The sequence below is a fragment of the Pelophylax lessonae genome (assembly GCF_965119305.1).
Source record: "Pelophylax lessonae genome assembly, chromosome: 7".
Taxonomy (NCBI): domain Eukaryota; kingdom Metazoa; phylum Chordata; class Amphibia; order Anura; family Ranidae; genus Pelophylax; species Pelophylax lessonae.
The window spans coordinates 97,304,953-97,377,041 of record NC_138774.1 but is presented as its reverse complement, the minus strand read 5'-3'; the positions used below and the strand labels follow the sequence as shown (position 1 = coordinate 97,377,041).

Genomic DNA, 72,089 nt, shown 5'->3' with positions numbered 1-72,089 from the left:
TGAAGATGCAGCCAGGCTGCGAATTACACCTTGCCACTAGATTATTTATAGATACTGAGTCTCTGAACAAAAGACTTGATTGCACACTATCTTCAAGGTACTCGCCTAGCACCCCTTTCACTTGACCAGCTGAAACACATCCTCTGACTACTCTACTCTGGGGTGGCCCCCTTCCTTGTCAGGCCCTTAGACACGATCCCCTGTACTCACGATACTGTTTTTCCAGGTTCTCCAGTGTCTCAACCCCTCTAGTCAGCTCTTCTGGACCTCTGGGTTCAGCTCCTTTTTTCTGGCTCACCAGGCCAACTGCCTGTAACCATACACCAACTGATGCAGAAGAGTAGGCAGCTGCCACCCTCCTTCCGGGACTCTGCTCACCAGCCAAAGACCCCGAGCACATGTGCTCCTGGCTTTTATACTACACCCCACAATGCCCAGAGACAGCAGTCTGTGCCAAACACTGGGGCTGTATCAAAGCCTGTGTACCCATTGATCAGGTTTCCTCCACTGTCTAATGTGCCTCCACATTGGACCAGTGTGAAACACTCCCCTAGACCAAATGAATCACACACTGAGCACCACGAGCAGACCTAACTCACAGATCCTGCTCTCTGTTAAGCAGAAAGCAATATAGAATTTGCCTGCTGCTCCTCTGATAGGCAGACAGAGCCAAAACTATACTCACTATCTAGCACCTACATAGGAGGGTGCTTCATGGGGAAAAAAATTTTATTTGAGTACAGTGTTACACGACCGTGCAATTGTCAGTCAAAGTAACACAGTGCCGTAACGCAAAAAATGGCCTTGTCATTAAGTGGGTAAAACCTTCTGGGGTTGAAGTGGTTCAAGATAAAACATGGGATTGGCTTGAGGTGTTGTTACTGCATGGATATCATTTTAGCTCTTTAAAACTCAAACAGACAGCCATATAAAACACAAACAGCTAAATATAGAAGCTTGAAAAATAATGCCTATTTTTCTACTTGACAGGATTTATAATTCTTTACAGCTCAAAACAAAAATGTGTGCCACATAAAGCAGCATCCAAGAATGGCATAGATGCATCCACAGCCATTTTACACACATGCATATGCGAAAACATGTGTAAACACATACATGCATATGCACATAAAGTCAAAGTTACCTGCTGTTCTGCACAGTAGGAATCTAACACAGTTAAAAGCTTACACTTACAGCCAAAAGGCTATAAAATACTGGTGTCACTGGTAGATGCACACTGTTGGCATGCCTGAAGCCCACACATGACAATGCTTGGGCAAGTACTCCATTTGGGCTGGAGCTTGAAAGTTGTCCTAGGAAAAGAATCGCAGCAACCTGTGTGTCCAGCAGGTGGAGCCTTCTGTTTAGACTGTATCATTAACATGAACTGTGTGTAAGATGTGAGATACCAGTATATCTGTCAGTACATTATACCTGTATGTCTTGCAACCCACAGCTACCAAACAGCTATTAAATAGAAGAGGTTCCGCGCAATGGAGAGGGGAAGTGGGCTGCAGCCTCCCTCTAATATAACCCAAAGGTTATATCAGTGAATATGAAAAAAGGGGGGAAGGGGAGGGAAATGGTGCTGCCTCAGGAGGGGGATGAGTATAAGGTCATACTTGCCAACTGTCCCGTTTTTGCATGGACAGTCCCGGCAAATAGGAGCCTGTCCCAGGTAATTTACATTGTCCCTGCAAGCGGTGCCCATAAAAAAATGGTTGCGGGCCGACATCGTAACAGCGCATGCGCCATTCTGACGCCTCCCGGGATCGTGAAAGCTTGTAACAGCATGCGCAGTTACGTAATGGCGCCGCCTGGTGTCATTAAAACCTAATTATACCAGATAGTATAATTAGGTTTTATCATACTTATTTACACCTTGCACTTTATTTATATTTACATATTACATTTTTGTATGGTCACACCTGAGCACATTTGACACTTTAGAATTGCAGGGAATTGTGATGAGAATTTTAAACTTTAGGCAGAATTAGTGCAGCTGAATGGGAGAATTATTCCAACTCTGCTACTTTGGCCTTAGGTTTGAAATTCCCTTTTTCATTTCCTGTAATTCTCTCTTTATTGAGTAGACCCTATAATCTGATGGTAAATAGGCAGAAATTAATTATGCGGAGTGGGTGGAGCTTCGGGGAAGTGGGTGTGGTAAGTAATTGATAGCTGTGCTGCAAAGTGTTCCTAGAAAGTTTTTTCAAATGTTGGCAACTATGTAAGGTAAGCACCTGAGGGTGAATGAAGTGCTACTTGTGTTATGGAGGAATAAATAGCAAGGCAATATTAAAACATCACAATGCAAAATCTTACAAATAGATAATAAATAAACTGAGGTAAAACATCAAAGATATAAAGTGACTGGTGCTGGTAAAGTGTGGCGGTTGGGCAACCAAAAAGTGGGCCCAGTGATAATGCTGAAGTGACAAAGCTATGCACAAAATAAATAAATAGATGGCATAAATAATACAGATGAACTGAATCCAAAAAATCAATGCAATAACATAAAGTGACTTAATGCCTTGAAGGTGCGGTGGTCAGGGCAACAAAGATAAATGTCCTGGGAATAGTGACTATTTTACCTACACATAAAATCTGTCTTGAGCAGGGGGCTGGTGGGCCCACAAATAGACAATAAATGAAATAAATAAACACGTAAGATCTGCGTAGGGTGACTGGTGATGTTGAGTGGGTTAATAATTTAACCCAGTGGGATATAAAAATAAACCTTACGTGTTTATTTTATAATCTATATATTTTTATTTTTATATCCTACTGGGTTCAATAATTAACCCACTCAACATCTCCAGTCACCCTGCACAGACCTTACGTGTTTATTTATTCCATTTATTGTCTATTTGTGGGCCCACCAGCCCCCTGCTCAAGACACATTTTATGTGTGGGTAAAATAGTTACCGGTGTCCCTCGTCACTCCTGGTGCAAGCGCGTCATTCCCTGCTGAATGATTGAGAACAGCTTCTGGGCATGCGCAGAACAAGCTGTGGGGCTGACGCGCCTGCCCCGGAAGTGACAAGTTAGAGCATTCTGGGAATCGCGACTCCAGGAAGAGGGATACTGCGGCTTCAGCTGCCCACACCGCAGATGGCAGTGCTGGACATGAACTTCACAAGGTAAGTAATTCATCCTGCAAATGCACAAACAATGACTATTCTAGAGGTATTTTTAGTTAAAAAAAAAATTGGCCAGAACTCCGCTTTAAGTCACTTTATGTTATTGCATTGATTTTTTGGGATTCAGTTCACCTGTATTATTTATGCCATCTATTTATTTATTTTGTGCATAGCTTTGTCACTTCAGCATTATCACTGGGCCCACTTTTTGTTGCCCAACCGCCACACTTTACCAGCACCAGTCACTTTATATCTTTGATGTTTTACCTCAGTTTATTTATCATCCATTTGTAAGATTTTGCATTGTGATGTTTTAATATCGCCTTGATATTTATTCCTCCATAACACAAGTAGTTCATCATTCACCCTCAGGTGCTTACCATATACTCATCCCCCTCCTGAGGCAGCGCCATTTCCCTCCCCTTCCCCCCCTTTTTTACCAAACAGCTGTTATCAAATAACAATCTGGTGTTTTCCAGCAGGGCAGTATTCCAACATGATAATGACCCCAAACACACCTCCAAGATGACCACTGCCTTGCTAAAGAAGCTGAGGGTAAAGGTGATGGATTGGCCAAGCATGTCTCCAGACCTAAACCCTATTGAGCATCTGTGGGGAATCCTCAAATGGAAGTTGGAGGAGCACAAGGTCTCTAACATCCACCAACTCCGTGATGTCATCATGGAGGAGTGTAAGAGGACTCCAGTGGTAACCTGTGAAGCTCTGGTGAACTCCATGCCCAAGTGGGTTAAGGCAATGCTGGAAAATAATGGTGGCCACACAAAATATTGACACTTTGGTCCCAATTTGGACATTTTCACTTAGGTGTGTACTCACTTTTGTTGCCAGCGGTTTAGACATTAATGGCTGTGTGTTGAGTTATTTTGAGGGGACAGCAAATTTACACTGTTATACAAGCTGTACACTCACTACTTTACATTTTAGAAAAGTGTCATTTCTTCAGTGTTGTCACATGAAAAGATATAATAACATATTTACAAAAATGTGAGGGGTGTACTCACTTTTGTGAGATACTGTATATGTATTTATGCAGACCTTGCATTTGGATAGTCTTCTAGAGCTGTGAGGTTCTCAGACTTTGTCAGAAGAAACCAACGTGTGTGGTCTTGGTGATTGGCAAAACCTGAATTGTGGAAAAAAATCCCACAGACTCTTGAGGTGTTCTAGCCAAGGCGCACCTATTGGTGTTTCTTGGATATACCTTTTTCTGGTTTGTAGCTTTTATAGCCAAGCAAGGTGACTTAAAACAACTTCAACGCATTTTGTAGATGTTCATTCTGCTTCATCTGAGAAGATAACTGGGAGAAGTTCTGAGCAACTACTAAATGCTTTAAATGTGTTTTAATCCATCAGAATAAAGTAATTGTGTCAGAGAAAATTTAAACCCAAACACAGGAGGGCTTCAGATAGAACAACCCAAAGGTACATTAAATTTTATCCATAATGCAAGCTTTTTTTAATGTGCTTTATTTAATAGTAAGTGGAATATTGACCTGAATCAAGCATGCAGTCATTGATATTGATTTTCATACTTGTTTTTTTGTCAGAAATTCACCAAATAGGGCAGCAAGGTTGACAAACTTTATAGGTTGCACCATTAAACAGAAAGACACAGTCAAGTTGTTTCAATTTGATTTACAGCTCTCTTTTTTCCCTATCCATACCTGATCTAGCTGGATATTTTATGTCCGGTATGACTTGCAAGAGGGTCCCATTTCCATTCCCCTCCTCACCATGGGAAGTCTGAACTTGGCAGCAATACTTCTCTGTGTCTTGTTCACTCAGGTTAATGATGGTGATCTCTTTATAAGAAGGACCTAGGATCAATCTGTCTTTGTAAACCAAGTGTTTGTCAAGAGGCGTATTGTCACCACAACACAGTGTCCATTTCAGCGTGAATGTCGGAGACTCAGTCACAAAGGAGCAGTTTAAGGTTGCAGATTTCCCAACAGTGACTTTGATAAATGATGGTTGTTCCACTGTCAACATTTTTGTCCGAGCACCTTTTAAAGAAGAAACCATCAATTATAAGATTCAGGTTAGGCTATAGTTTTCACGTATCCAAGATTCTGCACATTGTCAATGAGCCAAAGGGGAAGATTTACTAAAACTAGGGCACTTAGTATCTGGTGCAGTTGTGCATGGCAACTAATCAGCTTCTAACTTTAGCTTTTTTCAATTAAGCTCTGGCAATAAATCTTGGAAGCTGATTTATTTCTATGCAGAGCTGCACCAGATTCTGCATGCTTTAATTCATTATGGGGTCGATTTACTAAAACTGGAAGTGAAAAACCTGGTGCAGCTCTGCATAGAAACCAATCAGCCTCCAGTTTTTTTTTTCTAAGCCTAATAGAACTACTGAAGTTAGAAGCTGACCGGCTACCATGCACAGCTGAACCAGATTTTGCACTTTGCAGTTTTAGTAAATCAACAATGTGTGTGTTTGAATGTTCACCAATGCATGTGAATGCATTTGTGCTTCTATGCATTTAAGCTGCATTTTTGTTTTTTCCAAAGATACTTCTTTACTAGAGTCAATACGGAAGGGGGAATTAAAGTGATTTGTAAGCATTAGTACTACCACTAGGCAAACTAGGCGGCTGCTTAGGGTGCACTGCCACCTAGGGCGCAGCCATGGCCGGTGTCACATTCCTCTCCTGTCACCTACTCATCCCCAGTGGATGTCACCTCTAGAGAGGGGGGCACTTTGTATATTAAGGGGTGTGCAGGGTTAAATGGGGGCAGTGTGTATATGAAGGGGGTGTAGGGTTAAAGGGGGGCGGTGTGTGCAGAAAGGGGGGGTGTACAGGAAGGGGAGAGTGGGGTTCAAAGGGGGGGCATTATGACAGGAAGGGGGTCAATGTGTAGAGTTTTTTTGGTGGCGGGGGGAGGTGCAAGTAGCTGGTCTTGCCTAGGGTGCAAAATAGTCTAGCACCAGCCCTATTTGTAAGAGTACATTGGACTTTAAGTTGCCTCTGAGGGACACAGAAGCTTCTTTTTAGGATCCTGGACCTGTTCTTGTGTCAACAAATGGACACTCATTGACCTTCTTGTTTTACATATTTTCTCACAAAAACTAAAAAAATAAGAAAATGAAAAAACACAAATACAAGAACATTAAATGAAATAACCTTAACTACCTAAACAACTCAACACATTTTGATGTTTCTGTTTTGGGGAAATTTTGCTAAAGATGAAAATTGCAATTTTGCGGCAAAATCTATTTAGTCAAAATCATTGTACACATTCCTAGAGGTAACATAAAGTACTGTGCAAAAACATTTTAGGCAGGTGTGGAAAAAAACATTGGCTACATGTTTGCATTTCATAGCATTGAAGACACCATTGGTCCTACCCAATTGATCAACCAACTCTATTTGCAGAAATGGAGCCCCAAACTTGCAAGAAACCTTCACCATGCGTCACTGTTGCCTGCAGACACTGCAGTCTAGAGAACCTGCTGCCATTTTTCTGCACCCCAGTTCCAATGTTTTCATGCATAATTGATTAACTTAGCTTTGTTTCCGCAATGGAGGGATGCCTTTTGGGCCACAATTTTTTAATGAAGAATACTTCTGGTCAGACTTCTCCAGAAAGTGGATGGGTGTACCTGGTCTAACTGGTTTCCTCCAGTTCTGTACTGATCGCACTGCTAGACATCTTCTAAAGGTGAAGGGGAGTGAGCATGATGTGTCTTACATCTGCTGCAGGTTTCCTTGACTGACCACTGTCTACGGTCCTCAGCGTTGCCCAATTAATGGTGTCCTCAATGCTGAGAAATACAGGCAGATACATTTCCATCATGCCATACCATCAGTGAGCTGTATGGCCTCAAATGTATTCTGCAGCAGGACAATGACCCCAAATAGCCAATGACATTAAGAACTATTGTCAGCATAAAGAACAGCAAGGAGTCCTGGAAGTGATGGTTTGGCCCCCACAGATCCCTGATCTCAATATCATCGACTCTGTCTGTGATCCACAGAAGATCTGCTGTTAGTTCTCAAAGATGTTTGGAACAACCTATCTGCTGAGTTCCTTAAAAAAAATGTGTGCACAAGCACTGTGTGTACCTAGAAGAATTTATGCTGGTTTGAAGCCAAAGGGTAGTAACACCAAATATTGATTTGATTTAGATTTTTCTTCCGTGTGCTCACTTTGTATTTTGTAAATTGATAAAAAATAAACAAGTAAAATATATATTTTTGATAGCATTCTTACTTTACAGCATTTCTTCGCAGTACTGTATATAGACAGACAGCATTAAGGAAACACAGTATATAACATTATTAATGGTTAATGTATATTAACCCCTTCCCACCCATGCTTTAGCCAAAAGATGGCTACAGTGCCGGCTTAATTTCCCGGGAGGGCATACATGGACATTCTCCCATGATCGCGCTTCCCACGCGCCCCTGCGGCGCGCAGGTGCCATGCTCTCTGGGTCTGAAGGACCTTTACCACGTGATCAGCAGTGTCCAATGACAGCTGATCATGGAAGTAAACACAAGCCGGTTATCGGCTTTTCTTTCCTCACGCTGACAGCGTGGGGAGAGAAACAGAGAACCGATACCCGGCTTGTGTTGAAAGGACATTGCCACTAATAATTAGGGCATTGATTATCAGTGTCCTGATTATCAGTGCAGTCCCAACAGTGCCCACCAGTGCTGCCAATCAGTAGCCACCAGTGCTGCCAATCAGTGCTCACCAGTGCTGTCTATCAGTGCCATCTATCAGTGCTCATCAGTGCTGCCTATTAATGCCGACTCATTAGTGCCCACCAGTGCCGCCTCATACGTGCCTATCAGTGCCCATCAGTGCAGCCTCATCAGCGCATATCATTAAAGGAGAAAAATGACCTGTTTGCAAAATTTTATAACAAACTATGTTTACTTTGTTTTTCAAAATGTTCATTTTTTTTTTTTTTTGTTTGTTTAGCAAAAAATGAAAAACCCAGCAGTGATTAAATACCACCACAAGATAGCTCTATTTGTGTGAAAAGAAATGATAAAAATTTAATTTGGGTACAGTGTAGCATGACCGCATTATTGTCAATCAAAGTGCGACAGTCCTGAAAGCTGAAAAATTAGCCTGGGCAAGAAGGGGGTAAAAGTGCCCAGTAAACAAGTGGTTAAAATTATTATTGATTCTTTCAATACAAAAATCAGCATTTATTTATTTAATGTATTCAAGAGTATGTTAGTTAAAATGAAAGTAATCTCTGATTTATTTTAAGTAGTTATTGGGTTTCGTTTTTAAAATTGTGAAACTAACATTTACTATTTATTTTTTATTTAAATAATGTAGTAATTACTGTTGATATTATCTACCCTCTTAAAGTTATTTATTTAATCTATTTAAATTGTATTTTGTTTTGTTGTAATGGGTTAATTATTTTTCATCATTGATAACATTTTTAAAAGTGGAGCAATGCATCTCAAGATTTTGCTATACCGTGTATTACTATTTAGAATGCAATAACTTGAGTGAATTCACTCTAGTTTTCTTGATCTAACACACTCTTTTTGTATTTTTATGGAAAACCATCTTCTTTTTACTTTTGCAACCTTTAAACAAGTTTTACTTTCTTTATTTTGTTATATTAATTGGGAGTATTATTATATCCTTTAGTTTGTGTATTTATAATCATATATTCTGTAAAACATAAATGAAAAGAAGCAAATAAATAAACAAAAAACAAAAAATTGACATAAAACTTATCCTATAATTTTAGCTATTACTTAGAAATTAAAGAAAATATTAAAATGATATTGCAGTCATTGCAACTTGTTTAAACATACAAACATTTTTTTTCCGAGCATTTTTTTTTTACCCCGTTTAATCCAAAAAATAAGCTTAAAGATGATTTTAAAAGTTTATATAATAATTGTAATTGGAAAAAAAAATGTAATTTTAAAGCCCAACTGTGAAATATCATACTCAACTGTAAAACATATCATGTTTAAAGTACAAGCAAACAAATGTCAGAAATGAAAGATTCATGATAGACTAAGTTTGATGTATGATTAGGTTTATCTTTTTCATTTTGAAATTTATTGTAATTGAAATTAATGAAAAAGGCTTGTATTGTTACTGCTATTTATATATAATATAAGGTGCATTTATTGGTTTCTATTAATGTTCATGATTGTAATATACATTTTTATATCTGTCCTCTTAAGTAAAACTGTCAGGGTTTTCGCATTTCATGTGATGATCTGCATTATGCGATTGTTATTCACTCTTGCGATGTCATGTTGCTTTGTTTTTAACCAGAGCTTATAATTTACAAACTTTCCCTTTCGGGATTTTTACTATTTTTCTCTATTTATCAATAAAGAAGTTTTTATATAAAATTGCAGTCTTATACATTCTATATAATTCTATACATTTTCTTTGCTGCCATAAAACCCCTGGGGGTTTTTGCTCTTGTTCTTCTAGAATATACTGTTACAATGCATAGAAATTTTTAAAGCATTATACTGTATAGTAAGCATGGCTTTGTCAATTTTTACAACTAATTATAAGATTTGCAGTTCCTCAAATTTAGCGGTCTTAGGATGTTCGTACCCACCCTATGATCATATAGATAATGGTTTTTCACATACCTGCACTCCAGTGGAAGATCAGGCATTGGATAAAAATGATCTTCAGCAGATGGGAGGCCTTCATCTTGTTTTGCAGGAGATAACTGATGTAAGTAGAGTATAATATCTTATGCCTATAGCAGCTTGCTTTGTACAGTACCACATGACATGGAAATTGTGGTCAGGTAACTTCACCACCTTCTGTCTTTGCAATTGCAAGATACTCCTTACCGGCATCACCAAGTTTATAAAAAAAACACCTTCATGTCGAAACCTTAAAAAGGAGGTCTAGCCCTCCCACAAAAAATTAAAAGTCAGCAGCTACAAATACTGTAGCTGCTGACTATTAATAATAGGATACTTACCTGTTCTGGAATCCAGCAATGTTGGCACCCCAGCCGATGTTTCCATCGCCTCTCGGGTGCTGCTGCCGCCATTGCCAGTAAGGGAAACTTGCAGTGAAGCCTTGCGGCTTCAAAGCCGGTTCCCTACTGTGCATGTGCGAAATGCGCTGCGCTTTGTGAATGGCACGGCAGCGGGGGAAGCAGGGGGAGGCTGAACTTCCGGGTGACCTCGCCCCGGTGAGATCACCCAAAAGTGGGAGTGGGTAACTGTCAAAACTAGGTAACCGTTCCCCCCCCAAAAGGTACCAAATGTGGCACCGGAAAGGGGGAGAAGGCAGATAAGCTTAGCTTCCCCTTTTGGGAGGAGCTCCACTTTAAAAAGCACTAAAGTCATATTCATTACATTAAGTGTTAATAAGGGGTATGAATCACTGTCTGAGAACACTGAATTAGTAATGTTTTCTTACTTTGAAAATGTGTGCATAGACTCAGTCCTTCTCCGTAGCTGTAGCTCCTTTTCCTATAGTTCTTTGCAGTGCCCCCAGTCACTGTGCTGCTGTTCTGTCTGAGCCAGAGTAAAAGAACACAAGCCCAGGCACCATTTACTGTATATGTGCATGTTCTATAAGGGAAGCTGGCAACTGGATGGTGTAGACTTTACATATGCAGTATGCTCATTAGTTGCTTTATTACATTCTATAGATCTGTTTCTCAAACAGTAATCAAGCAACTATCAGCACAGCATAGCTAAAATATCTATCCTCCAGTGGCCAGCATGGAGGAACAGGCTTGTCTAAAGGAATGTTGTGAATGTGTTCTTTATTTCAGACTCATCACTCCTCATTACATACACTTTTAATCTCTGCTTTCAACATGAAAATACCAGGATGAAACAATTGAGAACTGAGATAGTATATATATATATATATATATATATATATATATATATATATATATATATATATATATTTTTTTTTTTTTTCACTTCAGTTACGCTTTAATTGTACTTGCTTTGTGCGGACTTTTCTTCAGAACTTTACTTGCTTTCGATCTAAAATAAAACCCTGTACAAAAGAATATTTTTGTAAATAATAATTTAAATATACACTTTCCTAGTTTCTGCACCACTGGACACTGCTCTAATGCAGAGAAATGGTTGCTGAAGTCTCTTTAGAAACCAACATTTCTAATAGTGTAAAGCACTTGGTTCAGGCTGCACTCAGTATTTTTCCAGTACAGGATAGAGTAGTGACACGGGGATCAGTGGGAGGAACCCCTAAGTGCAGCGAGGCACCAGGAATCTGACACTCTGGACGGTGTCAATTTCTGAAGAGACTTCAGGTGGCAATTTCTCTGCATTAGAGCAAAATTCCATGGTGCAAACAACAGGAAAGATATTTAGAATTTTTTTTCAGGGACAGCTTTTGTGCAGGATTTTATTATAGACACAAGGTCACTTATATTACAAAAGCAGCAGATGTATAAGACTACATAAAAAAAATCCCTTTTATATATGTACAGTACATAGTTAGATTGAAAAAAGACACACGTATAGAACTCCTTCATATACAGTATATAATCCTATACCCACAGTAATCTAGAAAGAAGGCAAAACTTCTATAAAGGTCTGATTTGCATCAACAAGGAAAAAATAATTACCTTCCTGATCCCCTAGAAGGCAATCATATATTCCCTGGATCAACAATCTCTGGTGTTATTACTTATAAATGTTAATATCCAGGTATATATTATGCATTTAGGAATGCATTCAGCTCTTTTTTAAAACAATCTACTGAGCTGACCTGAACTAATTCTCAAGGAAGTCTATTGCACATTTTCATGGCTTACTGTGAAGAAGCCTTTCTGTATGTGAAAGTTAAATCTCTTTTCCTTTTAGATGTAAGGAGTGCCCTTTCGTCCTTTGTAATTAAAGTGAATAACTCTGCACCAAGTTCACTACATGGACCACCTATGTATTTATATATATATAGTGATCATATCCCCCCTAATCTCCTCTTCTCAAGAAAGAATCAATTCAGTTCAGCTAATCTTACCTCATAGCTGAGCTCCTCAATGCCTCTTATCAGTTTGGTTGCCCTTCTCTGCACTTTCCCAGATATCCTTTTTATGAACTGGTGCCCAAAACTGAATTGCATATTACAGATAAGGTCTTACTAATGAATTTTATTGGGGCAAAATTATATCTCTCTCTTACAAACACTAATAGACCAATCCAATAAAGCAGAACATGAAAAATAATGGTGTGCAAAGTACAGTAACCAATAACAGCCAGTGTTCAAAAGTGATCAATAGTCTTTTTAATGTATTAATGTAAAAAGAGGACAGCTTGATGTAAATAATGCTGTCATAGGGTGTTCATAAAAATTGTGTTGTGTATAATTTTTAATTATATATTTGCAAATGCGGCTATCTCCACGTACATTTATAATTAAAAAATATATAGAGACAATGACTTATAAACGCACACATTAATAATATTATAGTACTGCTGAGCTCCTTTACAAACATACTAAAAAAAATAAATCAAGAAGAAACAGGTCCTGATTTTCGGTTGTAGTTTTTATTTTATTTTTTTAGTTTATGTTTTTATAAAATTTGATTTTTGATTTACAAATTCATTCACTTCAAGTTTGTGGCATTGCATCATTAAAAGCAGATTGAGGGACTGGTAATTTGTCTGGATACTACATCCCAAACTAGTCACTATAACGGAATGAAACCATATTACAATCAGGACTTTAAAGGTATCATTTTCTATTTAAAGACACAATGGGTTTTTTACTTTGCAAGGGAGTTTTCTCTTAGATTAGTGCATGTGATGAAAATTCACTTTGCAAAGAATACTCAATTTTGTGCAATGAAGATTAAAAAAAAAACAAAATTTTTTTTAAATCTTCTAGCAAAAAAGGTGTTTTTCTGACTTTTATCATGCAATTATGTGCAAGCAAAAATACTTTTTTCCCTTTTCCCTTAACTTAGTGAACATATTATTTTTGCTTGCATATGATTGGATGATAGAAGTTAGCAGAGCTTCACTTTATTTGCAAAGCAAAAATGCTGTTTCTTTTTTTAATTTTCCAGGCATGCAATTGGGTATTTTTTGCAAGCTTTGCATTCACTAAACTTGAAAAGTAAAAATTTCCTTGCAAATTTACCTAAATCATCCCAATTGCATCTTTATATGGAAAGTGATACCTTAAAGGTCCTAATATTATTAATATTGTTTTATTTTGTTATATTGAGATTTTAAGAGACTGTAAGTTGTAGAGCAATGTAATACGCTAATCAGTGACTTCAAAATGAAGTAATTTGAATTACAAGAATTTATTATTTAGGTAATATATGAAAAACACAATCAGCATTAAGCAGAAACAATTTTAAGCATTTAATAAAACTTAAAATACAGCATATTTGGTAAGAATTTTACAGAATATAAACTAGAAAAGCTTTAAAGTTTAACTGCATGCATTTTTATGTTTTTGATAGAATAGGTAAAAGCTAGAAACCCTGTTAGATTTGTTCTCTGTGTCCTTCATTAAGATTTCCCTTTACTGACTTTCGATTTGATGGGTGTCAGACAGAATAGAGGGAAAAGTAAATCCCCCCAATAAGGACACAAACAGAAATATTAACACATTTGTCAGATCTTATTGCTGTCTGTGTCCCCATGATGAATATTTTACCTCACTTCCTGTCAAGTTGATAGGTGCAAGAGAAGACAAATCCCTTCTATAAGAACAAAGATACCATTTAATAGCTAATCAAAGTTTTTATCTTTTTACACTACCATGACAATAAGTCTGTTTATTGTAGATCAGTAATGAGTCTTTCCTAATAAGCTGGGGCTGACTAGGCGGGAAGAACGTTTGACCAATAATTTCAATTAGCATTGTTTCGCACATGATGATAGCCTGGATCTTTCACTTCTCATTTTATAATTTGGAAATTTTATTATCTTTCTATTTTCTATCATATTATTATGAGAAGGAGATGTATTTTGAAGCTTTATGTAATGGCACTTGTAATCTCTTTTATAAGCTATGAATAAACATTATTGAAAGTAAAAGCTGATCAAAGTTTTACCCCAAAATGTTAAAAAAAAGTTTTAGCTGGAGTTGAGTCAGGGTTCTATGAACTCAGGAATAACAATAATGGCTGCTTTTTGTCAACTTAAGTTTCCTTTTTTAAAACATGTCAACTTAATTTTTACCAAATTTTATTTAAGTAAATATGAATATGGTATATTATTATGCAGCATTATTTATTAACTAGAAAAAAACAGAAACACTAAAAAAATACATCATGCATAAAAAATGTGAGAAAAGAAACTACACATTTAATTTAATACAGTTTAGTTATGTTTTATATATTTTTTGGTCAAAAGGGTTTATTGTAGCTATATGTTATGGTATCTAGGCATCATTTATCAAAAAGTCTGAAATGAGAGCTATCTGTGTTGTCTTTAGCTTCTCAATAAATTAAAAAATGGCAATTGAATAAGACAGATGGACAATAGAAATTTGAATTTCCTTTGGGTGCTAAGAGTTTATTGAGAGTCCCTTTTTTAGACACTAAAAATACTTTTGTGTGCTGTTCCATACTTTAAAGCCTAAATTTAACTAAAATCAAAAACATAAAATACAGTTCATTTACAATAACTTACAGTTAGTATGATGTGTCCCTTGTGCTGATTCTTTTAGAAGAAATCTTCCTCTGATCTACTGCTCCCACCCTGGTAATCTTCCAGTGTGGTGGTGGTGGTGGGGGGGGGGGGGGGTAATACAACTAAAGAGCTGTTGGGAGCTCTCATCAAGAGCTATGTCATTCATAAAAGCTGTAGTATGGCTGGGTGGGGGGATGGTGGGTAGGATGAAGGAAGCTTTCTCCTAAAAGAAGAGGAATTAGCACAGGGGACACATCCTACTGACTCTAAGTTATGTCCCTAGTCATAAATTTTAGATTTGCACTAAACTATGGGTTTAAACTAGAGGTTAAAAAGAAAAAAAAATCCTTAACGTGAAAATCCATTTTTTTTTAGTTTGGTTAGTTACAGTGATGAGGGGTTAATATACCCCTGTAGGGTTCCTACAACTTTATGTGTGCCAGCTGGGTAAATTTACTCTAATTGTCTTGGTTGATGACTGGACCTAAAAGTGAAGGAAATTGCAGCATTTTGACTTGTCCCCTGAACAGGAACAGAACGGAAATCTTCCCATGGGGGCACTTGTTCTGATGCTTTACCCTTTGTGTTTACAGGACAGAAAGTGAAGTGAAGTCTCTCCAATTAGACACAGACAACGAAAAAAGAAAAGTTTGACTTTCCATACACTTTAAATAGTGTAACATTTATGAGATATACTGTAAATCAATACTACACTAATTTAAGGCACCTTGTTTTTTTCATAAATGTTTTTTGTTAAAAAAAAAGAAGATTTATTTACTGGCGCAGCTTGATGGGAGCATAGGTAACTTTCTCCCCTGAGTGTCTACCCTTCACGCGCGTTGTTCGGTTCGATTGACAGATCTCAGCATAATGAAGTTTTGCTTCACATCCCGACTCCTCTTCAAAGACCTGAAATTTCAGATAACCACAATAAGAAATTATTAATAGCCAGATCTGAGTTCTATAAACATTGAAATCTTTTAAAATACATCTGTTGACTCATAATATAGCCAATTTCTTCCTACATGGTTTAGACTATAATGAAAATGCATGCTGAAAATGATGGCATGCCTCTCATCAGATGATTTAAACTACTTTTTTCTTTTAATCCAAAATAGTTTTTTATTAGTATTGAAAGGGGCATAAAGTAACAATGTCATAGCTGACAAAGACATGCATCTATGTTGTACATAAGACAAGGTCTCTGCAATATAGCATATAGAGGAAGAATATATTATAAAGACAATTGACAAGATATCAAACAGCTGAAGACAAATGAAATGAGAGACCTAATCACAAACTGCTTGCAGGAATAGGTGCAAAATAATATAGCAAAACCCATCTAATTAAGTAAAATTGGTTGAGAAACTATGCACTGAATAACGCTTACAGTATGTAATGATATACTGTATAGGCACCATGCAGTGCAGTAATACTTTGAGTTCAGGCTGCACATTTATGCCCCCTAGAGGTGGGTGGATTTTATTCTGGGTTCAGTGATGTTGGTTGTCATTCAACCCTGAAGGCTATTGACATCTAGTGGTGGAAAGGAATGTTACTGCCTTTTCACCTGTGAACAATATACTGTTGTTCTTCATATCATTTTATGTACCTTAATGTTACTTAATTGTCACTTTTTACTGTTACATGTTTTGATTACTTGAATAAAGCACCTTTTTGTGAAAAAAAAGAAAAAGGAATGTCTGTGGGAGACAGCTTCGGATTGAAGGTGACCTAACTAGTGATCTGCTATTCCTTCACTATCCAGTCATAGACTGGAGGCAAATTATTGACCGAGTTGTATTGCTGTCTCTGCAGTAGAGATGAGAGGTTGGAACCCTAAGTGTTGTATCTGGTTTTGGCTGGAGTTGGACTTTTAAACACGTGTTCTGGCTCACCATCCTGAGCAAAACAATGTCTAACATGAAGATTACTCTACAAAACTAAATTTGGGCAATTAAATAATTCAAGGTACTTGCATTAATAAGTTGGTTTTATTTGCGTTAACTTTGTTTTCTTCAGGAGTCAGTTCTATATTCTATAGATCAACTAAATGTAAAAAAAGTGTTCGCTCAACGGTAATAATTAGATTATTATTCCTATTGGCTAGCTGTCTTTTGCTCATAAACTTTAAAAGTGAATCTACACTGTATCTGAGCACCACAAAGCAAAAACACTATTTAATTTATTTTTAAACACTTACGGACCGCCCACCATGTATTTACGTTGGTATTTTGACGTTAAATACTGGGGTTATGGCAGCAGATTTTTAATGGCGGGTGGTCCGCTTTAACGTAGGTGTGGTTCCAACAGCGGATTCACCGCGGGATCACCCTTATGGGCGGCGGGAGAAGTGCCCCCCTCCTGCCGCTTCCTGGTCGTTTTCCCCGCTTACCGGACCCGCCGACAGTGGGGAAAATGATCCGGGCTGCTCTCCTCTCAGGCAAGATGGCCCTCACTCGACTCTATGGCCTTGGAGGACTGGAGTGACATCATACGTCGCTCCCTAGCAATGGATTTAAAGAGCCCATTTTTTTCATCATGAAAAAAATTACCTTTTTTTTTTTTTAATGTGTAGATGTGAGATCTGAGGTCTTTCTGACCCCAGATCTCTCATTAAAGAGGTCCTGTCATGCTTATTTCTATTACAAGGGATGTTTACATTCCATGTAATATAGTTAAAAGTGATCAAAAAAAAAAAACAGTGTAAAATAAAAACTAAAAGATAAAATAAATAGGAAAAAAAAATGAAAGCGCCATGTTCCTGTTAGCTCGCGCACAGAAGCGAACACATACGCAAGTCGCGCCCACATATATAAACAGTGTTCAAACCACACATGTGAGGTATGACCGCGATAGTTGGACTGAGAGCAATAATATGAGCTCTAGACCTCCTCTGTAACTCTAAACTGGTAACCTGTAGAACTTTTTAAAGTGTCGCCTATGGGGATTTTTAGGTACCAATGTTTGTTGCCATTCCACGAGCGTGAGTAAGGGCAAATGATTCATGTAGCATTTACGTTCTAGAATACACCTGCCCATACCTCAAGTACCTCAAGTATCAAGCACGCAGTAGTGTGCTTAGCTGAGAAAACCCCTCCTTCTCTGCTCCGGTCCTGAAGGCTTCTTGGATTTATAACATCATTTGCCAACAGGAAGTAACTGAAGCAATGTATAAAAAAAATTTCCTGTCTGTCTCCATGGCAGCCTACGTGTGGGTTAACCCCGCCTCCACTCCAAGGGTATAGGACCCCCCTCCCATAAATTTCAGCTCTCAGGTACAGCAGGTGTTCATTTTTTGTCCTCCTCCAAGGACCTACACTTCTGATGTCTTACTACGTCCAGCTTACCTTAGGATACTTTGGATGGTGTCTGCATGTCCAGAGCCCAGCCACGGGCGGGTGAGTGACATTTAAAATCCCCTGCTCTCTGCGGTTGACTGAAGCTTGATTGGCATTCTCTGACATGGGTCTGAAGATTCGCATTGCTTCCCTTCATGGCAGCGGTATTTGTTATTTATGTACACTTTGTTTGTCTCTTTTTCTATCACTGTACAATTTGTTTGTTTGGCCCAATGGCGCTGGAACGCTTCCTGCGTTCCAGCAAACCCTTCCTGCGTTCCAACAAACCCTTCCTCTTCCTCCTCTGCTTCTAGCGTCCAATCGGTAGACGCTTCGTGGTCCCGCGCATGCGCAGTGCGCCGCGAGCGAAGTCGAGGCTTGGTTCGCACATGCGCATTAGCGATCGCGGCCGCATCACCACTGACGTCATTCCGGCGGGAGATTTAAACAGCTGACGATTCCCCTGTACTTTGGGAATGTACTGTGGGCGTTGCGGCAGCTTCCCAGTGTCTCTGGATTCCTTGCTACAGGTATGTGCAATGGAGACTTGACTGCAGAGGGGGGGGGGGCGGAGGGTTGTCACCTCACAATGTATCACTGACATGGTGTCTGATATGTATTACCTTTCTTTATCAGTCTGGTTGTTTGGCCTGAAGTATGGATCCTGCGTCACCGCCCTCCTGTGGCCAGCCCTCTCACAACAGGTGGGTGCTGGCATTTTTCAGAGGGGGGGGCGGGGAGGGCTTGCTGGTCCCTAGGTCATGGCTAAATCCAGTGTCTCCCCGATTTTCTCTTTTTTCCATCAGCTCTCCCAGGCCTGATTTACCACAAGAAAGAGACCCTGTCAGACCTCGTGGGAGTTCATCCTCCAGATCTAAACGCCGTGAATCTCCATCAGGGAGTAGGCAACAAGGGAGACGCTCCAATTCCTCCCCCAGACACCATACACGATACCAGAGTCACCGCACACACCAGAGAGCCTGTTGGGGTTGTGGGGCGCATGTCCCGGAGGACAAGTCCCTATGTGAGCCATGTTTTGCTCATGCAGCCGGTGAGAGGGGGCAAAAGGATCAAAGATTGGAATCTCTAGTGAAGAGAATAGTACAACAGTCCCTGAAAGAATGGGGTACAGTCCCACCACTTGGTCCCACCACATCCAGTTCTCCAGGGGAAGTGCAGGAAGATCAAGGCCCCTCTCAACCGAGTATTACTTCTGCAAAGTCATCTGACAGTGATTCGGAAGAAGAAGGGGCTGTAGGCGGCTTTGAGTTCGCCCTAGTTTCACCCCTGATCAGAGCCATTAAAGAAGCTCTCAGATGGGAGGATCCTGTGTCTCCTCAGAAAAAGCAGCGGAAGTTCTTCAAGCACCTTGGTAAGGAGCGTATCAACTTCCCTTCCCTCTCTGAATTACAAGAGGTGATTACTGAAGAATGGAGTAAAGGGGATAGTAAGTCTTCCTTATCCTCCAAACTTGGGAAATTATATCCCTTTAAACCTGAAGATGTCGCCCGTCTGGAATCTGCTCCTCTTGTGGATGCGGCAGTTACAAGATTAGCAAAGCATGTCACTTTGCCACTAGATGACGCGGTCTCTTTCAAAGACCCTTTGGATAGGAAGATAGATCTGGACCTAAAGAGGATCTTTGTGACGGCCGGCGCGGCCTGCAAACCTGTGATGGCATTAGCAACAATGTCTAAAGCCATGGAAGTCTGGGTTTCCGATATAGAATCCAAACTTGGAAGTCTCTCGGAAGAAGCCGTAGAAAGTTCCCCTATTCACGAACTCAAGCTGGCTTCAGTGTTTTTAGGAGAAGCATCTATTGATGTTCTGCGTCTTCTGTCCAGATCGATGCTATCCTCAGTAACAGCAAAGAGGGCCTTGTGGCTTCGCCCGTGGATTGCAGATCCAGCTTCTAAACAGGCATGGTGTAAGATCCCTTTTGAGGGTACTTCCCTTTTTGGAAACAAACTAGACAGCGCCATTGCCAAGGCTACTGGCGGAAAGTCAGGTTTCCTCCCGCAAGACAGACGACTATTTGGTCAGAAGAAGCCTCAACCTAGGAGGCAATACACGGAGAGATCAAGAGATGCACGCTCTTACAAGCCTAATAGAGATTTCCGAAGAAACTGGAGAGGTGGTCAATCCTCTACTCGGAGGTCATCAAAAAATCCAGCGCCTGCTGGACAAGATTCCACTAAATCTTTTTGAGATTGGGCCCGTCCAGGCATGTCAGGTGGGGGCACGTCTTCTCCATTTTCAGCATGTCTGGGCGGCCTCAATCACGGACTTTTGGACCGTCAGGACGGTCTCTACAGGCCACAGATGGTCATTTCTGGCAGATCCAGTTCCAAGATTCATCTCAACTCATTTACCCTGTCTAGAAGAGAGAAGAGAAGTCTTGCTCGCCTATGTAGACGCCTTGGTGGCTCAAGGAGCGGTAGCTCCGGTTCCGGAACAAGAAAAATTTCAAGGGGTTTACTCACCCCTCTTCTTAGTCCAGAAGAAGAACGGGGCCTGGAGACCTGTTATAGATCTCACATACCTGAACAAGTTCATAAAGAACGAAAAATTCAAGATGGAAACACTCTCAACTATTCAAAGGGCAGTACTGCCGGGAGATTGGCTCGCCTCAATAGATTTAAAGGATGCGTATTTTCATGTACCTGTGGCAACCGACTTCCACAAATATCTTCGCTTCTGTGTTCGGAATCAGCATCTGCAATTCATTTGCCTACCCTTCGGCCTGTCTACCTCACCCAGAGTATTCACCAAAGTTCTTCTAGCAGTGGTAGCCTTCATAAGATTGAAAGGTATACGTCTACATCATTACTACATTACATAGACGATCTTCTGCTTCTGTCTCAAGAAAAGGATCAGTTATTGGCACACAGAGATCAGGTCATATCGACCCTCAAAGAGTTTGGCTGGCTGCTAAACCTACAAAAGAGTCAGCTGGAGCCTACTCAGCGCCTAGTCTATCTTGGGGCGCAATTCGACACCGTCGAGAATTCAATCTCTCTCCCATTAGAGAAGATACCGGTAGTGAGGGAGAGAATCCTTCCGGCTCTTTCCTCTCCTCGGCTGAAAGCCTCTCAGTGCCTCAAAATCATTGGCACCATGGTGTCCACGGCTCCAATGGTCAAATGGGCTCTCTGGCATATGAGGCCCTTCCAAAAAGGGTTCCTACAACAATGGAACACAGAAGAGAAAGATCAGTACATTCATATCTCCTCCAGCATGAGATACAGTCTTCTTTGGTGGCTGCAACGCAGGAATCTGCTCAACTGTCATTCTCTGGTTCCAGTCTCATGGACTATAATCACAACAGACGCCAGCAACTCAGGTTGGGGGGCTCATTGTCTGACAGAGATGACACAGGGGAGATGGTCTTTTCAGAGACACACTCCAGTCTCCAATATACTGGAACTCCGAGCAGCCTACCAGGGTCTTCGATCTTTCCAACACCTGCTAGAGGGGAAATCTGTAATGATTCGGATGGACAACACCACGGCAGTGTCTTATGTGAAGAGACAAGGTGGGACACGGAGTCTCTCTCTGCTACGAGAATTAGACCCGATCATGTCCTGGGCCCAGACTCACCTAGTAAACATCTCGGCAGTTTACATCCCAGGTTCACAGAATGTTCAAGCGGATTTTCTGTCCAGGGTCCAGTTGAACCACAACGAATGGTCGCTCCATGTGGAGTCGTTCAAATGGATTCTGTCGTTGGGAGTATCTCCCGAAGTCGATCTGTTCGCCTCCCCTTGCAACCACAAGTTGGAGAAGTATGTCACGAGGGGCAAGTGTCCTCAAGCTTACGGGACAGATGCACTAACCGACAGGTGGGAGTTCAGCAGGGCTTATGCCTTTCCTCCAGTACCCATCATTCTCAAATTCCTGCAAAGACTTCAAGCGGAAGGTGTGGAGATAGTGATGGTGGCGCCTTTCTGGCCGAACAGGCCATGGTTTCCGCTACTCCTACAACTGAGCTACCGGGACCCGGTCCCTCTTCCCCTCAGACCAGACTTGCTTCTTCAGGGAACATCAGTGCACCCCTGTCCTGCAATTCTCCGGTTGACGGTCTGGTTCTTGAGAGGGAAAGGTTGGAATCGCTCGGCTGCCCATCTACAGCCATTTCCACCTTGATGAATGCTAGACGACCAAGTACTAATAAAGTATACTGTAGAATCTGGGCAAGATTCATGGAGTCTGCATATCCTGAAGGTATGTCTTCCTCAGTCCCTGGGATTCAAGAAATACTAAGTTTTCTTCAGGCTGGTCTGGATATGCCCCTTTCAGTGGCAACTCTTAGAGTTCAAGTTTCGGCCTTATCAGCCTTCTCCGGGGTCATGTGGGCCCAACACCCACTAATCCAACAATTTTTCAAAGGAGCAATCAGGCTCAATCCTCAGAGAAGACCTAGGTTCCCGAAATGGGATCTACCTCTTGTCCTAAATGCCCTCTCCAAGTCGGGCATAGATTCCTCTTCTTCTATCAAGGACCTGACCATCCGAACTGTCTTCCTGGTAGCCATTACTTCGGCTAAAAGGGTCTCTGAATTAAGTTCTCTCGGATGTAAAGAACCATTCTTGACTTTTTTTCCGGATCGGGTAGTACTGATACCCAGGCTGAATTCAAATCCGAAAGTCACCTCAGTGTTTCACCAGAATCAGGAGATTGTCCTGCCTACTTTCCGTTCATCTAATGAGTCCAATCCTCATCCGTTGGATGTAGGAGAATCCTTAAAAGCCTATCTTCAAGCAACTGCACCATTCAGGCAGTCTGACAACCTCTTTGTCCTGTTCTGGGGAAAGAACAGAGGTAAACCTGCTTCATCTAGGACTATCGCTTCATGGATAGTGGCAGCTATCCAACAGGCCTATAGAGCTGAGGGGCTGGCTCCTCCGGAGGCGGTGACGGCGCACTCTACAAGGAGTATCTCTACTTCCTGGGCGGCTTCGCGGCACGTGGCTCCAGATGTGATTTGCAGAGCGGCTTCGTGGTCATCAGTCAATACTTTTATGACCCACTATTGTGTAGAGCCTGCTTCTCTGTCCTCAGTTAATTTTGGTTTGACTGTTTTGTCTGCAAATAGCATGAATTAAAATTTTCTTTGCTAAAGCATTCCCACCCGTGTGGAGTGAGCTAGTTATTTCCCACACGTAGGCTGCCATGGAGACAGACAGGAAAACGGAAAATTCCTATCATACTTACCGTAATTTTCCTTTCCTGATAGTCTCCATGGCAGCCGGAGTACCCACCCTCTCGTCTTGGATTCGGCTAAGATATGGAACACCTGCTGTACCTGATAGCTGAAATTTATGGGAGGGGGGTCCTATACCCTTGGAGTGGAGGCGGGGTTAACCCACACGTAGGCTGCCATGGAGACTATCAGGAAAGGAAAATTACGGTAAGTATGATAGGAATTTTCCGTTTTAAACATGTAAATATGATTTACCTTCCTATTTATTTACTAATGCTAGCAGCATTATGAATAAAAATGATCAATGTTGATTGGGAGAGTGAACTTTCACTTTACACTTTGTATGTAGATGTAGTAATTATACACAAAAAATGCTTCAGAAGTAGAAACCTACCTGGTTCACAACCTGAGTTGAACCTGAAAAAAAATAAAGAAAGTTAAATACTAGCTATGTTCTTCAGTGATACAATATTACATACAAATACAAATTACATACATACATTACAAACAATACATATGAACATTAAAGGGAAACTACAAATTACATACATACATTACAAACAATACACATGAATATTAAAGGGAAACTATAATGGTTTTGAGTAAAGTTTTTTCAAATGGTTTTACTGTACTTTTGTACAATAATCATTTAAATATTCCTTCACCACCACCCTTAATATTTTTCACTCACCTGTCCGCAATACTAGCAGATGAAGGCTGTGTTACCAATGTAGAGTCTCACAGCCACCTCTAGAAACTCTCTTGGCTGGTCCTCAAGACTTTTGTGTATGTGTACGTGGGCCTATTTATTCTTATGGAGAGGCTATTTACTATTTAATTCAATGATAGGTCTGAATAGAGTGGGCAGGGGAACCCTTCACAGATTTTTACTTTTATCTGGGGTTCAGTTAGTGAGATGTCCCCTCATTCGCTGACAATGTGTCACCAATAATGGAAACTCTTACAACAGCAACACAGACAAAAGATTTTATTTTTGATTTTTAGTAGAGTAGGGAAAGACTAGGACCCCTGATAGCTTTTTATTTCTGTCTGTTGTAGATTTTTCCCTTACCTCCTGTCTAGGAAACTGTTGTCACTGGGACAGCTAGTGATGAAAATTTCGATCTCCGAATTGCAGTACAAAATTGTCAGAGATTCAAATCCTTAACCACTATATCCAAAGTTAATCCACTTTATCCAAGTTTTTGGCTTGATACACACTTTTTCGGTACAGAAAATGTGGACTGCAAGTCTGTGGCCTCCGTACAGGAGCTTTGAGAAAACTTCATGATATGTCTTAACACATTTTGTGTGGGTAATCTAGATGGTGGACATATATAAATGGAGCCAATGTTCAAGGAGTAAAAAAGCAGTAAGTTGAATATTTCCTGCTTTAAAAATATTTTTCCTATAGATTGATGCTGCCAGTCAGGCAAATAAAAAAAAAGGGGGGTATTTCTGCGCTAAAAAAATGATAACAAATTTGAAGAGATTGAGTGAAAATAAATAAAAAGCAGCTAGCACAAGATCCACAGACAGTGATCAAAAGTACAATAATAATAACAAAAATGCAGCGCTAAATATAAAAATAATCTTAAGTGCAATGGCAAAAATTTCATCCAACAGAATGAGAAAGCATAACAAAGTGTATAAAAAGTGACTAAAGTCCCAAAAAATAGTGAAAGTCCAAGAAAGGCTAAATCCAAAGAAGTAGTTGTGATATCAATCCTTCCTTCCTGTGACACCCAGGGAATGTGTGAAGTGGGGACACCACAGTGCACTAGTGTAGGAAGCAGCTTACCAAAGCGCCGTGACTACTCAAATAAATGAGAAAGCCTTGCCAAGTGAAACATATCACATAGATCTCATGGACTCCAAGAAACCATAGGTAGCGCCGTGGAATGGTTAATTCCTCAAGGTAGCTCCGTGATGGTCAGATGGATGTATGGAAAAAAATGTACAGAAGACCATAGTGTAATCGCGTAAATAACATATATGAAGTTTATTAAAAGAACTACTCACAATGTTGTTGTATGGACAAGCATATAGAAAATGGTGGCTGGGGATCCAATCCAGTCAGCATAAACAACGATAATAAAATAAAAAAAAATTATTACATGTGCGTCAACACATGTAACCTACCTCCTCTCATGTCCCTGTGGGATACAATATGTAGGGAGGACCACTAGGGAACTGAGAGTGAGGTTGAGGGAACATGTTTTAAATATCAAAAAGGGTTTTAAAAATCATAGTCTCTCTCAACATTTTAAAATAGCACATCAAAGTGATCCGAGCCTTTTAACCTTTTGTGCCATCGATAGAGTAGAACCCCACTGGAGAGAAGGGAACCTCAAAAAAAATGGATTTTTGTAAAATCTTACCGTAAAATCCTTTTCTCTTAGCTCATTGACAGACGTAGTCCTCGGTGATACACCACCTTCGGGTTATGTTGCCTCCACAGGAGCAGGACTAGACAGGAAATTAAAAAGCTCTGGCCACACCCTAGGGGCAGTCCCAGAGGGTATATCCTCTCTCTCTCTGCCTCAGCAAATCAGTTATGTGAAAAAGCAGTCTTTAGAGATTTTAACCCAACCCAACTCAAAAACAGAGGGGCGGGGACTACGTCTGTCAATGAGCTAAGAGAAAAGGATTTTACGGTAAGATTTTACAAAAATCCATTTTTCTCTAGCGCTCATTGACAGACGTAGTCCTCGGTGATACACCACCTTCGGGACGTCCCAGAGCAGTATCACAAATGAGGGGTGGGAAAATGAAATCAAATCCCAATCTAGAAGGCCCAACCGGTGCCAACTAGAAGTTTACAATGCTCATCCTTAAAGATGAGACTCAACAAAAAAGAGAAAAATTATTTATTTATTTTTTTTTTTCAAACAGAAAAAAACCCTCGAGGTAGACCACCGGTCTCCTCAAATTGCGGCCTGCAAAACCTTGCGGCCAAATGAGGCATCCGCCGATGCCGTCACATCAATTTTATAGAATTTTGTAAAGGTATGTACCGACGACCAGGTGGCCGCCTTACATACCTGGACCACTGACGCCTGATGGCGAAAGGCCCAGGAAGTACTGAGTGCTCGAGTGGAGTGCGCCCTAACAGGGAACGGAGGACTCTGACCCTTAATAGAATAAGCCTGTACCACCGTTTGTCTAATCCATTTGGCAATGGTCGCGGCAGATGCAGGCAAACCCTTTCTGGGGCCATCCGTGATCACAAAAGGTGAATCCGTCTTACGGAATGATTCCGTAGCTTTCAGGTATACCCTGATTGCCCGAACCACATCTAAGGAATGCAACGCATGTTCCCGATGATGCTTGGGCTGAGGACACAAGGAAGGTAGTACAATATCTTCATTCAGATGAAAATCTGAAACCACCTTAGGAAGAAAGGATGGCTTAGGATGAAGTACTACCTTATCCCTATGAATCACTAGGTATGGGGACTGGCATGATAATGCAGCCAGTTCTGACACCCTGCGAGCAGAAGTAATAGCCACCAAGAAGGCCACCTTCTGGGATAAAGTAAGCAAGGGAATCTCCCTGATGTTTTCAAAGGGAGGTTTCTGTAGAACCGACAAAACCAAATTAAGATCCCAGGGCGGTAAGGGCGCGCGGACTGGAGGAGCCAGGTGCCGCACCCCCTGGATGAAATTCCGCACCAAGGACTTGGTAGCTAAAGGTTTCTGAAAGAAGATTGCTAATGCTGAAACTTGACCCTTGATGGTGCTCAAGGCTAGCTTCTGCTCAACCCCTTGTTGCAAAAAGGCCAATATTCGAGTCACCGAATAGGTACGTGGAGGAAATCCTAAAGATTCGCACCACGCAATATAAGTCTTCCATGTGTGATAATAGACCTTGCTGGAAGTCGCTTTCCTTGCTTTAATAAGGGTAGGAATGACTGAAGTAGACAAACCTCTGTCCTTCAGTACTTGGGTCTCAATGGCCAGGCCATTAAACCCAGCGACTGTAAAGCATGATGGTAAATTGGTCCTTGAGACCACAGACACTCCCTGAGACGAAGTTCCCACGGAACGTCTGCGACTAGCATGTCCAAGTCGGCCAGCCTAGAATTTCTAGGACCACTGGCGCTGATAGAATCTGAACCAGGCGTCCCTAGAGGTATCTGGCCCCGACCATCCGAGAAAGTCTGGTCGTTTTCTGTTCCCACACATTTATCAGATACCTGATTGTTATCAGGAAGGGTGATCTTTTCTGGTTGAACCTCAGGGACCGAAGTCACCCGACTAGAGGCTGCTTGGCCTATCTGGTCAACCAGATCCGATTCCTGTGAGGTATAGGGACTAATCTTAGGAAAAGGTAAAGGAAAAGATCTATTCAGGGAACGGTAACTACCGCTTCCTGTAGTACTTAAATGTTGGAAGGGAAGAATCGCACCGGTAGTAGTGGTTGAAGCTCGATCTAATGTCCTGAATACCGGTGAAAACGTCCCCCCACCCTGAAACCGGGTGGGGGCGCACCTTCAGGCTGTGTACTCCTTTGCTTCGGGTTTGGCTGGGTTGGTCCTCTGCTTGTCCGACCAGCCCTTCTTGAACCCTCCTGGAGGAGTCTTGCCTTTCCCGCTAGTACCAGCCGGGCGCCCTTTATGGGCGGTAAAGAAAGGTCCTCGCTTGTTGCGAGGTCCCTTAGCTTTAGCAGCCTGTGGCAAAAAAGTGCTCTTGCCCCCAGTGGCATCCTTAATGATTTCATCTAGGTTGGCCCCAAATAGACGATTCCCCTGAAAAGGGAGATTTGTCAAGGTCTTTTTGGAACCTAGGTCAGCTGACCAGCATTTTAACCACAGCACACGTCTGAGGATCACAGCTGACATAGATGCATGCCCTAATAAGGGAGTAGTGTCCAAGGCTGCGTCACAGATAAACTGTAGCCCTTGTATAATCTGTTCCATCAAATCAGATGTCTCCTGGGGAATATCTTTTCCCCTAAGGTCTTGGCGTACCATTTTCGCCCATTCCGTAAGTGTCTGGGAAACTAGACCAATAACAATTACTGGTCTAAATGCTGACCCTATCAGAGAGAAGATGGTGCGGGACTCCGCTTCCATCTTTCGATCCACCGGATCCTTAAAGGACGAAGTGTCCTCCACTGGAATAACCGTGGCTTTATTCAGCCTGGAAATAGGTGGATCCACCACTGGTGGTACCGTCCATTTCTTAATGATGGATTCCTCAAACGGATAGCGTCTAGCAATACGCTTGGAAATAGTAAAGGTACGTTTAGAATGCTCCCATTCTCCTTTAATCTGATTACCGAAACATTTGGGTACAGGAAAAACCTTCACCGTTTTGATGGGCTTATTAGTACCAAAAGGAATCTCTGTTTCAGTTGCCTCTGCCGGTAAAGCCTCAAGTTTTAAGGTTTCCTGCACTGCCACAACTAGTGCGTCCACCAATGCTTCTTCCTGAATTATAGCAGGAGAAGAAGCGTCCTCCTCACTGTCTGAGGGGGCTTTACCTGGGATAACAGCCCTTGCAGAGGAACCTGCAACTGCAGTGACCATCTCTGAATCAGAGTCAGAGGTGTCAGATAGTATAGGGGTAGGCGGGGGTCGCTTCCTTGACCCCCGTCCCTGACAGGCCGCCTTCACCCGAGCCACCATAGACTCCAAAATTGCTGTAAATGACTCTACACTCTGTGCACCGGCGGGTCCCGTGGCCCCCTCGAGGGAAACAGGTGGGGGAATATGTGTGGCAGGGTCCATGAAAATTCCAGTCACTTCCTGGATAATATAATTCAAAAATAAAAAAACTTTTTTTTTTTTTTTTTCAGACCCCCAGCGCCACAAAAAGCCCCTTAGTGTTACCTGCTAGGGATCCCTATCGATCGAGAGAGAGAGAGATAGACCCCCAGGCTCACCACTTGATGCTCAGAGTTTAACTGCAACAGGTTACAGCGCTGTCTTGACAAACAGGAAGTCTTTTGGCTGGCTGCCCAGGAAGAAAGGAGGCGGCTCCGCCCCTCTGCACGCCTTCCGGCGCCTCCCCTAGCTCCACGAGGTGTTTGGATCACCTCAAACATGGCCGCCCCCATGCTGGAGACACGAGGCTACGCCAAAATGGCAGCTCGTGCGATCCAGCAAAAAAAATGGCGGCGGCCTGTACTGAATAGCGGTGTGCTGCAGGGCACACAACACTTTCTCTGCATGGGGATTTGGCGTGGTTGGCGGTACCGGCCCTGGCGGACCGCATGGCCATTCGGGAGGCCTGCTAATAGCTGGAGATCTGATTAGGAAGGCAGTCTACATGTCCGTGGCTTCTGACTGGTAGGTAGCTTATTCTTATCACCGTAAGATTCCCAGAATGCCACAGATTATAATCTTTTTAACATGTATACAATTAGATTGTTAGCTCCCAAACCAAGCCTCCTGGCTTTTTGCACATAAAATCACACTCAAAGTAGGAGGATCTGTGTCATTTATAGGATAGAGAGGGACTCCATCTTACCATACAGAGAGGGGCCCGCGTTCACCACAAGACCCGTCAGGAAAAAAGGGGGAACATACTACTCACCATACCGGAACCAGGCGGGCACCAACTCCTGACAGTACCCCTCTCCACCGGGGCGGGAGGGCTGTCGACCGATCTGGACGCCGTGACTCATGGTCTTTGGCGTTTCAGCGAGACGTTTAACTCGCGGGGTCAGTCCTTTAATGGGACTTTGACGCGGCCGACCCAGCGCGGAGCTATGGCCTGCACGCGCTCGTAGGCTGAACTGGGGTGACCACCGGATCTCAACATCCAGCCCGTCGCCCAGTTCAGCTTTCTTGCTTGAAGATCTCACAGGAACACTGGAGAAAAAAGGCTGTCTAAAAAAATCTTTTAAGAAAAAAATCTTGCCAGGACCTAAGATCCCAGCAAGGTATCTAGGTCCTTACTCCTAACTAGACAGAAAATAACTGATTTGCTGAGGCAGAGAGAGAGAGGATATACCCTCTGGGACTGCCCCTAGGGTGTGGCCAGAGCTTTTTAATTTCCTGTCTAGTCCTGCTCCTGTGGAGGCAACATAACCCGAAGGTGGTGTATCACCGAGGACTACGTCTGTCAATGAGCGCTAGAGAAAGCTATATCACAAAATGAGACCCAGTGGATACATCGTTTAGAGACTTTAAAACCCAAAGGTCTCAATGTTTATCTAGACATAAACTGTTTTTTATCTAATTGGTAATGTGATCCCATATTTATATATGCCCTCTGTTAATAATAATTTTTATATAAAACACAAATTGTTTTTTATCCAATTGGTAATGTGATCCCATATTTATATATTTTTCATATATATATTTTTTATATATTTATTAGAATATTCCCAATTTTATTAGACACAAATATAAGTGCCCTCTGTTAATATTTATGCCATTATCCTTAATATATCTTATCTAGACCTAATAAAAGTTTTATATGCCCGTCCTCTACAAATATTTAGTATAAACTTCCTTGTTTCTAGAATTTTAAATTCTAGGACACAAGATTTTATAATTTTTTATCTGACTTATTTTTATAGTTGTCATACAATAAAATGTATTACATTAATAAAATTAAAATCTAAGTTATCTCTCTATAATAAATGTTAGAGATAAAATATATCAAATCTAATACAAATTCTTTTAATACATAGTAATATAATGCAATCTCTACTCCATGAGTATATGAATTATTAAAAGATTTTATTAAAAGTCCATCATTTTAATCTAAATACATAATACTTAATAAAAATATATATTATGAATGGTTTATATGAATTTTGTTTGTTTAATAAAGTTTTTTGTAAACAGGAAGTGATGTCCGGATGTATATTCGTCAAATAAATGAATTACTTGTTTATTAATTTATATTTTTTACAGTGGATCTATAATATTGGGTCCAACATTGGTTGCCAAAAGTACGAATGGCTTTTGAGCATTAGAAAAATAATAAGAAAATCAAATCCGGATAGGACGCTAGCCGTAAAACAGATATAAATTAAGTCCATAAACCGGATGTGATGTCTTTGAAAACGCCCTGGAGGAGGGCTAAACGCGTTGACGCAACTTCCGGCTACGGACGAGACATAGCGTCACTTCCGGTCAGGCACTTCCTGGTCACACCGTGGAACGCACGCCAAGCGCGGCTTACACGAGGCTGAGATACATGCAATACCTCAATACATGTTTGTGAGTATGTCTTTGACTTTGTAAACATCAATAAACTGTTTAAGCATACTTCACCATGTATGGCCTTTCTATATTTTAATGGTGGATACGGAGGCGGATTATACCATGACTATATCCAAGGATTTATGAGAGATTACCCAAAGATCCTGGTCAAGAAGGCTTTTGTGCAATATATACTCAAGCCTTAAACAATCTGGCATTGTGGTGAGTGGGGAACCAAGAGGGGTCACCTATCACCTTGGAGCACCTTTGAATATTTCTGCACTTGAGCACTTTATTTGGATCACGTTATAAGGACTTTTAATGGCTTTGTAAAATTATGTCACATTTTAACACATTTGTTTTATGCTAGCGCTGCTTAATTTTGGTTTTAATATAAACAACGATAGCCGTCTCAGAGAGGGGGCGTGTGGACGTTGCGTCTGGAGTCGCTGATGCGTTTCGTCATCAAAAGACGTCGTCTGGGCATGACGATGTCTTTTGATGACGAAACGCGTCGGCGACTCCAGATGCAACGTCCACACGCCCCCTCTCTGAGACGGCTATCGTTGTTTATGCTGACTGGATACATGCGGGACGCCGCAATTGGATCCCCAGCCACCATTTTCTATATGCTTGTCTGTACAACACCAGTGTGAGTAGTTCTTTTAATAAACTTCATATATGTTATTTACGGGATTTCAGGTTATATAGGAACACAGGTCTCTATGATCATTTTCCAAGCCATGCCCCCCCACAGTTAGAATCACCCCCCTAGGCTCACTTTTAACCCATTGATCACCCACAATGTTAACCCCTTCCCTGCCAGTGTCATTATTACAGTAACAGTGCATATTTTTAGCACTGATTACTGTAGTAATGTAACTGGTCCCCCCAAAAGTTTCAGAAATGTCAGTTGGGGTCCGATCTGTCCGCGGCAATGTCGCAGTCCCGCTAAAAATCGCAGATCGCTGCCATTACTATTAAAAAATAAAACAATAAAAATGACATAAATCTTTCCCTTAGATGGTAGACGCGATAACTTTTGCGCAAACTAATCAAAATACGCTTATTGCAATTTTTCCATAAATATGTAGCACAAAACAAATTGGCCTAGAATGTTAAAAAAATGTAATTTTTAATTGTTTTTTTTTTGAGAATGTTATATAGCAGAATGTAAAAGAAAATGGATTTTTGTAAAATCTTACCGTAAAATCCTTTTCTCTTAAGCTCATTGACAGACGTAGTCCTCGTTGATTAATAACAACTCGGGTTATACTGCCCTCTACAGGAGTAGGACTAGACAGGAAAGAAAACATTCTGGCCACACCTTAGGGGCAGTCCCAGAGGGTATATCCTCTCTCTCTCTGCTACAGCAAATCAGTTATGTCACAAAGCAGTGTTTAGAGAATTTAACCCAACCCAACTCAAAAACAGAGGGGTGGGTACTACGTCTGTCAATGAGCTTAAGAGAAAAGGGTTTTACGGTAAGATTTTACAAAAATAAATTTTTCTCTGTCGCTCATTGACAGACGTAGTCCTCGTTGATTAATAACAAATCGGGACGTCCCAAAGCAGTACCACAAATGAGGGGTGGGAAAATGGAAATCAAAATCCAATCTAGAAGGCCCAACCGGTACCAACTAGAAGTTCTAAAGGCTCATCAAACAAAAGATGAGACTCAACAGAAATTCCAACGGAAAAAAACCCTCGAGGTAGACCACCGGTCTCCTCAAATTGCGGCCTGCAAAACCTTGCGGCCAAATGAGGCATCCCCCGATGCCATCACATCAACTTTATAAAATTTTGTAAAGGTATGTACCGACGACCAGGTGGCCGCCTTGCACACCTGGACCACTGACGCCTGATGGCGGTAGGCCCAGGAAGTGCTGAGCGCTCGAGTGGAGTGCGCCTTAACAGGGAACGGAGGATTCTGACCCTTAATTGAATAAGCCTGTACCACCGTCTGTCTAATCCATTTGGAGATAGTCGCGGCAGATGCAGGCAACCCCTTTCTGGGGCCATCCGTAATCACAAAAAGTGAATCAGTTTCACGGAACGATTCCGTAGCCTTCAGGTATACCCTGATTGCCCGAACCACATCGAAGGAATACAACGCATGTTCCCGATGATGATTGGGCTGAGGACACAAGGAAGGTAGCACAATATCTTCATTCAGATGAAAGTCTGAAACCACCTTTGGAAGAAAGGATGGCTTCGGATGAAGAACTACCTTATCCCTATGAACCACTAAATATGGGGACTGGCATGATAATGCAGCCAGTTCTGACACCCTGCGTGCAGAAGTGATAGCCACCAAGAAGGCCACCTTCTGGGATAATGTAAGCAAGGGAATCTCCCTGATATTTTCAAAGGGAGGTTTCTGCAGAACCGACAAAACCAAATTAAGATTCCAGGGCGGTAAGGGCGCGTGGACTGGTGGAGCCAGGTGCCGCACCCCCTGAATGAAATTCCGCACCAAGGAATGACTAGCCAAGGGCTTCTGAAAGAAGATTGCGAATGCTGAAACCTGACCCTTGCTGGTGCTCAAGGATAGTTTCTGCTCAACCCCCTTTTGCAGAAAAGCCAAGATTCGGGTCACCGAATAGGTACGTGGAGGAAATCCCAAAGATTCGCACCACGCGATATAAGTCTTCCATGTGCGATAATAGACCTTGCTGGAAGTCGCTTTCCTTGCCTTAATTAGAGTAGGAATAACTGAAGCTGACAACCCTCTGTCCTTCAGTACCTGGGTCTCAATGGCCAGGCCATTAAAACCAGCGACTGTAAAGCACAATGGAAGATCGGTCCTTGAGACCGCAGATCCTCCCTGAGAGGAAGTCTCCAAGGAGCGTTCGCGACTAGCATGTCCAAGTCGGCCTGACCGGCTTGACGAGGCTAGCCTAGAATTTCCAGGATAACTGGAGTTCCCTCCATCTCTATCCTGCGGAGAAATCTCAGCAGCAATCTGAGAGGAGGGAATACATCTAATAGCTGACACTGCCTTTACAGGCCATTCAGCGCGTCTGCTGCGTCCACTAGAGGATCGTGGGCGCGCGTTGCCAACCTCCGCGCCTCCGGGATGCTCTGAAGAAGACACAGATGGTGAAATCCTTGGTGATCGACCTAAGTCATCACCCTGATATTGTCTGACTGGATCCAAACCAGGCTGCCCTAGAACTACCTGGCCCAGGTAATCCGACAAAGTCTGATTGCTCTCTGTTCCCACACATTTATCAGACACCTGATTCCTATCAGGAGTGATGATTTCTCCTGGTTGAGCATTGGAGACCGAAGTCACCCGACTAGAGGCTCCTTGGTCTGTCTGCTAATGACTAATCTTTGGAAAAGGTAAAGAAAATTATCTGTTCAGGGAACGGTAACTACCGCTCCCTGTAGTACTTAAATGTTGGAAGGGAAGAATCGCACCGGTAGCAGTGATCGATGCTCGATCTAGTGCTCTGAATACCGGTGAAGACGTCCCCCCACCCTCAAGCCGGGTGGGGGTGCACCTTCAGGCTGTATAAGCCTTAACTTCAGGTTTGGCTGAGTCGGTCTTTTGTTTGTCCGACCAGCGCTTCTTGAACCCTCCTAGAGGGGTTTTGCTTTTTCCGCTCGCTTCAGCAGAGCGAACGAACCCTTTATGAGCGGCAAAGAAAGGTCCACGCTTGTTACGAGGTCCTTTAGCTTTAGCAGCCTGCGGCAAAAAAGTGCTTTTGCCCCCAGTGACATCCTTAATGATCTCATCTAGGGTGGCCCCAAATAGGCGATTCCCCTGAAAGGGGAGATTCGCCAAGGTCTTTTTTGGAACCTAGGTCCGCTGACCAGCATTTTAACCACAGCACACGTCTGAGAATTACCGCTGACATAGATGCATGCCCTAATAAGGGGGTGGCATCCAAGGCTGCGTCACAGGCGAACTGTAGTCCTTGTATAATCTGTTCCATCAAATCAGATGTTGCCTGGGGGATACCTTTCCCCTTCAGGTCCTGGCGCACCAATCTCGCCCATTCTGTTAATGTCTGTGAAACTAAATCAATGACAATTACTGGTCTAAAGGCTGACCCTATCAGGGAAAAGATAGTGCGGGACTCCGCTTCCATCTTCCGATCCACCGGATCCTTAAAGGACGGAGCGTCCTCCAACGGGATAACAGTGGCTTTATTCAGTCTGGAAATAGGTGGATCCACCACTGGTGGTACCGTCCATTTCTTAATGAGGGATTCCTCAAACGGATAGCGTCTAGCAATGCGCTTGGAAATAGTAAAGGTACGCTTTGAATGATCCCATTCCTCTTTGATCTTATTACCAAAACATTTGGGTAAAGGAAAAACCTTCACCGTCTTGGTAGGTTTGCTAGTACCAAAGGGAATTTCCATTTCAGTTGCCTCTGCCGGTAAAACCTCAAGTCTTAAGGTCTCCCGAACCGCCACAACTAGTGCGTCCACCAATGCTTCTTCTTGTGCTATGGTGGAAGCAAGAACGTCCTCCTCACTGTCTGAGGGAACTTTACCCGAGACAACAGCCCCTGCAGAGGGACCTGCAGCTGCAATGACCATCTCAGAATCTGAATCTGAAGTATCAGATGATATAGGGGTAGGCGGGGGTCGCTTTCTTGACCCCCGTTCCTGACAGGCCGTCTCCACCCGAGACACCAAAGACTCCAAAACTGCTGTAAAGCATCCATACTCTGTGAACTGGCGGGTCCTGCGGCCACCTCGAGGGAAACAGGTGGGGTTACCTGTGTGGCAGGGTCCATGATAATTCCAGATACTAACCGGAAAAAATCAATTGCCAAAAAAAAATAAAACCTTTTTTTTTTTCTCAGACCCCCAGTGCCACAATGCCCCTCAGTGTTACCTGCTTAGGGACCCCTACAGAGCGAGAGAGAGAGATAGACCCCAAGGCTCACCACTTGATGCTCAGAGTTTCAAATGCAACTTGTTTCAGCACTGTCTATTACAGACAGGAAGTCTTTGGCTGGCTTCCCGGGTAAAAAGGAGGCGGCTCCGCCCCTTTGCACGCCTTCCGGCGCCTCCCCTAGCTCCTCGAGGTGTTTTGGTCACTTCAAACATGGCTGCCCCCATGCTGGAGACACGTGGCTACGCCAATATGGCGGCCTCGTGCGATCTACCAGACAATGTCGGCGGCCTGTACAGGATAACGGCGTGGAATATCTCGGCCCCACAAACCTTCACCCTGATGGTGATAAACCTGGCCGGCGGTACCGGACCCTGGTGGGCCGCATGCGGTCCGTGGGCCGTCGGAAGGCAGCCCTCTGCCTTTGCTGGAGGAATGCGATCTGGACTGCAGCGATTCATGCCTGACAGGTAGGATACCTTATGCTACAATAGTAACATTCTAGTACTGCCACTGACTTCAGTCACTTTTACAATTTTGAAATGACATAGATTGTCAGCTCCCAAACCAAGCCTCCTGGTTTCTTGTTCACAAAAATCACACTCAAATAGGGGGATCTGTGACCTATTATAGGATAGAGGGGAGACCCATCCTTACCATTTCAGAGAGGGGCCCGCGTTCACCACAAACCCGTCAGGGGGAAAAGGGGGAACATACTACTCACCATACCGGAACCAGGCGGGCGCCACTCCTGACAGAACCCCTCTCCACCGGGGTGGGGGGGCTGTCGACCAGTACAGACGCCGTGACTCTTGGTCATTGGCGTTCAAGCGAGACGTTTAACTCGCAGGGTCAGTCCCCGTCCAGTGGGACTATGTCGCGGCCGACCAGCGCGGAGCTATGGCCTGCACGCGCTCGTAGGCTGAACTGGGGTGACCACTGGATCTCAACATCCAGCCCGTCGCCCAGTTAAAGCTTGCTTGCTTGAAGATCTCACAGGAAACTGGAGAAAAATAGCTGTCTAAAAAAATCTTTCTAAGGAAAAAAAATCCTGCCAGGACCGAAGATCCTAGCAAGGCATCTAGGTCCTTACTCCTAACTAGACAGAAAAAAACTGATTTGCTGTAGCAGAGAGAGAGAGGATATACCCTCTGGGACTGCCCCTAAGGTGTGGCCAGAATGTTTTCTTTCCTGTCTAGTCCTACTCCTGTAGAGGGCAGTATAACCCGAGTTGTTATTAATCAACGAGGACTACGTCTGTCAATGAGCGACAGAGAAATTTATTTTTTTTCAGATTGTCGCTCTTTTTTATAGCGCAAAAAATAAAAATTGCACAGGTGATCAAATACCACCAAAAGAAAGCTCTATTTGTGGGGAAAAAAAAGGACATACATTTTGTTTGGGTACAGCATTGCATGACCGCGCAATTGTCAGTTAAACTGACGCAGTGCCAAGTTGAAAAAAGTGGCCTGGTCATGAAGGGGGCAAATCCTTCCGGGATTAAAGTGGTTAATAACCTTACCAAATCCCCAGCAGCACTGCAAGAGAAAAGAGTTGGCATTATCAGTCCAATAGGGCTCTAATGCTGTGTACAGTACAGGGCATGCTGTTACTCCTTCAATGTCCATTGGTTAGCTTGGGATAGGTCTTAGACCGGAGTGTATTGTCCATTTACAATTCTTCCAGTGCTGTACAAAATAGACCATGTGGAGTCTTATCTATAAATATGCAAATTAATATTAAAATATAGCTACCCTTTAACATCCCCTCCCCCCCTATAGGTAAAGTCTTGTTTTTTTTCCTATAAAAATAACAAACGCGCATACTTACCTCCTCTGTGCAGTTGGTTTTGCACAGAGTGGCCCAGATCCTCCTCTTCTTGGGTCCCTCTTCTGTGATCCTGGCCCCTCCCTCCTGTCAGGTGCCCCCACAGCAAGCAGCTTGCTATGGGGGTACCCAAGCCGAGTCACAGCTCACTGTGTCCATTCAGACACACAGCCCCAACCCGGCCCCGTCCCCTCTCTCTCAGCTGACTTTGATTGACAGCAGTGGCAGCCAATGGGGCTGCTGCTGTGTCTCAGCTAATCAGGAGGGAGAATCTCCGATGGCTGAGACACTCGTGGCTATCGCTGGACAGAGAGGGGAACTCAGGTAAGTGTTAGTGTGGCTGACTTTTTATCTTAATGCATAGAATGCATTAACCACTTGCCGACCGCTTACAGCATATATACTGCGTCAGGGTGGCTCTCCTGCGCAAACTGACATAGGGGTATGTCGGTCACGCGCGGGAAGCTAGGGGGCGAGCATGCGCTGGCGCGCTCACGCCCCATTTGGCAGCGGGGAAGCCGACGCATGTGTCAGGCGGCTCCGATTGCTGCCTGACACCCGCGATCGCTCCACACTGGGAGAGAAGGACAGTCGGCTGTTGTAAACACAGCGGACCGTCCTTCTCCCTGAAATGATCACAGAGCTCATGAGATCCTTCTATGTAGGATCACATGTGTCTATGGTCATTTCCCAAGCCACGCCCCCCACAGTTAGAATCACTCCCCTAGGCTCACATTTAACCCATTGATCACCCATAAGGTTAACCCCTTCCCTGCCAGTGTCATTATTACAGTAACAGTGCATATTTTTATTACTGATTCCTGTAGTAATGTCACTGGTATCCCCAAAAGTGTCAAAAATATCAGTTAGGGGTCCGATCTGTCCGCCAAAATGTCGCAGTTCCGCAAAAAATTACACATTGCCGCCATTACTAGTAAAAAAAAAAAAAAAAAAAACAATAAAAATGGCATAAATCTTTCCTGTAGTTAGTAGACGCGATAACTTTTGCGCAAACCAATCAAAATACGCTTATTGCGATTTTTTTTGCCAAAAATATGTAGCAGAAAACAAATTGGCCTAAAATGTTAAAAAATTTTGATTTAAAATTTTTTTTTTGAAAATGTCATATAGCAGAATGTGAAAAATATTTTTTTTTTTCAAAATTGTCGCTCTATTTTTGTATATAGCGCAAAAAATAAAAATCGCACAGGTGATCAAATACCACCAAAAGAAAGCTCTATTTGTGGGAAAAGAAGGACATCAATTTTATTTGGGTACAGCGGTGCACGACCGCGCAATTGTCCGTTACAGTAACACAGTGCCGAATCGCAAAATAGGGCCTGGTCGGGGCAAATCCTTCTGGTCTTAAAGTGGTTAAGATAAAAAAACATTCTGCCCTTACAACTCCTTTAACTAAAAGCAATGCATGAAGTAAATGTAAGTTTTTTTTTTTTTTACTGTTACCTCAGGGTCATGTACAGTACCTTTAGAGAGCTCAGAAAACGTGTCTCTCCATGACTCCAATACTACACACGTTCAGTCCTGGTTCATCATTTTAATAAGAGTAGCTGGCCATAAAAAAGTTTGTAACTATAGTATAGCTGAAAGTATGCAAAATACATGATGAAAAGAGCCTAGGTCTAAGTGGATGATCTGGAGGTAAGTGTACGTTAGCGTGTTACACTTTCCACATTTTCCTCCTGCAGTGCTTTTAGTTAATATTTTGCTCAGTTCCCCATTATTTAAAAAAAAACACAAAAAAAGTTACATCATAACATACCTTTGTGATAACATTTTATGACAACAATGAGCAGTACCAGTATAACACACGCCTCAACCACTACCACGGCATACAGAACATATGACATCTTTTCTGGAGCTTTATTTGTATCTAAGAGGGAAACAATATAAACAAAATAACAATTAGACCTTTTGAGTATTCTGCTTTGCCCTTTAAATTTTACAAAAACACAAAAGGAAACTGGGAGACAGAAGCCAGTCCAACATCAGTGAATAGTATTGCATCTCATTTGTAAATGTCTAAGGGTCCATGTACACGGGACGTTGTTAAAAGTCCCTTTGAATGCTGGAATTTTTAGGACGTTTGAAACGTCAGTTCGGTCGCGTTTGTACCCGCGTTTAGCGGGCGTTTGCGTTTAGAACCGTTCCTAGAGGTCAAAAAAATTATTCCCCTTTAAAATGGAAAAACGCGAACGCTAAACGTGGGTCATCGCGTTCGGTCGCGTTCGGTCGCGTTTTTGCGTTTGAAACGCCGGGAAACACACGTTCAAACGCAAATAATTGCGTTCTAAAAAAAGTCCCTGAACGCAACTGCCTGCAAATGACTGTAAACGACCATGTGTACATGGACAGATAAGATAACATGGAGCTGCATTCAGGGGCTTCTGAAAAAAACGCCCAACTGCTCCTAAACGCCCATTTCCAGCGTCCCGTGTACATGGAGCCTTAAAGAGTAATTGCAAGAGTTGTGATAAGTCACTAAACAGAAGGACCAAATGGCTCCAAATTTTGTAAAGCAATAAAGTAATAAAAGTTGTATTTATATGTATATGGAGCAACCTTATTTGTTCATATGGAAACTCTGCTTCCTGATTGGTAGAGCTGCACAATATTGCTAGCAGGTAACACAGTATTGTTAATTATGGCTGTAATGGACTTAACTCGCTTACTTGGAAGGTAACAGTGTATTACCCTACAACATGTATGTTCCATTTAGAAATAAAGGAAACAAAAAGGCTAAGTGGCAGGCACACACACACAGGCATACTGACAATACCAGCTGTGTAGTTTAAATAGGTTGGCAGCTAATTAGGTAATATTCTCCTCTACCTCTTATGTTTGGAAAATTGGGGTATTTCATTGTATTAGTGGCCTAACAAAAGATACAAAGATACTCTTGTTTTGGATCTGCTTGTCCCCATCCCTTATGGTGTGAAATGCATGTATATTGTTTTACTAAGTGAGGAAAGGTTCAATAATGCAAATAAGCAAGTTTGAACATTTTTGCACATATGTATAAGTATGCAAAATAATATGCTGTATTTATAACTGATTCTGAAGAAGCGAATTGGGAAATGCCTCAAAAATAGATCTGTCATCTCTGTATTGTACTATGTGAAATTGCATCTATGTGGGAACAAGGTTTATGTTATAATCCCAAAGGGTTTACACCCTGATACCAGTTACTGCAAGCAAATTTCCCGGGTATTAAACATATGACAGGGGATGAGCCAGTGGCAAAGTGTGGGTTGCCAACACCCATGGCAAGGCAAGTATTGTGCCCCTAATCTGTGGATCATTAGCACTTCCTTCTGCCAGTATATACAAGACGTAGTAAGTCCCCAATGACTGAGAAGTAAATAAAAAAAAAAAAGACTTGGAATTGGTAAAGTAACACCAAGGAATTTCTCACCTTGGTAATGTCATGCGTCAGACAAACACAGTGCAGTATAGGCAGAAAGCTGGAAGATGACACGAGGTGCGTGTCTATGCATGCGTGCATCAGGTAGGTGACAGCACCGGCTTCACCCCCTCTGACTACTTCCTCATTCTCAGTACACAGCTCTGACAATCTCCTCCATCATTACCCTCATTTTTGCCTGTCCAGAGATGTTCCAGATCAAGCTGTCACCCAAGCCTAAATCAGTGAAGCTAGGTAAGAGATCCCCGCCTCCACCCTCTGCAATGGGAGTTCTGACAATCTGGCCCACTGCTCTATTGTCATTGTCGCAAGGCTGCTGCTTAAGTACAGGCCGCAGTTGACAGACTTTTTGATACTATAATATTTATCATTACTACTTTCTCATCTTTTTCTTTTGAAATTTTGCACCGCTAAGAATTTTGCACCCAGGGCACCTGCCCCTGTGGCCCTGCCCACGATATGCCACTGGGATAAGTGAATTTGGATATTGTTTAGACCTTACACTTCTAGAACCCTCTAGTGTAGAGTGCTGGGTAATGTACATAGGTTTTTGTAGTGTAGGTAAATTTAGGTTTGGCTGGCAGTCAAGCCTGTTTTTTAAATCTAGGTCAGGGGGAGTGATCCAGGGAGGCTGGATAACTCATCAGGCAGCACCTCAAGTACCTCCCCCTACTTGCTAGAATATTTGAGAAACTTCCAGAAGAATGGGAGGGAGGTTAGGAGGAGCTGCCTGGAGTACTGATGGGTGCACTAACCAATCACCGGCCAAATGGGCTGGCAGGGGGAGGGCACCTCTTAAGTACTCTAAATCAGCCCAGCAAGGGGAGTGTGAGTTCGGGTGTAAGCTGAAGATGAAGTGCTGAGGAGGCTGTCGGAGACCCTTGAGGGTAGCCCCCTAGTCTGGAGGGCTAGCAGTGCCTGAAGAGGTGGTGCTGGAATCGGTAGCCACAGGAAGGTAGCAGGACACTGGGACTTTTTTACACACCAAAGGGGCCCACAGTCCCTGTCTATAATGGGCTTTTGCTGGATCTGACAGAGTGCCCTGTCAGTTCCCACCTAAACAGTGTTCCAGCTGGGCCTGAGTGTCTTTGCAAGCAAGTGATGTGCTGGAGGAAGAGGAGTGTACATAGAACGTGTATAAAGTTGAAGTGTCCCTAAAGTGTCCCTGTTCCAGTCAAGGGCATTCCATAATACCCCAATCCCTATCCAAGTTATTAATCTCTAAATAAAAAATAAAAAACTGCATTGAATGTTCCCTGTCTCAGTGAGCCTGTAGAAAATTTGGTGTGCCTAGCTGTGCAGCGTGGGGGAATCCCTATTCATCAGCGGCTCTTACGGGGGATGCACTATACTACTATGCAGACCTCGATTTTATTGAATATGATTCCTTGCACCAAAAGTCCCATTAAAACAAATATTACATATCTTTGGTGTCATGAAACATCCACAATACTCCTGGTAGTCAGAGACCATGTGATTTACGGTAGGTGGCCAGGTCACACCGATAGACAGCTTGTAATCTGCCAGGACAAGAAAACTATGAACTTTCAATAGCATTAAAAGGAGATTGCGGTGGATGTGCGTGGTTAGAGGAAGACCCAATAGTGAAAAATTTGAGGAAGAGGATGTGCAGCACGAAGCACGCTACACAAAATCTTGGTGGAATGAATACATGTAACTTGAAGGGGGTTGTGGATGGGCATAAAAGCCGAATTAATGTATCTGCACGTTGTCCATGACTGGCTCAAGGTGTGTAGATTGAAGTACACGTAAATGTGATTTAAATGGCAGGTAACATTAATGGTTAGGTAAGTACACAAGAAAAATTTTTACAGTAAAAGAACAGAAAGCTATAAATGCTGACTATATGTGCCAGGCACAGATAAACACAAAATACCTGCTTTGTTTGTTCTTGGTAGAACCTTCAGTATGGTTCCAGATCCAATTCCTTTTTTCCCACGAACAGTCAGTATATAACAACAGTATGTTCCGGAGTCATTCTCTGTTAGGTTGAGAATGGTCAGTGTGGAATACCTCTCACAGCACAGAGTTCCTGAGTCTTTTGTTATATTGGAAGGTGCTAATTCAGAATAATTAATTCTGCCATTGTAACATGTTTGATCAGTAAGAAACACACTGTGATTGCAGCCTCGAGTCCATCTTGCAGTATAAGAGGGTGATTCATAGAAAAAGCTGCAGGTGATGGTCACTGACTCTCCAGCTTCGGCTGTCATGAGCTCCTGTTGTCTGACTTCCAGTATTATCTTGCCATCTACGGAAAGGCAAAGTGAAAAATAAATTTTGGGTTAATTTTTGCACGTAGTAGTACCACATTTTACTACCAAATGGAATTGTGCTATATTATCCTTGTTCTAAACATGCATCTAACAATCACAATCTCTTACCTGTGAAACTGACCACTCAGTATACAAATATAAGTATCTTAAGGCCCGTACACACGTACCGATCGTCGGCATACAAACGTCGGCGGACGAAAGATCTGCCGATTGTACGCGTGTTAGTATGGTGCCTCCGACAGATGTCTGCGCACAATCCGCGGACAAAAGTCTTTCTTGCAAACATGAAAATTTTTGTCTGCGGACACCAGAACGGACGATTGTTCGCCTGTCAGTACAGAATTCGGCCGACAGACCGCAGATTTGCAAGACTGGGCATGCTCAGAAAATTAAAAACACAGGGAAAGTTAACCATTACATGACATCACTTCTGCAGTCAGCTGAAGTCTGCAGACAAAATTCTTGTGCTGTCCTTGTGCTGTCTTTGCACTTTTCAACAGACACCGACATCCCGGGGAGAAAAGACGAACATTTGTATGACGACGATCTGCGTGTGTGTACGGGGCTTTAGTGTTGTTCATCATACATGATTCTTTTATGTTTTTATATGGTGTGATTAACCACTTCTGGACTGGAAGGATTTGCCCCCTTAATGACCAGGCCATATTTTGCGATTCGGCACTGCATTAATTTAACAGACAATTGCGCGGTGGTGCAACACTGTACCTAAATAAAATTGATGTCCTTTTTTTACTCACAAATAGACCTTTCTTTTGGCGGTATTTGATCACCTGTGCAATTTTTATTTTTTGCGCTATAAACAAAAAAAGAGCAACAATTCTGAAAAAAAAAAACAATATTTTTCACATTCTGCTATATGACATTCCCAAAAAAAAAATTAAAAATCAAAATTTTTTAACATTTTAGGCCAATTTGTTTTCTGCTATATATTTTTGGTAAAAAAAAAACGCAATAAGCGTATTTTGATTGGTTTATCGTGTCTACTAACTACGGGAAAGATTTATGTCATATTTGTTGTTTTTTTGTTTTTTACTAGTAATGGCGGTGATCTGCGATTTTTAGTGGGACTGCGACATTGCGGCGGACAGATTGGACCCCTGACTGACATTTTTGACACATTTGGGGGGGACCAGTGACATTACTACAGTAATCAGTGCTAAAAATATGCACCGTTACTGTAATAATAACACTGGCAGGGAAGGGGTTAACACTGTGGGCGATCAAGGAGTTAAATGTGTACCTAGGGGCGTGTTTCTAACTCTGGGGGGCTGGGCTTGTGAAATGATCACAGAGACCTGTGATCCTATATAGAAGGATCACAGGCGCTCTGTGATCATTCCAGGGAGAAGAACGGTCAGCTGTATTTACAATAGCTGACCGTCCTTCTCTCTCAGCGGGGAACGATCGTGGGTGTCAGGCGGAAATCGGAGCCACCTGCCTGATGCATCGGAGTCCCCGCTGATGAGCGAGGGCAGGAGCGCTCGCCCCCTAGCTGCAGGCACGCGACCGATGTATACCTACGTCGGTTCGCGCAGGAGGGGCTGCCTGCTACAGTATAACTGCGGCGGGCGGTCGGGAAGCGGTTAATGAATCTGGTAATTTTTTTATATTAACCTGTGTACTTTGTGTCCTTGGTTGCCATCTCAGAAAGTCCCTAGTTCTTTTTCTGTTGTAATTGTTTTTTAAAGCAGTTAATCTGGCATACGCCAAATGCTCACTGCAGGTGAATCTTCCTGATGTATATGCTTTACCACCTCGCAGCCCGGCCTATAGTAAAATGATGGCCGAGCGGGACATTCACGCTATAGAAAAAGAGAAAGGTGGCAGCACATCCAGGAGTTAAAAACAGTAGCTTTATTGAAGTTCCATAAAAAGTTGGAAACATGACACACATACGGTCCAAAGGTGCTCAGTAGACAAGTAAGCACGACAGTGTGAAACGTATTACTCATTAGGGACATTTGCGCTGCTGCGCGATCTAATGACAGATCAGTGTACTGGCCCACTGCTGGTACCATGTGATCGCTGTGACCAATCACATCAGATCACATGACAATTGTACACAGTGGATGGCTTCTATTTATGCCATTCATTGTGTACTATTGTGCTGATCTCTGTAAATGGTCACAGCTAATCACATTAGTAAACACAGAAGGAATAGATTTCATTCAGAAAAAATGGTTGCTTATAACAGTGAAATTTAAAAATCAAAAATCCTGGTCACCTACCAAGTGTAGTACAGTGTTACTATGGTAGCACTTTATTGCTCTGGTCACAGTATGTAAAAAAAAAATCATAAAAACAAAAAAAGAAATGCAATAAAAAAGAAAAAAAATTAAACAATTGAAAAAGGGGAAAAAAAAGAATATACATACATATATATATATATATATATATATATATATATATATATATATATATATATATATATATATATATACATAGATATACATACAGTATATATATATATATATATATATATATATAACATACTGCCACCAGTCAGTGTCCCTGATCACTGCCACATCAGTTATATGTGATACTGTACTGAACTGGTGGCACTGGTGACAGTATGTAAAAAAATATATATACTGTATATATATTTAACATACTGCCACCAGTCAGTGTTCCTGATCACTGCCACATCAGTTATATGTGATGCTGTACTGAACTGGTGGCACTGGTGACAGTATGTAAAAAAAAAAAAAAAAAAAAACATTTTTTTTTGTAATGTCTTTATTTTCCCAAAAAATGTGACCAAAAAATGACAACTTCAAAAAACCCATCATGCCTCTTACTAAATACCTTGGACTGTCTACTTTTCAAAAAGAGGTAATTTGGGGTATATATTCGAACTGTCCTGGGATTTTCAGGCCTCAAGAGATGACATAGGCCGTGTACTCTTTTTTAAGATATACAGCAGTGGCGGCTGGTGCGTTGGGGGCGCCGCCCCCCCCCCTATCCATGCGTCCGGCCCCCTAATCTGCATGAGTTCAAAGGGGCTTTTTTTTTTTTTGGCATCACCTAATTAGAGCCAGAGGCTCTAATAGGGCGATGCAAAGGGTGGACCCGGGGCGCAGAGCAGTGCATCCCGAGCCCACCCATTGTGTGACAATAGCGAATGAAAATTCACTATTGTCACACGGATCCTCCTCCTGGCCAATCAGGGAGCGCGTCCGATACGCGCTACCTTATTGGCCGCAAGGCAAACCCCATGCCATTGCCCGAGGAGGAGGCGGGAGCTGGATGACTTGAGGAGACGTGGGGGGATTGAAGAGAAGCCAGCCGCCAGGACACTGAGGAGAAGGCGCCGCCGCGGCTGCTCCAGGTAAGTGCACTGGTCTGGGGGGGGGGGGGCACACTGCATTGGAAGGGGGCACGTATGCACGCTGGTCTCTGCATTGAAGGGGGCATGTACCCTGGTCACTGCATTGAAAGGGGGAATGTATGCTGGTCACTGCATTGAAAGGGGGAATGTATGCTGGTCACTGCATTGAAGGGGGCATGTACGCTGGTCACTGCATTGAAAGGGGGCATGTATGCTGGTCACTGCATTGAAAGGGGGCATGTATGTTGGTCACTGCATTGAAAGGGGGCATGTACGCTGGTCACTGCATTGAAAGGGGCATGTACGCTGGTCACTACATTGAAAGGGGACATGTACGCTGGTCACTACATTGAAAGGGGACATGTAGGCTGGTCACTGCACTGAAAGGGGGCATGTATGCTGGTCAATGCATTGAAGGGGGCCTGTACGCTGGTGACTGCATTGAAAGGGGGCATGTATGCTGGTCACTGCATTGAAGGGGGCATGTACGCTGGTCACTGCATTGAAAGGGGGCATGTACGCTGGTCACTACATTAAAAGGGGACATGTACGCTGGTCACTACATTGAAAGGGGGCATGTACGCTGGTCACTGCATTGAAAGGGGGCATGTACGCTGGTCACTGCATTGAAAGGGGCATGTACGCTGGTCACTGCATTGAAAGGGGGCATGTACGCTGGTCACTGCATTGAAGGGGGCACGCTGGTCACTGTTTTGAAGGGGGCACACTGGTCACTGTGCATTGAAAGGGGGCACACTGGTCACTGTGCATTGAAAGGGGCACGCTGGTCACTGTGCATTGAAAGGGGGGTCACTGTGCAGTGAAAGGGGGCACGCTGGTCTCTCTGCATTGAAAGGGGGCACGCTGGTCTCTCTGCATTGAAAGGGGACACACTATACCTTAATTACTGAAGGCCCCTTTCACACTTTTGCCACCTCAAAGTCACGCAATTTTTTACAACGTTTTTTGCCGCAAAGCAATGCCTATTACATTTTTCTGTTTGCGCCCCCCCAAAATTTTTGAGCACCAGCCGCCACTGATATACAGTATATGCCATAGTTTGTGGACTCTATAACTTTCCTACAGACTAAATAATATACTCTGATTTGGGTTATTTTCTCCAAAGAAATGTAGCAGTATACATATTGCTTTAAATGTATGAAGAAAGATTATTTGAAAAATTTTATAACAGAAACAAGGAAAAACACATTTTTTTGGGGGCTTTTTAAATTTATTTTGCAAAAAAAAAAAAACCCCAGTGGTGTTTAAATACCATCAAAGAAAAGATCTATCTAAAAAAAATGACAAAAATATCATATGGGTACAGTGTTGCATTTGTCATTGAAAATGAGACAGCGCCGAAAGTTGAAAAGTGGTCTGGGCAGGAAAGGAGTGAAAGTATCTGTATTGAAGTGGTTAAATGACAGTGATCAGGACCAGTAAATGCTTCCCGAAAAACACAGTAACGTCTATATATATGGTCCATGTGTCTTTTTATTATTGTTACAAGACATTTATGTAAAGATTTTTTTTTCATTTGCACCAGTATACAAGTGTCTGTCCAACTTTTAAGGTACAGCATTGTACACTCCAGCCAAACCGGACAATGAAGCCTTAAAGCGGAGTTTCACTCGTTTTCGTGTTTATTAAAAGTCAGCTGCTACAAAAAGTGTAGCTGCTGACTTTTAATAAACACACACTTACCTGTCCCATGATCCAGCAATGTGGCCGCCCAAAGCCTCGCTCCTCTCCCTCTCCTCTCGGTGGCACAGGCAACACTAGTGTGGGCACCCGACCGTGACAGCTTGTGGCTTTACAGCTGGGTGCGCACTGCATATGCGGAGTCGCACTGCATGTCGTGAATGGCCGGGCAATCTTTTGGGGCCTGTGACGTGTCCCAGAAGATTGCAGGGAGGGAGGGGGAGTAGAGAACTTCCGTTCACATCGCCGAGGCGGCCAGACCGTAAGTGGGAGCAGGTACCTGTCAAAAAAAATGACATGGCAAATGTGGCATGTCAGGGGGTCAGGAGCACTTACAGTGGAAGTTCCACTTTTGGTGCATAGTGTAAATGCATCCCTCCTGCTCATTATTATTTTTTCCTTCAGACATTGCAGTAGTGCTCCAGTACACCCTATTGCTTTTTTGTATTTTAGTTATCACTAGATCTTGGAAAGCAGCAACTTGTGATACTAGCAAGCTAATAATCTGCAATATAATAAATGTTTGCATTTGGGTTTAATACCACTTTAATGCCTAAACTACCAGGTATTCTTTTAATGAAAGCTGCACAGTTAAAGCTGTATTGCAGGCAAACTGCTAGCTACATATATTAAATAAATACAGTATGTGGTAGGTGTTTTACAAGCTAAATGATTTGTATTTATTTTCATCCATTTTTATGATTTACATGGCAAAGTCCTGTCTGGCAGGATAGAAGACCTGGTGAAGTCTATACTTACCTGAGCAGCTGCAAACCTCCTTTACTTGAGTCCCCTGCGGGCGCTCCTGGCCCCTCCTCTCTGCCCTCAGCCCCCATGGGAAACTGCTTCCCATGGGGGCACACATGCGTGCTAGTTTCCGAGCCCCCTGCTGTAGCTATTAACACAGACAGCGGGACTTTGCCCCGCCCCTGCTCCCTCATCACTGGCTTTGATTGACAGCAATAGCTCCCGATGTCACAGCAAAGCCAGTGAGACTTGGAAGTGAGGGGAGAGAACAGCTGCAGATGCGCACAGCGCTGGATAAAATAAGGGCTCAGGTAAGTAAAAAGGGGGGTGAGGGGGGATGCTGATGTGTAAACATTTTTTTACCTTAATGCAAGGAAAGCCTTAAAGGATAAGTTCACATTTCATAACATGTTACATGTTGCACCCATATTCAGGGTGTAACATGTAATGTGTTATAAATGCACTGGGAGGAGGCGAGGAGAGCCGCGAGCGGTGACGTGATATTAAGTATACAGCGGCATATTTTTATAAATAACATACACTAAGGCAAATAATGTAGATGGTGGATGACAGAGGCACGTAAACTGACCACGGTATCAGGGGCTCATCAGCGATGATAAAATGTGGTCAGTTTACAGAGGGGAGGGCAGCACCAGGCAGGATCAGCCAGGTATTTTAGGTGATAGAAAGGACCAAATTACACAGCGCAAGCACTGTGCTGTATAACATGCTTTACAGGAACAGGATTCATTTTTCTTTTTTTTTTAGGGTTACAAACACTCTAGGTAACAATAAAAGGTAGGTCCTATCCCTCTCCCAAACTGTGACTGGTCAGTGACTGATGAGCTCATCTCTCTCTATCACTCTGCTCCCTCTTATTATTATGTTTTTGTTAGCATTTGAGCACTGGAGCACAAATAAGTGGCTCCTTGTTCTGCTCCTTCGTCTTCTAGCCTTGGATTTTCTGCACAGGGGATTGCAAGAGAAGGATACCAAGTCAAATTCAGATACTTACACTGCTCACATTTGAAAAATATAGACTTAATAATGTGTAGCGCTACCCCCATGAGGGCCACTTAAAGGATCCGTACCCCACTGGTTGCCCTGACCTTGCAAGTCCTGACACCTCTGAAACTCTGGGTTCCAACATTCTTGTTGTGACAAAAGATACGTAGAAACACACACAGTCAAGTAAAGCAATTGAATCTTATTTACTGAAAGATTAATAGCAATGAAATTCAGTAACATAAATGCATCACGTGTAGGGGGTTTACTATGACAAATAACCCTGATAGCAAAAACAGGCAAACAATTGATAGCTTAATGTAGTATAAGACAAACACTTATGCAAAACCAACAGACTCTGCTTGGATTGCGATCTATTGATACAGGCAAAAAAAAAAGGGCAGAGGAATGACCAATTTTATGTCAGACCACTCTATTCTGTCCCCTGACACCACAGCCCCAAGAAAACATACGTATGAATTCTATAGTTAATTCAATTCAAGTAATATTACCCTACATCTATAGACCTGCTCTTTAGTAAATAGAGTCCTGGATTGAAGTATGGGCCCTTATGGCACCAATGGCTTTTATTCCTCGTGGGGGGCACTCCACCTTTTGTCGCACCACACCGTAGCCTAGCTGGATCTGGCGTGGATGTGATGAGAGCGGCCTTCAGGCTGCCGCTGGATGACCAGAAGTAGCTGGCAGTGGATGCTCCCGCACCCACTCATGATGATTGATTTTCTCCTTGCTGCACAGGCCACAACTTGGCCACAGCACAGTCTAACACTTAGTCGCTGCTTGCAGATACAGGCCGTGGTCCCAAAAGAGCGATTCTGTCCCACACAGGCTTTTTATTACCTCTCCCAGAATTCAGGTCTACTTCCCCAGCTGGCTGTGATGACACATATTCAAGGCTGGGCACTAGGAGAAAACAGTCTCACTGTAGCAATACAGAAGAGTGTCTCCTGATAATACAGGCAATATTAGCCAGCTCCTAGCTACAGATGTAATAATAAATATAGATCTGCATTAATTTGTGCATTGTATACCTGCACAGAGTTAAATTTTAAAGTGATTTATTTTTTCTCCTAAAATAACAAACATGTCATACTTACCTCCTCTGTGCAGTTGGTTTTGCACAGAGCAGCCTGGAACCTCCTCTTCTTGGGTCCCTGGCCCCTCCCTTCTGTCAAGTGCCCCCACAGCAAGCAGCTTGCTATGGGGGCACTTGAGCTGAGTCACAGCTCCCTGTGTCCATTCAGACACGAAGCCCCGTTTCTGCCCCGTCCCCTCTCTCTCCTGATTGGCTAACTGACTTTGATTGACAGCAGTGGGAGCAAATGTCTTAGCCAGTCAGGAGGAGAGTCCCGGACAGCCAAGAAACTTGTAGACATCGCAGGAGGAAGATGGGGCTCAGGTAAGTATTAGGGGGTGCTGGAGAGTGGCTGCTGCACACAAAATATTTTTTTTCTTAATGCATAGAATGCATTAAGATAGAAAAGCTTATGATTTTGCAACCTCTTTAAACGCTAAATTGAAACAATCAAGTTATATCTCTTCATGTTATTTCAACAGCAACACAAAGAAATAGGCAATGAAATACATGTAAGTTATGCCTTAACCTAAAAAAAAAAAAAAAAGCCTTGTTGAATACCTTTATACGGTATTACCTCCTCAGTTTGACAGGTTTTTTTAAAAACGCCTAATATTTGTAAAATTTGATATAATCTGAAAGCTACAGGATACCATTTTCCCTAACATGCAGGACCAGATTTCCATCAATGGAGCCTCTAGGCCAGCCTTTCTCAACCTTTTTTTTTTAACATGGGGGAACCCTTGAAATAACTTTCCAGGCTCAGGGAACCCCTGCTAATAATTACTATACTGTATCTACAGCTCACAGTGTATTAGTGTGATGGCTACTAGGAACAATAATCTTTGTATTTGTGGTCCTTGGGAAGAATCCCCCCTTACAAATAGCTAAAAAAAAACATTGTTGTTAGTGGTTACTCATGTGAAAGACAGAAAGTTGCTAATTGCTCAAGGAACCCCTAGAAACCTTTGGAGAAACCCTAAATGAGAAGGGCTGCTCTAGGCACACAATCTTTGGTGGTGACTCTGCTAGGATCATAGACCTAGAAGGTTTGAAACGTATGTGTCACCTAAAATTCTACATGGAAACGCCAACCCTTCGCCTCTGGTGCCTACAGACACAGTTCTACCTTGTCAAATGGTATGTTTAGTCCTGCTTAACTGTTTATAGTTCCATGGCTAAGAAACAAAATAGGCTGCTTTAAGCCCAGCTGTAATCTCCTTATAAATGTTATAAATGAAGTTAGGTTAGATTGTCTTTCTTTTATTTATTTTTTTAAGCTTCCTCAGGCCCAGCACGAAACTTCTATGGCATGCAGGAATGTGCAGACCACTGTGCTCTGTGTGAGAGCAGTATTCTCTGTACAGTGGAATGAGGTGCCCCCATTGCTGAATGCAGTGCTGTAGCTCTGACTCAGCAGGGGATGTGCCGGACTGCAGTAGAGAGGCTGCTGCCCCGCACAGAGTGCAGCAATCTTTCGTAGCACTCTACTGTTGGCCATAGGGGTTTTGAACTGGGGTTGGGAAAACATTACGAAAACAAACAAAAAGACGGATGCCTTTTGTATGTAACCAGATTTTCTTTATATAGTTTTATGGGGATGCTACAGCTCAGATAAAAAAAATAATTTATGACCTTTGGCTGCTCATTCTATGCACTTAACCTTTGCTGCTTTTAAACTTCATAGAACATGAGCAAGCACACTTCTGATCTCATAATCTATTCATGTCACATCAATGGTTTCTGAGCTGAGAACTACGCTCTCTGAGGTCCTTTATAAAGACCATGCGAATAACCGCAGGCAGCGCGGTGCTGTTTATCATGTTTATAGATCTTTTGCTAAGTGTGTCTACAACTAACCAATATAGGCTGCAAGATGACCTAGATATATTGAATACTCATTTTGTTTGTGGCGGCTTCATACTTTAGCATATTAAAACCGCTTTCTGATGTACAAGGCCTGGCTGTGCTTGGTTTGATCAACTTGAGTAACCAAAAAAAAAAAAATTGAGCTGAGACCATGTTTAGATAAAGCCAGTTCAAAGTTGGACTCTAGGCAAACAGCTATACACACTACATAATTATATACAGTGTAAGAACAGGGGTTTACCTGCATTTAGTGCGAGTGGTTAACGCAGTTTCCACTTGTGGCTGGGGTATGACTACACCAACATGTTACTGCTCCTTCCAACAGGTTTTAAGCCAGGGCTATTTTCTTTATCAGGCAGTTAAGGAAGGTCAGAAACCAAGGCACTTAACACAGGGCTCACTTCTACACAGCTGGTAACTCCAGGCAAGGGGTGAGGGGACCCACTGGAGTCCAAGGCAGACCAAAAGATGAACTTCTTTGTTTATGTAGAACTCTCCTCTTACAATGCACAGGTGTTTTAAGGAGTCTCATGCTCCGACGAAGCCTCAAACAAGAAGGCCCGGCATACTCCACAATGTGTCAAGGGGAGATCTCTGTAGTAATATTTCCACAGTTCAACATTCAGAATAAGGCCTCTATTGAAAAGGTTAGATCACCCTTTTCATGGGAACTATCTTTTCATCTCCTTGCCACATGGGAACTTCCACAAACTTGCACAGAGAGCAATCCACAATAATGCTAAAGAATGTTAAATAGTTTATGAGGGAGGAGTGGTAAAAGTGGTTTTGTATTTCAAATGAAATGTCTACCCTGAAAGTAACAGAAATAACAAAATGTAATGCAGACTTCTAGAAAATGCTTGCTACATTGGAAGGGTTTCATCTTAATGTCTGGCTTTCTTCTTCTCAGGCACCTCCTTCCCATTTCCCCAGGAACATACACACACGGCGTGTGCTTGTTGGCACAAAGTTGCAGTATTGGGGATATTGGGGTTCATGGTCAAGAGTGTGGGAGGCAGGAAGGTTTGGAGTTAGGGGTGCTGCGTTACAGGTGCTAAATATGAGTGTCAGAGGTGCAGTAGTAGGGGCACTGGGTGGCAGGGGTGGTGCTGGCTGACAGAAAGGAGCAGTGTCTGGGGTGTTGGCCCAGAGTACAGGTCATTGTCTATTGTTGTCACAAGGATGTTTATATTCCTTGGGCCAGCAATCAAAGTGATTAAAAAAAAATAAAAAATAATTAAAAACAATGTGCCCCTGTCCTACCATGCTTGTCGGTCCCACACACGTGCAAACAGCGATCGTCCCACACATGGAAGGTATCACCGCGAACGTCAGATCATGGGCAGTAATTCTAGCACCAGACCTCTGTAAAGTGGTAACCTGTAAGGGCTATTAAAGAGTCGCCTATGGATAGTAAAATCTATGTTGTTTGTTGCAGTTGCACAGGCGTGCGCACTTTTAAAGCAGCTGGGGTGGGACAAAATTAGATGGGGGGGGGGGTCGTCTGTTTCTAGTCTTGCCTAGGGCAGCACAAAACCAAAATACACCACTGGTGTTGGGGGTTACTGTAAGGCGTGCTGGGAGGTTCAGGGTCAGGGGCACAATAGGCCCAAATGCAAAAGCTCTCTACTTATAAAGCTGTAGAGGCTTCTCTAACTGTGTGCCATCTGATATGGAATACGTTTCTGGGTCACACTTCCAGCTGATCAAAATGCAAGGGTCTTTTTTTTCCCATGTGGAGGAGATCATTAGGATTACATTGTTTGAATGTACAGTTACTCTTAAGGTCTTCCTCAGAACTATGCATTGCATTAATGTGCAATTTATTGCAATAGTAACAATGGCAACCCAATGCACACGTACAATAGGTGCCAATGAGATCACACTGCAGTGCTCCACAACACACATACCTTGCACTGTGGTGCGCCGCATTATAAAAGAGTGTAAGTATTTTTTTTTTATTTCATCGTTATATATTGTCAGCCCATTCTTGATGAAGTGGCTGCCTAATGCAACATGTTAACTTGTATGAAGTATATGTGTAAAGACTTAGGAGGGGGCTTCCCAAAATGGCCAGCAGTATATGCTCTTCATGTGTTTTAAGAAATTTACAGCTCATAAAATTTCAGATGCTATATTATATGCTTGACATCTTAGCAAATGTGTTTTAGAACAGTTCAGAGTTGAATAAGTTGGATGATTTTATTGTTAAATGAATCATCATGCAATATATTGAGAAACACATATATAATTGCCTTATGATTGATTTTAACCTCAAGGATAGGGAATCATTTAAAAAGCATTTTCTGAACATTTTCCTACCCCCCCCCCCCCTTCCTCCGTGCTGATCTAACCCACCTTCTCCCTGTATTATTGAATAGTTCTGGCACCCACCACCACTTCACACTCCAGTTTTCCACACAATCTTATATTTTTCTCAGTACACGTTTATGTCAAAACTTTCTGTATCTCTGATCTGGAAGTGCTGACTTTGCTCTGACTTTATTTGCTGCAGGCTTGTTCCAGGTCAGACTTAAAAACGACTGAAAGCAGAGATAGCCTGGCAACCAGCATGCTCAGATTGAGAACAGAAAAAGCAGCCCCCTTACTTCCTTTAAGTGCCGGTTCACACTAATCCAACTTGTCAGGCGACTTGTTGTGCAATGGAACCGTTCTAATCAGAGCGACTCAAGTCGCTCCGACTTAGAAAAAGGTTCCTGCACTATGTTTTGGCAAGGTCGGAGCGACTTGCATTGACTTCTATTATGAGAAGTCGTTGCAAGCCGCGCTGAAGTTGCGCTGCACGGGTGACTTCATTAGTCGCCCGAAGTCGGGGCGACTTTGAGTCGGATTAGTTTGAACCGACTCTCACACTGGTGTTATTTAAATGTGAAAAACCATAAACAAAAGTATCAAATATAAAGGTGAATGTTTACCACAAACAACGCATTTACATAAATAAAACTATAAATAGAAATTTTTTTAGCACATACGGATATAAAACAAACTGCATAAAACACATTCCAATTTTATGCACAACCAATATATACTGTTTATATATACACACACACACATATACATACACAGGCACACACTGTATTGACAATCATATACAATAATTGGGGTAACAAACATTGTTACAATGCACAGACAAGATACTGTTTGTACAATTGTGAAAACACCTGGGCAACAAACGCTCAGCTTTAAAAATGCATGGCCAAAAATTGGTCAATAGTGACAATAAATGGACAGCAAATGACAATCTTTACAATGAAAAGGGCAGAGACAGAGGAATCATTTTACTAAAGGCAAATAGGCTGTCCATTTTGCAAGGGAATTGTCCCTTAGCTTAGTGAATGTGGTGAAAATTCCCTTCGCAAATAACACCTAAACACATAGTAAAATGAAAAACTGCGCTATTAAAAAATTAGAAAATCTGAAAAAATTGTGTACATATAACAGCAGCAACTCTTCTGTGAGACACACACAGCATATAAATCGTAATCCAAATAAAGTTGCGCTTAAAACATAAAAAGAAATGAATAAAGTCCAAAGAGTAATATCACAAAGTCCATATAATCACAAAGCGCACTCTTCATCACCAGAATAATGTGTGATCCCAAGTGAAAAAAGGAGCCTCCACCTCATAAATTGGCTGCTTACCAAATATTATTGACTTCCTATCATGGAAGGTCTCTCTCACCTGTGGCTATAGCCCAGCCTAGGCCTCTGTTCAATCAAGGGGACTTGAATAAACTCAGTCATAAATAAACCCAAAATAAATTAAGATTCCATAGCATAAAATCCCTATAACGTTTAATGGGTAAATAAGGGTTACACTTACATAAAATACTTGAAAACACACATAGAATAAAGGCCGGCCAGCTATACACAGCAACCCGTCCTTCCAAGACTTGTGCATGTCGCTGCTCCCGACGCACTTAATCACAATCTGACGTCGTCCTGGGCCCCTGGCTGGCTGGCTGGGTTATAGCCAAGGGCGAGAGAGACCTTCCATGAAAGGAGGTCAATAATATTCGGTTAGCAGCCAATTTTTGAGGTGGAGGCTCCTTTTTTCACATGGGATCACACATCATTCTGGTGATGAAGAGTGCACTTTGTGATTATATGGACTTTGTGATATCATTTTTTGGACTGTCTTCATTTCTTTTTATGTTTTAAGCGCAAGTTTATTTGGATGACATACCTATACACATGCAAGAAAATAAGAAAAAAGCCATATTTATAGTAAATCAACCCCTATCTCTCTAGTTTGGAAAATTCACAGACAGTTCCTACTAGAACAAGTGTGACTATTGGAAAGTTTGTTTGAACTCTTCCCTACTCTATCGTGAAGGGAAAAAAATGTTTTTGCTATAAATTTTCTAGAGTTTAAGCTTCCACAAGCAAGGCCCTCCTACCCGTCTTCTCTTACATTTTATTGTAACTATACTGTCCCCCTTTATTTTGTAAAGCTCTGCACAAACTGTTGGTGCCATATAAATCTTGTATAATAAGAATAATCATACTAAACACACTTTAAGCATAGGTGTGACAGAAAAGGGCAAACTGTACATGTCTGTATGTCAAGGTAAATGGAAACTTTTCGTATGCTTTTTAGTTAATCTGGTCTGGTCATCTTGTCATATAAACAATCTCATGCATAATTATCATTAGACACTAATTACTGTCTTGTCTTGTCTTATGTAAATCACTTAAAAAGATTATATTGCATCGTTTTAAGGTTCTGCAATAACATGGCATATACTAATTTAAAAAAATGTATTAAAAAAAAACCCATCACATTTGTAGCCATTCTTGGTAAATTGGTTGCTAGTTGTAATTAAACATAAATGTAAGGGATATAGTAAAAGAAAAACTATAAATTATAAGGCAAACATAGTGATGTGAGGATGGATAGATATAGATAGATAGATAGATAGATAGATAGATAGATAGATAGATAGATAGATAGATAGATAGATAGATAGATAGATAGATAGATAGATAGATAGATAGATAGATAGATAGATAGATAGATAGATAGATAGATAGATAGATAGATAGATAGATAGATAGATAGACTGCAATTTGTAAATAGAAGTATTTTTTCCTTAGCTCATTAAAATATTTTTATATTAGCATATTTTTTATATTCACACAGAATCAATATTTCACTATGTGTAAGTGACTCATTTGAAGAGAGCATTGTTTTTTTAGGATATGTGTAAGTCAAATAAAAAAGTCAGATAAAATATAAAATATTTAGCAGCAGTAAAAGAAAAGGTAAATGATAGTTTGTGGTTATTTAATTTTAGTATCACCTATACGCTATCTAACATTTTGCTGACTTGTGAAAAAAAAAGCATCTACATCTACTGTACATTTTAGGTTCTGATGTTTTTTTTAAATCTGAACTTAACCATTTCTGTACAAAAATTAAATATAGCTATAATTTGTTCTGAAAGTCATAACAGTAGTATAAAAATGTGGGTTACACCGGGGTAACCGTATATATAAGTTCAATTCTCTAGCGAAAAGACATTGGGATTTTGGGCTGGTTTCCATTTGATAACTTTTAAAATCTGTACATTTAAAGATGTTCAGAATTTAAAACTGAGATATCCAGTACAATAAAAATGTCCCTGATATACAATCAGAAAGGATCAAAAGTAGATAAGTGTTTCCTTGATATATTTATCTTTTTACCCCCAAACTACACATTTTTTAAAAGATGTTAAAAATCTCAGCTTATCCTAGAGAAAAATAAATTCAAATGGAAGCACCTATTGTATTCCAATTTCCTAAATTACCTCTCTGAATTAGTAAAAAAAAAGTTTATGACAGTTGTGTTAACACCACCAGAATTAAAAACTATTCAGTCCCGCATTTATTGTTTCGATTTTTTTTTTTCTGAATTCTAGTTTTGAATTCAGTATTTTTACAATTTAATGCTAAAATATTTATTAAAAACGTATATTTGTGTACACCATTATCAGTGTCAGAATTATTAAATTAGTTAGTTAACGTTAATAAACAATGCTGTTTTTTTTTTTAAGACAGTTTCATGATACAGATCTGGCACAGCACCTATTTGGAGCTTTATTTTTTGTAGGCTTCAAAAAAAAGGGGTTGATTTGTATGAGAGAATGTGCACTTACAAAAATAAATTATTGCTTATAAAAGCTTAGTTACACTATTTTCACTTTGAATACCCAATAATATATAGGGAAATTTTAACAAAACAGAATCTTACCTTGCACATGATTAGAGGATTGAAGTGAACGGAGATTAAGTTAAATAATTAAGCTCGATGAACTTTCTCTACTCGTTTAGTAACTTGAAAACATTTGTTTAGTATGAGTATATCTACTCAGTAAACAGCATAGAGTAATAAAATGTGTTTGTTAGAAAATAAAAGCTAGCTTGGAATATAAATTAAATATGTCTGAAATATCTAGGCAAACAAAAAAATTAAGTAAATTAAAACATGTAATAAAATAATTTAGTGACATTCAGAAAAACAATGGCAATATAACCTACAGTTTTAAAGTAAAATATTCAGAAAACAAATAATTCCCTAATTATTGTCCTACCGGTTTGTGGAACTGCATGAAGAAGAATTAGAAATAAAGAGGCTTTGCAGATCATCATTGTCTTGGGCAGAGAGGCTAAGGCAAAATGATTTAATCAATGGTAAATTTCTGCCTCTTAGAGCTTTTATCTCAGCACCACCCCTTCTACCATAGTCCATTGCATTTGAAAAACCTCATGGAAAATGTGGTTAATAAGTGAGTAGGGTAAGCCATCAAGCCTTGCCACTAGGTTCACCACTAGATCTGTTTCTCTAGAAGATATAGCACATTCCTTACCAGCAAAGATGAATAGCACCTTCCAATAATACACGCAAAGGATTTTTTTTTTCTTTTCAGCTTTGTAAACAGACAAGTGGCAAAAGGTGGTACATATATAGGAAAAAAGAAAAGCAGATGCTCATAACAGTTCGACACAAAATTCAGTATAGGAATAGATAAAATTGCTTTAATTTTTATCAATAATTCCTTAATATAGACCTCAAACTCTTTTGCTGCAACTTTGTCTGAATTCCACAACAATTTCTGTTTTAACATTTTTTTATAATGATTAAAAATATTTTTCAGCGTTAGACAAGAGAAAAATGACATGATAAATAAAGAAAATACTCACACATTTTTTTCAACATCTTTAGCAAGTCAACCTCATAGTATTTATTTTATTCCTATTTCTATGCTTACTGCTGAAATGAAACTCTATGCAAACAACTAAATATGCTGAAATACATATTGACCTGTACATTGGTATTGTTTTTCTGTGTTTAACCATTTCACTGCCATCTGTGTAAGGCATAAGTCGGCAGCAGTCAGGAGTTTTACACACACTCCCTGCTGATACAGAGCCAGTAGTGCGTGTAAATCTGGCAAGCTGGCCAACTGCTGTCAGGTGACAGCAATTGGGTGGCTGTACAGTTGCCCAATTGATTGCAAGGGTGGCCGTATGTGACCGCCAATCACGGCAGTCACATGATCAGAAACCTCTTACAGGGCCGGGAGGCACCTGCGTTAATTGGCTAAACACCCCCATAACAAAAACAAGAACTTAATCCCTTTCTGCCACCGTCTCCCAGCCCTTTAGGAGATTCTAAATGCAGGAAAGTGGGCATTCTGGTCACGTGACCACTGTAATTGGCTGTCTCAGCGGTCGTCCTTTCAGAGGTGTGTGCAATTTTAAGGCTTTACTTACTACCTCAACTTTTATATTTTACCAAAAAACGTGTTTGGGTGCTCTAAAGATGAGATATTTGTACTTACTGTAAAATCCATTTCTCTGAGTTCATTGATGGACACAGCGCTCTATATTCAGAACCACAGGGTTACATTGCCCCCTACAGAAGTAGGATACTAGGTAGAAAAAACACTTGGCTACGCCTATGGGCAGTCCTAGCTGGTATACATCTCCCTCTCTATTATAGGCCTTCAGTTTAGTAACAAGCAGTATCATAAGTATCAAAACTCTAGAAGGGTGGGTGCTGTGTCCGTCAATGAACTCAGAGAAATTAATTTAAAAAAAGTACAAAAATCCCATTCTCTCTTTTGTTCATTGACGAACACAGCGCTCCATATTCAGAACCATAGGCACATCCCCAAGCAGTGCCAAAGACATGAGGAGTGGGACAAAGACCCAAGGCTAAATACAAGAAGCCAACCAGGTAACAGGAGCTCAATAAAAAACAACAGGAGCCCAAGAGGAACAGGCCCTCTAAGCAGCAGCCTGCAAAACCTTGCGGCCAAAAGAAGCATCCGCAGATGCCAACACATCCGCTTTGTAGAATTTTGAGAAAGTGTGCACCGACGACCAGGTGGCCGCCTTGCAAACCTGCGCCACTGATGCCTGATGGCGGAAGGCCCTAGAAGCACTAATCACCCAACTAGGGTGCGCCGTTACAGGGAAAGGAGGAACTTGACCCTTAATAGAATAGGCCTGAGTCACTGTCTTACTGATTCAGCATACAGTCCTTTTCTTGGCCTGTCTGTGATCACAAACAGTGAGTCCGACCTCCGAAAAGACTCCGTAGCTGCCAGATACAAATCGCCCGAACAACATCCAGGGCATGCACTGCTAATTCCTTGGGATGAGCAGGCCTGGGACACAAGGAAGGCAACACAATGTCTTCATTCAAATGGAAGTCAGAGACAACCTTAGGTAAGAATGAAGGGCGTGGACAAAGAACCACCTTATCTTTGTGGACCACCAAGTAGGGGGGTACGACAAGATAACACCGCCAGTTCCGATACCCTACAAGCAGAGGTAATAGCCACCAAAAACACCACCTTCTGTGACAGCGTAAGCAGGGAATCTCCCGAATATTTTCAAAGGGAGGTTTCTTGAAAACTGAAAGCACCAAGTTCAAATCCCACGGCGGCAGAGGAGGCCGCACCAGCAGAGTCAGGTATGAACCCCTTGAATAAAAGTACGCACCAAGGAATGCGTGGCCAAGGTTCGCTGAAAGAAGGCCGCCATGGCAGACACCTGGCCATTGATGGTACTCAAGGCCAACTTCTGCTCAACACCTCGTTGAAGGAAGGTCAAAATCCGAGCCACAGAAAAGGAAGGAAGGTAAACACCAATTGACCACAAGATATACGCTTTCCATGTACAATGGTAAATCCTTCTAGAGGTAGACTTCCTAGCCTTCAGCATAGTTGGAATCACTGACCCAGGCAAACCTCTTTCCTGGTGCCTCCATGGCAGCATACCAGTGATAGAGCTCCGCCTCGACTCCTCCCTCAGGACTAGTGCATAGCATAAAAAACAAGAAGGCCCCCTCCCCCAGCATTCTCCTTTTTTTCCTCATACCTCTGAAACTGGTGAAGAGTTAGCAGCATGTCCCTACCTCTGCCTTACTTAGTTTGGCAGCTTCCGCTGGGTTCAGCCTCTCCCAGACCCAGTCCCTGCTCTTAGGCCGCTCATAGCGCTAATAAAGCAGGGAACCCCTTCTGTGGATCTTTTGGGGTCAAAGGCAGAGTTTCCTCATAGGAACGCAATCTGCACTTTCTGGAAATTATGGATGAGTCTTGATGCCTTCATCAGCAGGGGTCAGTGTTTCCCTTTATTTATTGATTTATTTATATATTTTGTTTTAAAGGAAAGATATATGATATTTGCATATGCCTTTTTTCTCCATATATCCTCTGTAGGCAAGTATCCTCTAAGTCAGCCTTGCTAGATTGGCTTTTCCTTTTTTATTTCCCTCTATATTGTTGTATTTTAGTTTCGTTTTTCCCTTCTATTATTAGGTTAGAGTTCCCCTCAATCTTATCTGGTCCGCTGCAGCCTTTTCCTGCCTATGTAGAGGGCGCTAAACAGCCCTCCTTCTCCGGCCGTAGTGTTTTCCCTCCACTCACAGGCACGAATGCGCGCTCTTGCGGCATCCTCGTGTAGCTCCGTCGGGTGCGCGGGCGCATGCGCGATAGAGAACGGACGCAATTTGAGGCCCTGATTCCCCGGCGGCCATTTTTATTAAGGGAAAGCGATGTTCGCTTTCCCTTACTAGACGGAATTAATTGAGGACAGAAGTTTTTTTCCCCTCTAGGCCATCCCCTTCCCTGGGTTTTCTACTTATAAAAAGGCACCCTGCTCAGTTGAGTGGGAGCTGCCTCTGATAGAAGCCCTGCATGTGCTATCTTCCTGGCCCTCAGGTAGGGCAATTTTCTTTAAAAAAAAAAAAATGTATATTCAGTTAAAAAAAAAAAAAACATAGGGAGTATAAATATATATATATATATATATATATATATATATATATATATATATATATATATATGTGTGTGTAAATGTGTATATGTATATATATATATATATATGTATGTATGTATCTGTCTCGCTTAGGGTCTAACAGTTTTTTTCTTGCTCTCTCCCTTTTTTCTTCCTTTTTCCCCTTTAAAAAAAAAAATGGGGGTCTTCCTTTCTTTGTCTTTTCTCTCTCTCTTCCCCTCTTAGCTGACCCTGCTGCTTGTAAGCCATCATGAGTCACTCATCTCGTGCACAAGATCCTCGCACTTCTGACAGGTATGGGACAAACTTCACGTGAGTATATTTAAAAAAAAAAGGGAGCTTGTTTCTTTGAGTGATGGGATTTTTCCCTCTCTCACCAGCCCTGCCCATTCCAAAAGATCGGGAAAATCCTCAAGACGTCGAGATGACGACAGTCCAGATTATAGATCCCGATCCTCACACCATAGATCTGGAAGGTCAAGATCAAGGAGGCAGGACTATTCCCCATCTTCCCCTCCTCATACTTCCAGGAAGAAATGTTGGGCTTGTGGCGCAACTCCCCTCCCGGATAAATTAGTATGCAAGGATTGCCTGAGGGATTATGTGGCCAATCGGGAGCAAGAAAGCAAACAAGTGGTCGATTTGCTCAAGCAAACAGTTAAAGGATTCCATCTCAGAACTGGCAGCTTTGGTTCCAGTCCAATCTGATCACCACGCATCTCCTGCTCATGTTCCAGACCCCAAAAGGCCTGGTCCTTCTGCGACTGTTACTCCCCTGCCTCCGGCAGAGCATCCAGCCAGGGAACTTTGGATGAGGGGGATCCATCTGGGTTCCAGTATTCCCTAGTTCAGCCCTTCATTCAGGCGGTTAAAGAAGCCATTGCCTGGGAAGAAGTGGAGGATCCCGCCCCCCAAAAATCCAAGTCCTACTTCCCGTTCCTTAAAAGGAAACAAATCTATTTCCCTTTAATGGGAGAAATTAAGGAGGGTATTGAGAACGAATGGCGGAAAACTGATAAAAAGTTCTCGGTGGGTCGGCTCAATAAGCTGTACCCTTTGGCTGAACAAGATATGCATTCCTTATCAACTATGCCGGTAGTGGATGCGGCGGTGTTCCACCTGGCCAAAAATGTCACCCTGCCCATGGAGGACTCAACGTCCTTCAAGGACCCCTTAGACAGAAGGATTGACTCTGATCTGCGAAAAAGCTATCTGGCTGCCGCTGCAGCCTGCAGACGAGAAATTGCCCTCACCTCTGTATCTACCGCTATTAGGTCTTGGACAGTAAATATCGAGACAGCTTTGCGCCAGGACGTTCCGAAGGAGGACATAATCAAAGCCCTTGAAGAGCTCAAAATTTCTGCGGATTTTGTAGAAGCGGCGATTGATTCCATCCGCTGCTCAGCCAGATCTATGCTCCACCCGGTGATGGCAAAGCCTTATGGCTTAAACCTTGGGTAGCCGATCTTGCATCCAAGCAAAACTGGTGCAAGATACCGTTTGACAGAAAGGCTTTGTTTGGAGACAAGCTGGATACAGCTATCTCTAGAGTGACGGGTGGTAAATCGGGCATGCTTCCACAGGACAAAAGATCTCGTAAGTCAAGAATATTCACAGCAAGATTCCATCCATCCAATACACGAGACTACAGGCAGCATAAACAGACCAGAGAGGGCAGGAGGCCCTGGAGAGGCACTCAAGATTCTTTCCTAAATCCCAGGAAAAATAAAGTCCTTACCACTCCTCAAGAGGCGTCAAAACCTTTTTGATGCCAAGTTAACCCTGTCCCCCCCCAGTAGGGGCCAGGCTAAGACTTTTCTTCCCAATCTGGGCCGCCCGCTGCCAGGATCCTTGGGTTCTGTCAACAATTCGCTGGGGCCATTTTTGGAGTTTTTCGTGTCATCCTCCTCAAGATTGGTTCCAACAAACAAGGTGGCCGGCCTCCCAACAAAAGGCACAGGCATTATCTCAATTCCTGACATCTCTCTAGCTCCAGAAAGCAGCCATTCCTGTTCCCCTGGAAGAGCGCTTCAAAGGTTTCTATTCCACCCTTTTTCTAGTCCCAAAGGAAACAGGTGGTTGGAGACCCGTTATAGATCTGCAGAGATTAAACCGATACATACTGCTCGAAAAGTTCAAAATGGAGTCCCTGCAAACGATTATCCAGGCCATTCAGCCAGGGGATTGGATTATCTCTATCGATCTGCAGGACGCCTATCTGAACGTTCCGGTCCTCCCCTCTTTCCAAAAATACCTGAGGGTCGCAGTAGGGCAACTGCATCTCCAATTCCAAGCCCTTCCTTTCGGTCTATCCACCTCCTTCGAGAAAGCGGTCTAAGAGTTTACCACTATTTACCACTATCCATTTTGCTTCTGGCCTCCAACCCAAACCAGCTCATAGCCCACAGAGAAATTCTACTGCAGACACTATCGGAAATGGGATGGTTGATAAACCTCGAAAAAAGCCAGTTACTACCTTCTCAGGAGATGATATATCTGGGCGCCTTATTCAATACCAAACAGAGATCGGTTTCTTTACCTCCCCAGAAGATGGAAGCCATTATACGGAAGATGATCCGAGTTTGGCAATGTTCCTTTCTGACAGCCTCTCAGTGTCTGAGTCTAATAAGCACAATGTCAGCCTGCATCCCTTTAGTCCCCTGGTCTCATTGGCATCTGAGGTATTTTCAAGTAGCCTTTCTGGCCCAGTGGAAGAGACTACATCTCTCTCAAAAGATCGTTCTGTCCGCATCAACGATCAGAAGTCTACACTGGTGGACCGATCCAAGGAATCTCTCCAAATCACATCACCTAGGCCAGCGATGGCGAACCTTGGCACCCCAGATGTTTTGGAACTGCATTTCCCATAATGCTCATGCACTCTGCAGTGTAGTTGAGCACCATGGGAAATGTAGTTCCAAAACATCTGGGGTGCCAAGGTTCACCATCACTGACCTAGGCTCTCCCTCGTGGATCACAATTACGTCCGACACGAGCGGACAGGGTTGGGGAGCCCATTGCGGAGAGATAAGGGTACAGGGAAAGTGGCTTTTCCCTACCAGCGGGATTGTGTCCAATATCCTGGAAATCAGAACGGGTTTTCAAGCATTGTTAGCCCTGACTTCCCTTGTCAAAGGACAGAGGGTGTTGCTTCGTCTGGACAACAGAGCAGCAGTGTCTTATCTACAGAGACAAGGGGGCACACACAGCAGATCTCTTCTCAGGGAGGTGTAGCCAGTAATATTATGGGCAGAGAAGAATCTCCTTGGCTTAAAAGCTGTTTATCTCCCAGGCAGCTTAAATACGGAAGCGGATATGCTATCCAGGAATTTCACGGACAGCAACGAGTGGTCTCTACACCCCCATATCTTCCAGCAGATAGTCAATCTCTGGGACTATCCTCAGGTGGATTTGTTTGCCTCTCCGAACAACACCAAGCTGCACCGTTTCTTCTCCCGCTTTCCACACCCATCGGCCGAAGCAGTGGACGCTCTGGTATGCCCATGGGCCTTCAGGACGGCTTATGCCTTCCCACCTCGTCCGCTAATTTTGAGTTTCCTCTCGAGGCTTTTGAAGGAAGAAGTTCAAATTTTAGCAATACTACCCTATTGGCCGAAGAGACCATGGTTCCCTCTAGCCATGTATCTCAGCTTGGAACCACCAACGAGGATTCCCTCCTTTCCTCACCTGTTATCCCAAGGCAGGATGTTTCACCCGAACCCCCACAAGCTGGACCTTCGGGTTTGGAAGCTGAGAGGCAGAGGTTTGAAACTTTAGGCTGCTCCGCAGAGGTCATCTCTACCCTTCTAAAGGCCAGAAAGCCTTCCACAAATGCAGTTTACACAAAGATCTGGAACAAGTTTCAAGCCTTTGCTTCCGGGAAAGGGTTCCACCTGATCTCTCCTTCTACGACTGACGTTCTCAGTTTCCTACAGACGGGTCTAGATTTGGGTCTCGGTCTGAGCTCCCTAAAGGTCCAGGTAGCAGCAATTTCGGCAGCATCCAATAAAAGATGGACAGAAGATCCTTTAATAGTTACCTTCCTGAGAGGAGTATTAAAGATCCGCCCTCCTGCCAGGCGCTCCTTTCCTAAATGGGATCTTTCCTTCGCTTTGGAGGTCCTTTCAAATCAGCCGTTTGCCCCAGTAGAGCAAATTTCAAATTGGAATCTTACCTTAAAGACAGTCTTTCTCTTAGCCATCACATCTGGGAAAAGAATTTCGGAACTTCACTCATTAGGAATTGGTGAGGATCACATTTCCTTTTTTCCGGATAGGGTGGAACTCTGTCCAATTCCTGGTTTTATCCCCAAGGTGGCATCATCAGTCTTCCTAAGGGAACCCTGGGCATTGCCAGTTTTTACTGACATGGACTCTGATACTTGCCACGAACTAGACATCGCCAGAGTTCTGAAAGCCAACTTGGGAGCCACTGAATCTTTTAGGATATCGGAAAGGCTGTTCATCATTCCTCATGGGAGAAATAGAGGGAAAGATGCCACCAGTAGGACTCTAGCCTCATGGGTAGTAAAACTAATTAAGGAGGCTTACATATCCAAGAGTTTGGTACCTCCAACACAGGTGAAGGCTCATTCCACAAGGGCTGTAGCAGCATCTTGGGCAGCAAGGGCCAACGTATCCTTGGAGACGGTATGCAGGGCAGCATCCTGGTCTTATCGCCATACTTTCATCAGGCATTACAGAATTGACCCAGGATCCCTTACAACCGTAGATTTTGGAAGGAGGGCAGTAAACTCGGCCATGTCCTTTGTCTGAATAAAATCCTTTTTTGTTTGCATTATCCCACCCGTGTGAGCTATTTATTTATCACTGGTATGCTGCCATGGAGGCACCAGGAAAACAGAAAATTTTATCATACTTACCATAATTTTCCTTTCCTGGTGCCTATCCATGGCAGCATACCCTCCCACCCACAGTATTCTAAATTACAGGAGAATGCTGGGGGAGGGGGCCTTCTTGTCTTTTATGCTATGCACTAGTACTGAGGGAGGAGTCGAGGCGGAGCTCTATCACTGGTATGCTGCCATGGATAGGCACCAGGAAAGGAAAATTACGGTAAGTATGATACAATTTTCCGTTATCCTTCAGCACCTGCCGTCAAAGCCAGCGATTGTAAAGCAGGATGGAAAATCGGCACTTGAGACAGCAGGTCCTCCCTAAAAGGCAGCCTCCAAGGGATATCAGCTACAAAGCGCACTAGGTCAGCGTATCAAGACCGGCGAGGCCAGTCCGTGGCCACCAGAATGACCAGAGTCTCTTCGGCCTCAATCCTGCACAGAGGTCAAGAAGCTTGAGAGGAGGGAAAGTATAAATCAGACGACACTGGCTCCACAGGGCCACCAGAGAGTTCCGAGACCTTGCCACAAACCTCGGTACCTGTCTGTTGAACCAAGAAGCATACAGGTCCAGCTCGGGGGTGCCCCACTGCAGACATATCAGAGGAAACACGTCTGGATGAAGGGACCACTCCCCTCATTCCAACGCCTGCTAACTAAAATAGTCGACCTGCCAATTTTCTAAACCTGGAATGTGTATGGTGGAGAGGGCCAGAACACTAGAGAATGCCGGCTACCTCCAGAGCCACCAACACACTTTTTGTTCCGCCCTGGTGATTGACATAAGCCACGAAGTGGCATTTTCCGACTGGATCCGTACCAGGAGCCCCATGGAGCCGATCCGTCCAGGGATCCAGGCACAGCCTGATCACCCGAAGTTCCAAGACATTGACGGGTAGTCTAGATTCGTCCGACATCCAACAACCCTGAGCGGAGCTCAGCCTCAGGACGCCTCCCTGCCCGGACAGACTGCCATTCGTCGTGACCACTGTTCAATACAAGGGGAGAAAAGACTTGCCCTGCTGAAGAGCAAAGCCACACGACCATGGAACCCCTGGTTTCCCGGGTAAGCCGAGTCAGGTTGTCCAACAACTTTGGACACTTGTCCCATTTCACCAGGATCTCCCTCTGGAGGGACCTCGTATAGAACTGTGCAAACGGGACCACCTCGAAGGTAGACACCATCAGGCACAGCATTCGCATGCAAGGCCGGAGGGAGGAACTCCTGCGGGACAGCAACAGATCAGACCCAGATAATCCAACTTCCTGGATGGGATCAAGGCAAACTTCTGGTAGTTTAGAAGCCAACCAAACTCCGGCAAGGCCTGGATAGGTAATCTCCACGCTGTTCATCAATGCAGATGAGGACTCCGCTCGCAAGAGGAGGTCATCCAAGTAGCCTGCACAGCAATCCCCCGTTGATGTAGCAACACCAGAACCAGGGCCAACACCTTCATGAAGACCTGAGGAGCGGAGGCGAGACCAAAAAGGTAACGCCACAAACTGATAGTGCTCCTCTCCCACAGCAAACCAGAGGAATTGCTGGAGTTGGGCACATATTGGAATGTGCAAGTAAGCAGCTTTGAAGTCGATAGAGGCTCGGAAGTCCCCTGTGATGTTGGTATGCCACCACTGTGCGAATAGATTCCATTCGGAATTTCTGTCCCGCACAAAACAATTCAGGGCCTTGAGGTCCAGAACCGGAGGAACCTTGCCCTCCTTCTTTGGGACCGTAAACAGGTGTGAATAGAAATCTTGAAACCAATCCAATACCGGAACAATCACTCCCTGAAGCAACAGGTCTCTCTCGAAGAGAGCTTGCAGCCAGTCCAAGGACAGACACATGTTGAAGGGAAAGAATCTTTCTGAAGGGCAAGAACAAAACTATCCGGACTAACCGGACAGAATTACTTTGAGGACCCATTTGTCATTCACCAAGGACGTCCACTGGCCCAGAAACAAAGACGTCCCCCTACCCTGGGAATAGGTGCACGGATCTAGAGAATCCTGCTCTCGGCTTGCCAGACAAGGGCTGCTTGGAACCTCCTGAGGAGGGCTTAAAAGGATTTGAACCCTTGTCAGTGGACCCTAAGGGACGAAAAAACTGGGTAGACCCAAACAGGCGATTGCCTTGAACGGGTAAATCAGTAAAGGGTAAATCAGTTAGAGCTTTTTTAGAGGTTTGGTCTGCAGACCAACACTTAAGCCACAACACACACCTAAGCACCACTGCCTAAACAGATAGCTTAGAAATCAAAGGGGCCACGTCCAGAGGCATTGCAGACAAATTGCAGCCCCTGGATCAACTGATCCACCAACTCAACAAAGGCAGGGGGAAGTTGCTCACCTCCCAGCTTATGGCACAAAAGTTTAGCTCACTCAAGAGTTTGAGAGACCAGGGCAATGGGCAGAACTGGCCGTATCGCCGAACCACTGAACGTATTGCGAGCCACAGACTCCGCCTTTCTGTCAGCCGGATCTTTAAAGGCCGGGGATTTCTCTACCTGAATCATGGTTGCTTGTTTAACCTGGAGACAGAAGGGTCCACCACTGGTGGGACAGTCCACTTCTTCAGAAGTGACTCTTCAAAGGGGTACCTCACCGCAAAGTGTTTAGGACCCACAAAGGGACGCTTTGGACGCTCTTATTCTTTGTAGACAAACTTGTCAAAATAGGAGGGGTAAGGGAACTCTTTTGCCGTGAAAGACGGCTTGCTGATGCCAAAAGGAACAGCCACCTTCTCAGCCGCATCCTCCATCTTCAAAGTCTTCCGCACGGATGTAATCAGTGCGTCAACCAGCGCCTTCTCGTGCGCAGCTACAGTTATGGAGGATTCATCCTATCTGATAGATCAGGGAGCATGGCTACAAGCCCTGCAGGATCAACCACATCCACAGCGGCAGATGAGGCAGGGGAGGGCGGGGGGCGCTTTCTGGTAGCCCGCCGCCCAAAGGCCACCTTCACCCGGGAAATAAAAGGACTCCGAGACCCCCATCAGTGCAAGGCGCGGACCCTGAAGGACCTGCTGCCTCTGATAGGGGGTCAGGTGGGGAAACATGCTCCTGAGACTCCATGAGTGACTAGGGGGAACCGACCAGCATAATGTATCCAGCACTACTGAGGCATCGCACCTGCACTACTACAGAGGCACCCAGAGGCAAAGCACCCCGAAACCTGCAACAGAGAGAGAAAGGGAGGGACCCCACCAAGACTCACCACCCCACCGGAGGAGTGCTGATCTGCACC

At 42.8% G+C, this 72,089-nt stretch overlaps 2 protein-coding genes across 2 annotated transcripts in view; both read right to left on the bottom strand.

The window, feature by feature from the left end:
* Positions 1–9,838, bottom strand: part of LOC309560983 (V-set and immunoglobulin domain-containing protein 1-like) — a 20,024-nt gene extending 10,186 nt beyond the window's left edge. Inside the window, exons 1-2 of the mRNA XM_082264687.1 lie at positions 9,773–9,838; positions 4,829–5,167 (exon numbers count right to left, since the gene is read on the bottom strand). Of these exons, the coding sequence (XP_082120813.1) occupies positions 4,829–5,167; positions 9,773–9,836 (403 nt within the window). The 5' untranslated portion in view covers positions 9,837–9,838. The remainder of the gene's footprint in view (positions 1–4,828; positions 5,168–9,772) is intronic.
* Positions 9,839–15,551: 5,713 nt separating this feature from the next.
* Positions 15,552–64,237, bottom strand: LOC309560514 (uncharacterized protein; the record flags this gene model as incomplete). The annotated part of the gene is made up of 6 exons (XM_082264146.1): positions 15,552–15,688; positions 23,718–23,740; positions 39,952–40,062; positions 43,511–43,885; positions 50,817–50,921; positions 64,219–64,237. The coding sequence occupies 6 exons, from the start codon at positions 64,235–64,237 to the stop codon at positions 15,554–15,556; spliced, it is 768 nt and encodes a 255-aa protein (XP_082120272.1). The 3' UTR covers positions 15,552–15,553.
* Positions 64,238–72,089: the final 7,852 nt, after the last annotated feature.